This window comes from Callorhinchus milii, unplaced genomic scaffold, assembly GCF_018977255.1.
Source record: "Callorhinchus milii isolate IMCB2004 unplaced genomic scaffold, IMCB_Cmil_1.0 Scaffold5, whole genome shotgun sequence".
Classification (NCBI taxonomy): domain Eukaryota; kingdom Metazoa; phylum Chordata; class Chondrichthyes; order Chimaeriformes; family Callorhinchidae; genus Callorhinchus; species Callorhinchus milii.
The window spans coordinates 45641101-45702907 of NW_024704746.1; the positions used below are offsets into that span (position 1 = coordinate 45641101).

General features: G+C 42.6%; 1 protein-coding gene across 2 annotated transcripts; it reads left to right on the top strand.

The window, feature by feature from the left end:
- The first annotated feature begins 12481 nt into the window (after positions 1-12481).
- LOC103179401 (FYVE, RhoGEF and PH domain-containing protein 4) lies at positions 12482-58914 on the top strand. 2 transcript variants are annotated; one of them, XM_007894677.2, is made up of 18 exons: positions 12482-12508; positions 25676-25852; positions 34054-34231; positions 36463-36970; positions 39273-39362; positions 41320-41468; positions 44307-44463; positions 45322-45460; positions 46334-46392; positions 47927-48076; positions 48890-48982; positions 49078-49157; positions 51229-51259; positions 52366-52446; positions 54119-54244; positions 55137-55286; positions 55741-55884; positions 57100-58914. In XM_007894677.2, the coding sequence occupies exons 3-18, from the start codon at positions 34149-34151 to the stop codon at positions 57370-57372; spliced, it is 2313 nt and encodes a 770-aa protein (XP_007892868.1). In that variant the 5' UTR covers positions 12482-12508; positions 25676-25852; positions 34054-34148; the 3' UTR covers positions 57373-58914. The 2 variants fall into 2 exon arrangements, with proteins under 2 accessions (XP_007892868.1, XP_042191525.1); XM_042335591.1 differs by lacking the exons at positions 12482-12508; positions 25676-25852 and having other exon boundaries at positions 33830-34231.
- Positions 58915-61807: the final 2893 nt, after the last annotated feature.

The following is a 61807-nucleotide window of genomic DNA, read 5'->3' on the forward strand; positions in this document are numbered from 1 at the left end:
GAGACAGTATCCATCTCAAGGACCAAAGATTCTAATTCTTTATCCCGTATATCCAGTGCCAAACTAATCCCGGTTCCATCTTCAGGACCCGGCAAGTTGAAAATCCAGGCAATGATATAAAACACAAGTGTTAGTTTCACAGGCCCTGGGTAGAGCCCCTCGCAGTCTGACTACTACAGCTGTTCTAACTCTTATTATTTATGACTTCCTCATTAATGAAGAACCCACATAAAACCTGCTTCTGGAGAACGGTTCTTGTTAAAATGGGCCTTTTTTTTAATGACTACCAAAGATGTGCTGGGAGAGAGCCTGCTCAGTCACTAAATGAGCAGTTATTCAATGGAAAGGATAGGGGGAAGGGCTTTGTTGAATTGATTGAGTCAGAAGCTTGAGTTCTGAACCTTCCTGTTGCCGGCAGACAACTTGCTTCTTGCAGGAAGCAGACAAAGGGGAATGTAAAGGGCATTAGATCTGAATTGTTGTTTTAAGATTCTGTTGCGGTGGTGGTCTTCGCAGTGAACATTGATTTTATGCACGGTGCTGAACAAGATCAGAGACAGGCGCCGCCCACACAAAGACCTGATCAGAGGCAACTGCCTGTGATGATCTGTGCATACGTTCAGAATACAGCCACTCTGTCCACTGTCTGTTGTGAACTAACCAGGTACTGTGCAGCAGGCCAGCTCTGAGCCTGTCGGCGAGAACACTAAACCAGCTTCTTATTTTACTGCTCTACTGTTTTGTTGCTGAGCTGTTTCCAGTAAGCCTGTGATCTTACCCTGTTACACTTCAATCATACCATTAAATATGTGCAGTGGGATTTATCACAGCAAGTATGATCCTGTGTTCGGTGTGAAACAATGAATACAACAGCGGCGAACAGCAAATATTGTCCCTTTTGGGGGTAAGCCAGGAACCCGAGAGTGGGCGTTGGGGGTACTGCTGGATTCTAACCGGCTAAACTGCATGGCTTGCCATTGAAAGAACTGTCTGGAAAGCTTTCCCACCTGTTGTCCAGGTAGGCCCACCTTATCTGTTGGGCTTTGGCTGTCATGGCAGGTTCTAGGAACTGTCTGCAAGCTTCCTGGTGGGCAGGATGAAATGCATAAGAGCATTGCTACCATCTTCCTGCCCAAACCTTGGACACATATCCCTTCCCTTTGAGCAAGGGTTCCGCCAGTTGGAGTTGTGGAGCTTGAGAAGCACCTGCTTGCCTCTCTGCAAACCAATCAAGGTGGATTTCAGGTGCTGGATGTAAGAACCTGGACTTCACATAACCCTTCCAGCTGCTGCCCCAAGACTGAGGTTCCTCATCAGCTATCTAGCGGACATCTGCCTTCAGAGTGGTGAGAGGACCTTTACAGGACAGTTTGTGATGTGCAAGCCAACTTTATTTTCTCGAAGTCCAAGTCCAATGCCAAGTACCAGGCTTACTCAGCATCAGCAGCTTAATTCTGCTGTCCTTGTGTGAGATCCCTACTCTCTGGCATCAACTTCTGATCCTCAGTAACTGCCAGTCCCCAAAGGAATGTTTATATTCCAACTTTGCGCGATACACCTTGGCTCTTAGTCCTACATAGGATGACACAAGAGAAGATCCAATGAAGATGGCCCTTTGGCCCATTGATCTCAACCTCCCAGAATACCCACCAAACCTCCATCACAGCATCAAGTTTTTTAAGTGAGTCTGGTCTCAACCACTTTCAGGAAATCACAGAGCTGGTGATGGTGGTGGGCAAAGCTTGTTGAATTAGGTAGAATAATGATCCCACTGTCAGTGCTGAGTGTGAAATATCCTCTGTCAATGTCTGGGTGCCAGGAGGTACTTAAAACTTCACAGAAATCTAGACAGCAATTCCCTCCAGCACATTAGTCACCACTAATTTACTTCATGCTATACATTTTAAATTTTTCCTGAATATATTCTTAACATCTACAGGTTTATTAATAATAATCCTTGCATTTGATATTGTGCCATCAAAATGTTTCAAAGTGCTTCATAGGATTTTACTGTAAAGTGTAGTGACTGTATTTCAAGGTGAATACAACATTTAATTTGCATACATTGTGGTCCCACACAAACACCCATGAAGTAAATGACCAATTTTATCTGGGGGATTGTGGGCCAGGACCCTGGGAGAAACTCTCTTTTCGAATCTGTGCCATGGGAGTTTTGACGTCCTCCTGAACAAGCAGATGAAACCTCAGTTTAATGTCTCATCTGAAGGACGGCACCTCTGACAATGCAGTGCTCCCTGTAGCACTGTAATGGAGTGTTTGCATAGACTGTGAACTCAAAATCCCCACTTGGGGCTTAAACCCACAACCTCTGATTCAGATGCACAAGTGCTACCACCTGAGCCAAGCCCACACCGAATACAGTGATCCCACACCCATAGATTGATCAATGGTCCGACCTCCATGCAGGAAATCACAGAGCTGATATGTGCACTCAGTGCATGCAGTCTTTCCCATTGTTTTCAGTAACTAGTTGTAGGTTTGTAAATGGACGCAATGTGATTGAAGGCTCATTCTCCCTCTGTGCCCAGCTCTGTGTCCGTGTCTCGCGTAAAGTGTGCTTGGCTTTAACAAAAGCCACGTTGCACTTGGGGAGGTGGTCCCAAGACCTGCCGAAGTGCGGCATAATATTGGGACACCCCCGACGTGAAGGGTGCTAAATAATGCAAGTTGTTGTTTTACGTGGAGCCCTTCACGTGCCGAATACCACGCAAGTCCTCTCCGATGGTGGGGTCATTAAACGAGGCTTCGGCAGCGTCCACACCGTGCTGTGGATGAGCGGCCGGAGCACCTGCCGAGCATGCTCAGTCAGCACGACAGCCTTTTCCTTGCCTTGTGGCACGGAGCGAGCAGTTATAATCCTGTTAGCACCAACCAGCCACAGCCCTCCGCCGGCAGCTGTAATAGAAGCAGTTGCCGTGGAAACGGCCATCTGCTCGTTCCCCATTTGAATGTAATTGTGCCTGCTGCGCTGAGGTTGGGGAGAAGCAGGGGATGGAGTGTGCAGCCGAGATCTGAGCTGCAGAGAGTGTGCGCGAGAGAGAGAGAGAGAGAGTGTATGCGAGAGAGAGAGAGAGTGTGTGCGCTTATGGAGTGCTTGCTCGGCAGAGCCTGCTAGTCCCGCTGGTGTGCGCATGGATCAGGATCGTGCTGCAGGCAGAATCCTACATTCGGTACGTTGTCTTTTCTCATCCTTTTGTTCAGTGACTTTTGCTCGTTTTGAGGGGGCGAAGGGAAGGATTAAGCGAATGCTTCACGGCAGTGGTCGAGTTGCTGTAAGTTGACGGGGCTGTCAGGGGAGACTGGGTGTGTTGAAACAATTACCGGTGCCCTTTCAGCCCTGGACCAAATGTTTCGGCAGACAGGACAGTCGCCCGGCATATTGTTCCTGAAAGCCTCATGTCTGATCAAATCAATGAGGCTCTGCTCATCAACACCGGTCAATTTCTGTGTTAAAATCTATTTTAAAATTCAGAGAAATGTGGAAGTCGAATGCTGTTATTTAGAGCTGTGCAAAGCCAGTTTGTGCCAATGTGCAGGTCTCATTCCCCCTGACTCCTTTATTGAATTTTCTGCTAGTGATTGTGAACCCTTTCAGTCATTTCTTAGCCTCCACAGTCTGACTGTTGTTCATTGGCATGCAGGGCATCTCTGTTGAACCCCAGTGTGGACGAGCTGTAAAGACAGATGTTCAGAATGTGTTAGAGCATCATATATATCAAGTCCAATACCGTATTTTATATTGGACTTCTCCAGGTTGTAAATGTGGGGCCAAACTTGAGACACTCCAAAAACCTGGAACGTTCTTACATCAGAGTATCATCTATCATGTCACAAACATTGGCACGTCACTGGGCTGGGACACTGGGCTGGGATACAGGGCTGGGACAGTATCATTTCCCTCTCTCCCTGTGCAGTTCCTCACTGAGTTCTCATTTCCACCAAATTCTCTCCATCTTCCACCCCAGAGCACTGCTGCCCTGGGCACATCTTCTTGCAAGTCTTGATAATCTGTTACAATATCTGTGTCTGGTTCCAGTTTATCAAATACCTCAATAGCTGCTTGATTTCAGAGCCAACCAACGACCTTCAGTCCCACTCGAGAGTCATCTTATCTGAGCCCTCATAGTGCACTGAAACCAAGAACTGCAAATAATAGTGCAGCCCCCAGAGCGACCGTGCTATCTGGAGGAAGTCCCCTGTCTCTTCTATAGGGACAAAATATAATAATCTCCCAGAGTGGAATGTTTTTCAATTCATAGTATTTAATTTGGACTTGGACAAGTGTGAGCTAATCAGAGTCAACATGGATTTGTGCAGGGTAGATCATGTGGAGGAGAAGTTTGCAGGGCTATGGGGAGAGAACGAGGGAGTGGGATTGATTCGGATAGCTCTTTTGAAAGAGCCAGCACGATGGACCGAATGCCCTCCTCCTCTGCTGGATAAGAGTGTGTCTATGGATGTCATCTACATGGACTTTCAGAAGGCATTTGATAAGGTTCTGCACAAGAGGTTATTAGGAAATTGCATGGAATTGGAGGTAATCTTGCGACATGGCTTGGAAATTGGTTGGGAGGCAGGCAGCAGAGTAGGGATAAAAGGAACATTCTCTGATTGACGGGACGTGACAAGTGGAGTCCTGTAGCTCAGTGGTTAGAGCACTCGCTTTGCAAGCGAGAGACCTGAGTTCAATTCCAGGCAGGGCGAAACCTTGGGCAAGTTTCCTTACTCCACACGCCTAATAATAATCCCTCCAAAACCAAAAACAATAATTAAATTGGTCATATTTCAATCTATGACTGTTTGTGGGACATTGCTGTGCGCAATTGGCTGCCGCGTTCGCCCACAAATATACAGTCAACTCACTTTACAGTATATTCTGTGAAGCGCTTTGGGACGTCCTCCCGACGTGAAAAGCGCTATATCAAATGCAAGGATTATTATTATTATTATATAAGTGGTATTCTCCAGGGGTTTGTACTGGGGCCTCAGCGTTTCACCCTACATATACATAAATGACTTGGATTAAGGAATAGAGTTTTATACCAAAATTTGATACAAAGTTAGGAGGCACAGTAAATTGTGTAGATGGGAGCAGAAAATTACAAAGGGACTGAAACAGATTTAGTGAGTGGGCAAAACTGTGGCCGATGGAATTCAATGTGGGGAAGTGTGAGGTCATCCATTATGGATCCAAAAGTAGCAAAAGAGAATATTTTCTAAATGGTGAGAAACTAAGAACTGTGGAAGAGCAAAGGGATTTGGGTATCCACATACACAATCACTAAAGACAAGCTCACTGGTAGAAAAAGTTATCAAAAAGGCTAAAGGGATGTTGTATATATTTCAAGGGTGCTAGAATATGAACAAGAGGAAATGATGCTTCAACTGCATAGAGCCTTGGTCAGACCCCATCTGGAGCACTGCGTTCAGTTTTGGGCACCACACCTCAGGAAGGATATATTGGCTCTGGAAGGGGTGCAGCGCAGATTTACCAGAATGAATCCAGGCTTAAAGGGTTAAATTCTGAGGACAGGTTGCATCAACTTGGTCTCTATTCCCTTGAGTTTAGAAGGTTGTGGGGTGATCAGATGGAGGTTTTTAAAATGATAAAGGGATTAGATGGGATAGATACAGAGAAACTATTTCCTCTGGGAATCCAGAACAAGAGGGCATAATCTTAAAATTAGAGCTAGGCCATTTAGGAGTGAAATCAGGAGGCAGTCTTTCACCCAAAGGGCAGTGGAGATTTGGAACTCTCTCCCCCAAAAGGCTGTGGATGCTGGATCCATTCACATTTTCAAGACTGAGGTGGATAGATATTTATAAGGTCGGGGTATCAAGGGATATGAGGCAAGGACGGGCAATTGGAGTTGAGGTACAGATCAGCCATAATCTTATAGAATAGCAGAACAGGCTCAAGGGGCTGAATGGCCAACTCCTGTTTCTATGTAATTTCACAGAATAAATTTCACAAATGCTGAACATAGTTCCAGAGTATGAAGAATCAAGTAGAAAAATGTGAAAGAAATGACGCAAAGAATTGTACAGTTTTAAAAATGTCAAAATTTAATTCTATATGTGTGTGTGTATGCATGACTGTTGGTGTGTGGGGGGGTGGGGGGGAACTGTCTATGTGTGTGACTATATGTGTGTGCCTGTTTACATATGTACGTGTGAGTGTCTCTCTCTCAGTGCTGACCTCACACTTTAATTTCTGTTGTTTTCCTTTGCCAGCTCCCAGCTTGAGCTTCTGAAGTTAAACTCAGTACCCAACATTTTCATAGTTTGAATATACACTGAGTGAAATTGGACTTCTCAAACCAATCGTCTATTCATTTCACAATGCCAGAACTGAAATTTCGACACATCGAGAAGAGCTGATCTGTTTGTCATGAATTCAGAGAAGTAATTCCATCTTCCTTAGATAAATGGTTGCCTGGAACCAAGGTTAGCCCGTGTATGTTGCTTTGGTCTGGAAAATCTGACAAGCCAGTATTTTTCCTCCACTCCAGTTTTCCAGTTTGGTGTAAGAACAATTGATGCACGCAGTTATCGAAAGGTCACTGTGCTCAGTGTCTTGGCTGACAAGACCATTGTAAAATTGAAGAAATTCCCAAATTGCCCGAATAAAGATTCTGTCCAAAGAATATTTTTGGGGCAAAAGGTGTATTCATTTTATATTGTTGTATTGGTGAAAGAAATGCCTTAATATATGGCCTCGAAAACAAATTCTTCAGATCATTCTTTTACGTCATTCATTCCATTTTCAGAGCTACTTTAATGCTCTCAACAATTTGCACAAAGTTTTTCTTTGTTCTGCTTCCGCCTGGCGGTATTTATAAAATCACGAGTCTTCGAAAATGTCATAGTATCACATGACCGTATGTGGCTGTCCTGCTTTGCACAAAGCCCACAAATGTCTCAAAGCTAATTCAAAGACAGGAGGTGCTTGGGAAGAAACTCTTCAAGTCTCCTTGTGGAGGATAAGAGCTTGCACATGCAATTTGAGTCACAATTAACTGATTCGCTTCAGTGGGTGGTGGTATTTTGAGATTGTGAGTGGGGGCGAGTTAAGGAACTGACCCTTGTGTTGAAACCCCAACAATTCACATGACCCGCTCTTCAATTACATTAAAAATAGTAATGTGCGTCTTTTTTGGTCAGACTGTCCAAATAGACCGTTCAAAGAGTTGTGAGGGATTGTACCTGAGCGGAGCAGTGAGAATCAGTGAAGTCACCTCCTCATGGTGGCACTGGTCGCTGGGCCTCAAACCAAATTAGTCTTCGTAACGTAGAAACCCTCAGCTCGGTACCGAGGTGATAAAGGCATTCTCTCCACACATGCACAAACACACATGAATGCATACACACTCATTCACACACTCAGTGGAGGAATAAATCGTGATTTTACTTGAACAGTATATTAAAAGGGATTGGGGAAGAGGTGAAGCCACTGAACAGAACACACATGTTATTGTTCAGCAATGCTGCTCCATTGCTGCACAAGATGGAACCTGAAGGTATCCTAGCTTGTCTGTGTGCAATTCATTCCCTTTTGTTTAGGTAAAAGGCAAAAAACATTCAAATCTTGGAAATCTGAAGGTAGAGGAAAAAGTGGCAGGGAATCCCAGGAGGTTAAGAAACTTGGGTGTGACCTCTCTGAATGAGGTTTACCAAATCCATTCTTGGGGAGCACAACGTCCGTATTTTTCAGATGCTGGTGTGTCTTTAGTTCATGCTTTATTTCCATCTTCAAAAAAACTTCTTCATTCATTTCACCCCTCCATGGAAGCCTGTCTCATTCCTGTCAAGAGTTTCTACATTTATACTTGGAGGAGTAAATTGGCCAGTTTGAGCAGGAATTTCAATATCAGGCCTGAGAATATTGCAGTTTGCCTTTGACCTTTGCTTCTTTCCAATACAATACACTGTATTGCGAAAATGGATGGCTTATATTGAATCTGTGAACAAGCCACTGTTGCAACTCTTGACTTAGTTACTCATCTCTAAAGCTGTATTGTTTACAGTTAAAATAAAATATGGGACATGTACATGAGAAAATCTGGTATTAGAACCAGTCGCTCGGGTCATCCCACCATCATGTTAAATCCAGTTTCACAAAGCCCTCATCCACTCTACAAAGCTACAACTCATTCCAGCAAATACTGTGGAACTCTGGTGCATGGGTCTCTGTGTTTGCTTGTCAGGCTGATAGTACCTCACTGATGTGTACATTATGTGGTCAGACATTTTGGTACAGAACTGCATCAAGGCACATCTCCTCGCGGGGCAGACATTGCCTCCGTCAATCTGGGCTCCTCTGCCACTGACACTGAGGAAATGCAGCAAGAAATGCACTGCAACATAACAACTGTGTGTGTGTATGGGGGTGGGGGAAATAGCTCTGTGAGTCAATGATAATGCACGGGAGAGTCTGTGAGTGAACCTGTCTGAGCACTGGTATGGGGAAGAGCTCTGAATGTAATGTGACTGATGATGAGGTTTGCCTGTTGTGAATATGTTAGTTACAAGGCAGAAAGACTGTGAGCAACGTTGTTCAAAAATGATTCATGTACAGAAATGGTCTCTACCCACAGTGTGGCAGATTCCAATCACAAACCTTTTATATGTAACGACTCCCAGGAGACGTAGGTAACTCTTTGTGGATTAAACTCCTTCAAAAAGAAGCTAAACCGATACCTGGGTTTGAATCTATTGACATGATTATCAATGAAGGCACTGAAATTCTCCACAAGGCATGGGTTACAAGGGGGAGAAATTTGTGGTCATTTCTGTAGGTGTTGGCTGCTGAATGGACCAAATGGCCTGTTTCTGTGCTATATATTCTAATGTATTCTAATATATTCTAATGTGGGTATTAGCCAGTTAAATGAACTTTGAAACTTGAGGAGATCGCTGGTAGAATAAGTTGGGAACTGATGAATTCTACATTTTTTAATGTATAACGAACTGACAATAAGAAACACCTTTATTACTTCCTAATTTTCTTCCTTACCCTCTTTGCCTGAGATGTTTTGTCTTGCTGCCTATGGTTCCACTGACACTGGACTCTGCTCACGTAGTCGTGGTGTAAGTGTAAACAAAACGTTAGTGACCTGTTTGACTGAAAACCACAGTTCAGCCTAATCTGGTCTTCACCGGACAACAAACATCTTTTCCGTAACAGTCACAGTACAGTATAGAGATCAGGAGCAGGTTACCGCTGTGTGTTCTCTCTCTAGATCTTAAAAGCATTATTATTGACTCGCAGAGCTATTTCCCCCACCCCCATACATACACACAGTTGTTATGTTGCAGGGCATTTCTTTATTGCAGAAAACAAATTCCAAATTAAAGCTGCATTGAAGAATTTGTCAAATTTCTGAATGTCTTAAAATGCTTTGTAGATAGAGTAAGTCTAGATCAAGGTGGAATTTCTCTCTAACTGTTGACTGTCTGCTTGATTGCACTTTGAGTAAACAGTGGGCTCTGCAGTCTGATTTTATCGATGCATTTTGTTTCACACCTTGTAAGAAGGAAGTCTGAGTTCAGTTGTCAGATTGGCACATTCTATAAAAATACATGCAGCCGTTAAAAGTAAGCCGATGAATCAGAGAGATATTTAATTGGAAACTTAGTTCATTTTTACTTACTTTAATATGTACGATGACCATAAAGGCACTTGCTGTTGTGCTCCTCCATGTTCTCGACCAGCTTTACCTTATGAAAGAACTACAAAAGCACCAACTTGCATTTATGTAGCCCACATGAAAGTGCTGGCTTGAGTGGAGCCAATATAAACAAAAGTCCCCTCAAATCTTGCAATGTGCAGGTGTTGGAGGAAACCTGGATTAATAATAATAATCCTTGCATTTGATATAGCGCCTTATCAAATGCAAGGATTATCAAATGCAAGGATTATTATTATCACGTCTTCAAGACTCTTCACAGAATATACTGTAAAGTGAATTGACTGTGTATTTTGGGGATGAAACGAAACAGCCAAATGTGACAGCAGTGACCCACAAACAGCTGCGGATTGACTGACCAAATTATTATTTTTATTTATTTATTTTGAAGGCATCATATAACATGAGAAGGGAAGGCTTAGCCTTTAACATCAAGACGTCCCAAGACGCTGAAACGTCCCAAGCTAAACCTGCATGTTTCTCAATGTTTATTTTGTCATTTTGGCTCAATTGGTAGCACTCTCACCACTGATTCAGAAGCTTGTGTTTATTTGACTCATGTGAATACCTATCACCGTGCTTAAGAGTATCCAAACAAAACTGAGAGGTTCCATGTACGCCACCTGCACATGGGAATTCTTGTGTCTGGAATGGAATGCTTACTCACTCCTTGGAGGGACACAAAGAGATGTGACCGCCAGGTAGCACACTCTGCTCTCAGGGTGCTCAGTAACAAGTCAGTATTGCCCTCCTTGCACCCACTTCCTCTGTTTACCATAAATCCACTTCACTGCTTGATCCTGGACTGACAATTTGTTTTACTTTTTGGTGGGCAAGGTTAGGCCTGTTCACCCCCATTAACCAAATTAGACCAAATGAATTCCACGAGGAAACAAGGGCTGCCCTCACAGACAAAATCCAATTCCCCCCAAAGTCTTCCAGGCCTCAAATTGTCAAAGGACAATGGGAGCCTGAACTATGTCTTCACGACCACCCGAGCAAGTCAGGTGACCGGATCACCTCTCCAGCAGGACAAGCCCGGCCGAGCCTCGTGACCAGGTGCTCTGCATTCCAGTAGCGTTTACTCCTCAGATCAGAAGTACTGCAATACCGATCCCAACCCACAGAGGGTCAAAAGCATAACTGTTGCCAGGAGCTCAATCCTTCCCAGTTATGGGCAAGATTCTGTTGTGTTCCACGTACCACAGGCAAATCTCAAAGGGAGATCATTTCTGGCAGTTGCTAGCTTGATCCTGGACTTCATAAAAGGGCTGGAGGAAACCAATGTGCTGCATTTCCAGGAGCTCAGAACCATGAAGGAGGAAACTGTTTGGACACAGGTCTTATACACCGTAAGCTACAACAACAACAAATTACATTTGTGTAGCACCTTTCACATCAAGAAGACGTCCCAAGACGCTGAAACGGCCCAAGCTAAACCTGCATTGCGATTTTACTGTTATTGAAGAGAGATGAAAACATTCAGATGAAGGTTCAAGGCCCACATCAGGACTTTGAAGTCACATGGAGGCTGACACTCCAATACAGTGCTGGGAGAGTGCTGTGTTGTTGGAGGTGCTGTCTTTCACATGAGACATTAAACTAAAATCCCGTCTGCCTGTTCAGGTGATTGTTAAAAATCTCATGGCACAACTGTCCTGGCCAACAATCCTGCAAGTAAAATTGATTGCTCACTTCATAATTGTTTGAGGGACATTTTTGTGCCGTCCAGGGAGGAAGGGCGGGGTCTAGTGGCTGGGTGGGAGGGCAATGCTTTTTCTCGGTGAACTCTTTGTATCATCATCCATTATTGCATGTGTAGAGGAAGTTGTGCAATGTTGTGAATACCACTTTGGTTCTCTTTTTCACTGAGTAATGTGTTGGCAGGTTTTAAAAAAGGACATTCAAGATCATGTTCAGCAGAGCAAATAATGTCCTCTAAGTCCTTCTCTTATATGTTAGTTTGTAAAATTGTTTTTAAAAACCTGTAAAATTTTACTTCTGATATGATCCGCATATAACATTAATCTTTTCAGGTCAAAACGCCTTTGTGTTCCTCTTTTTTGTGTGTGTTTTTTTTTACACACCACTGTAAAAATTAGTAAAGTTTCCTCTTTCTTTGTCTGGAATGGACATCGGTTCTTGTGGAGGGGGTTTAGAAAGCCCCTTTCCATAGATCACTACATATCTGTCTAAAAACAGAAAAGGTGTGATCTTCAGAAAATAGATTCAGTTCCATTGTTCTCTTTAAGAATTGACTATGTTTGAAGCTCCACCTAATTCACACATTGCTGTGTTCTTTTGTCGGATGGCACTATGTCACTCCACCCACCCCTCCTCTTTGCAGTACTGTACTGCACTACTAGTCTGGACTATAATATGAAACCCCAAAGTGGGATTATCCCCACCATTTGAAGTAAGTGTGTGCTGTTTAATCCGGATTCTATGGTGTTTTCTCTTTGAACGGTCCCCTTCCTTTTCCTGTACCAAAAAAAAAGGCCTGGAATTTTAGGCCATTAACATTTTCAACCCATCTTCTGTTGTATTTTCTCTATTTTTGTTAAAAAGAAATATATTTCCCTTGTCGGCAGGCTGAAGGAGGAAGGAATCAGCCAAACAGAACAAGTATTAATCAAAATGGGGAAGCAAGCTTATACTTGTGATTTTACTGCCCACTTTTCTGTATGAAGAAAGAAGGGAGAGGATGAACGGCAGTTGGCTGTCTGCTTCTGTTTAAATCCACTCGGTGCCCTGCCTGGGTGCCTGGAATTTCCTGCGCCTGGACTGCAGCTGCCAGAGTAAGTGTTGGCGTGGGTGTTGGTGTGGAGCTGGAGGCAAAAGTCAATTATGGAAAGAAACACAATTAGGCAGCTTCAAAGTGCAGTCATGCACTTTTACATCACCAAATAGGCTATATATAAATCGTCGCTTTGATGCATCACCAGTGATCACAGCTAATCGTAAATGTACTGTGCCCAACAACTGTGCTGCATGCTGTGTCTTTTCCTCAGCAGGTTCATTTAAAGGGACTATTTCTTTAGATATGATGTCCCCCAAACCTTTCCAATATGTAGGGGAACCAATTCAGTGAAGGTTTTTACAGTATTTTTCTTGCACCAGAGTAATTCTCATTAAGCAGGATTGGTGGATGGCTTGTATTGCTACATAGTTTACAAATCAAGTAGTGCTGTTCCCTCTTAGTACTAAAATTTTCATTAATTTATACAAGATGGTTTCCGGACAGCTGTGGTTTGGAGTTGAAGATGACAGACAGGCTGCCATTACTGCCTGATACTCATTTGAGTTTCTGTGTTGTGCTGATGTATGAGAATATGTGAGTATATGAGTGTATGTGCAAGTGCTTGAGAATGTGTGTGGGTGAGCAACAGTATTTAAATTCTTTACACTCTTCCTAGAAATTACTCGGAATACTATATTATCTACCTTTGTAACAGAAAAACTGCAGTGGGAGGGGTCTGGTTGTCTGCTTTTTAACCTCTATCTTTCAATCAGATCATTTAATACTCAATCAATCCCATTACAGATACTTCTCACCATTTTATGTTTTGTTTTGCCTGGACTTGAATGCACAGACACTGGGGTCCAACTCACATGAGGAATCCATCACACCATGTGCAACACAAGGGGTGACAGGAAATACATCTTGCTGACTTGCAGGAAAGCCACCCCAACATGATCTAAATCTAGAGAAGGTTTTTTCATGCAGGAACGCTGACTAGTTACCCATCCTTAACCCAGGGAAGGCCAGGGCCAATCTATCCCCCCATGCAACCCTGGCAAAGGTCAGCAAACTCAGTACAGTCTGGGATTCGGCGAGCTCCTGGTCTGTAAGATGCAGCATTGTCCACTACACTATCTGGGCTGTCCCATCATGATAATTTAATGTTGTGCTTGTGTGTTGTATGTTTTGAAGATAAACAACGACAACAAATTACATTTGTATAGTGCCTTTCACGTCAGGAAGACGTCCCAAGGTGCTGGACCGTCAAGGATCCACACCCAAGCTGGTGGTTGGGATCAGGAGGGGTGGAGAGCAGAGAGGGTAGAGGTAAGAGGGCGATCGAAGGCATATTCGAAGAGGAGAGTCTTAGAATGGGTCTTGAAGGAGGCTAGGGAAGGGGTAAGGCGGTTCAATAAACTATTGAATTTCCTGATATGTAAATATATTTCTGATTTGACTGTTTTTTGCCTATGTCATTCCAGTACGAGTTTTTTGTGAGCTGATGATATATCCTGTTATTTACAACACTCCTCCTGTTAGGGCAGGAGAAGATTAAAGAGTCACAGAAAGCCTTTTCCAAAACAACATTTGGTGGCAGTGCAAGATTCCTAAACCTCTATAATGAATAGGAATGCTCTGCAAATTATAAGGAAGTTATTCTAAAACCAGATCAACAGAAACGAGGAACTTGATAATCATTACAATGGTATTTCAGTTACTTGACTCAGTTCACTGCTGTATACCCCGTAGCTTGCAGCTTTTCCTGTAAATGTTGCAGGATTAAGAGTCAAAGACAAGAGGGAAGTTACGCTTTTGTACTTATCCAGTCAAAGCTAACTTAATCGTATTTTCAAAAAGTTGAAGTTGAATATTGAAAATATTTGATTCAAGGTGCAGATAATTGTCAAGTAAGGTCAGTGCTGGTTTACATAAAATAACTCATTTGAATCGAGGAGTAGAAGTGCTATACGAGACTGGCGAACTGTCCTTTGTGACGAGAGGGAGAAATGGAGATTGTTTAACAGTAATAGAGGAATGTTTATAGTTTGCCACTTTAAATAACCTGTTGCCTAATCTGAACATTTCTGCATTTCTGAGACTACAGTACGTGAGTCTGAGATACCTTTTATTTTATGGATTCATGGCCAAGTACTGTGTCTAGATTAACAAACTGGACATTGTCATTTGTGTGGCTACATAGGGAGAGATGTCTTGTGGAGTGTGAGGTATCACTGCTTGTTTTGGCAGGGTTATTTCTCAATACATTCCAATGTGCTTGGTCGAATGTGAAGGAAAGTGCGTTTAAGCAGTCTCAGTCTAAGTACTTCTGAGTATGGTGGGTGCAAGGCTACAGCCGAAAACAGCCACTGAATCAATTGTCAGTCTCTACCAGACTTGTGTGGCACATTGATAAATATGGAAGGAAAAGCTTTCGTGAGGGCAAGTTTCAGTGCTGATGTTAAGAGCTCTGGGAAGCTGTGTAAGGGGTGCTATATAAATGCAAGTTGTTGTTGTTTATGTTTGGGTAAAACGTGGAGCTTGATTCTGCATCACAACTGGGAATGTGCTGAGTGTTAGTGCTAAAGGAAGGAAAGTTCTCCATTCGATGACATTGATGTTACTTTCTGAACAAGCACAAAACCGACCCAGAGAAGTAGAAAACATGAGCCCTTGCTGTAATGGCTTACGATTTTAATATTGCTAACTTTCAATACAATGGTTTAATCCACTGCAATGTATTTCTGTTCAGAAGTGTAGCAAGTGGGATCCATCTCCTGAGACCCTGGGATTTGCATGTGTTTATCTATTGGACAGGAAATTGTGCACCATGTAAAAATTAGTAAATAAATGTTTCCCTCCGCACTGAACCCGCTGACGGGATGTGACTGATAGTTCTGTATAGTTGTGCGACCAGGTTTGATTTGTAGGGATGAGAACGTGTCTACACTTCCAACTTCCACAGGCTGCAGATAATCCAGAACACTGCAGCCCATCTCCTCCATTCTCGCCTGACTCCATTGGCTCCCTATCCTTCAGAGGATTCAGTTCAAGATCCTACAAAGCCCTCCATGGCATCACCCCACCCTTCCTCTGTGACCTCCTAACCGCCTACCAACCCACCCGCTCAGCTGGCTCCGGCCTGCTCCACATCCCCCGACTCACCCGCCCCACCGTTGGCGGGAGAGCCTTCAGCCACTCTGCCCCCAACCTCTAGAATTCCATCCCCCAATCCCTCCTTAGCCTCCTTCAAGTCCCGCCTTAAAAGCCTCCTCTTCGACCATGCCATCGGTCACCCCTCTTCTCCCTCCCCTCCTTCTCCCTCCCTGACCCCAGCTCGGATCTGAAATGCTGTTCACTGTCCAGCTCCTTGGGACGTCCTCCCGACATGAAATGTAATGTTGTTGTTGTTCCTGAAAGAACCAGACAAGACTCCATTTGGTTACTCTGGATGTATGTGGGTTTGTCAGTCATGTCTCCTCTGAGTCATGTCAAACACAGGTCAAGCCCTGCAGAACTTCCCCTGAAGATATTTTTAGACAAAAGGCTGAGTGAGTTCCACGCTATACAAACCCAAAATCTTGAGGTGTCTGGAACAAGAAGTGGTAACAGTAGAAGAGCAGCAGTGAGGTTGGAGGGAAGATGTCTTTATATGTACACACAGGCTGTCACTCTGGACCCAAGCTCTCTCTCTCTCTCTCTCTTTGTCCACAATGAGAGCTCTTCTCACTCCATCATCTCTCTCTCCTGGTACATTTCCTTCTCTCCCTCTTTTCATTGGTCTCCACTGTTCATATCTCCTTCCTCCATCTTCACCCTGTTCCTTTCTGGAGGTTTATGTGGAGGCAGTGATACATTTCAGACGTCTTTCCATAGTAATAATAAATAATAATAATCCTTGCATTTGTTATATATAATATATATAGTACATTATTAAATGCAGAGAGTTTGTGTTAGTGTGTTCATTTTATAAAAATCCTAATGTCAGAGCTCCACTGAAAAGCACTGAATCCAATTCAATAAAGTGAGTTTGTTTTGATGTGTGTTGAAAGAGATAAGCTTTCAACATTGAAACACGTGTGTGTGTGTGTGTGTGTGTGTGAGTCTCCTCTCCCCATTCCAAGTCAGCAGGCAGGCTTCAGCTCACTGTGACTATGATGTTTGCCGCATGTTTATTGACGACTGAGCTTATATCTTCTCCTTTTTCTGTTTCTATCCAATGCTGAAAAGCGCGTTTGTGGTTTGTCAAACACAAATAGTGTACATATACACAGGCTATCAGTCTGCTGACGCTCTCAGAGTCAGTTCACACCCACAGCAACTACTTGTGTGAAGTCCGGAGAGTTGCTGATGGCTGTGAAACTATGACCTGTAAATAAGAAAGGAAACTGTATATGTGAGTCAAAAAGCAGAGTGAAATATTTATGCTGATTCAAAAGTTTTAAGTCAGTTCCGGAAGACGCAAACACTGGGGTAGTTTGGAGGACAGTGCCTCTGACCAACGAAGTGCATGGTTTGTCGGATGATCCAAAAGCAGCCTTAAGAGGCAACTGAAGCTATCCGTGAGCTCTTTCTGCATCCAAACCTCCTACCTGATGATTTTCACAAGATTGGTTCAGTGAAGAAAGCCCTTCTGCCCATCTGATCTCACCTTCCAAAACACCTACCCAAACACTCCCTTTCACTGCAGCAAGCTGCTTTTCAAATGAGACCAGTATCCTGGCCTCAACCACCCTTCTTGGCAACCTGTTCCAGTCATTAATTCTGTATGAGTAAAGAAAACCTTTCTCGTATCTGTCCTTAAATTGCTTTCTGCAACTTTAAACTTATGTCCTCTTGTTCCACTGTCTTACTGCATCCTAAACTATTGATCTGAGTTTACTTTTTCAATCCTGTTTAAAATGTTATGCATCTCTATGAGGTCTCTGAGATGTCTTCCCTCAATAGCGAAGAGCCCTAGCATGTCTAATTGTTGCTCATAAACTGGACCAATAGAAACGTGTGACCGCAATTTTTCTGCAGAATCCGCTAAAACAGACACCCTCTGCTAAAAACCTCTAAAAAATTAAGTATCCTCTGCGTACTGCCTCCAGCTGTTTACTTGACGCCGCTACTGTGGGCGGTGCGGCTCCAGACATGCACTTGCGTCTCTTTCGATCTTTGAGGCCTGGTGTCTCCCCCCATCCTGCCCCCCCCCCCCACGTCCCAGAGTAGGCCACCCAATATTCGTTAAAGAAGCATTAATAGTTTTTTTTGTAACAATCGAATATGTGTTATTTCTTCATGTATAGTTTTTATCAATGAAGTGAAAAAATGTAGGTTGCCAGTAAAATGTACCTCAATAGCACCAACCGCCCCCGCAATTTCTTGTAAAATTTGTCAAATTTCCCCTCAATTTTTTGGCACATCTTTCAACAATGTTCTATTGGCCATGCTCATTGCTCATTCCTCTAATAATGGGAATCATCCTCATTGCTCCCGTCTGCACTGCTTCTAGTACCTGCACAGTTTGCTTATGTCATGGTGACCACAATTATATGCAGTATCCAAGATGTGGTCTGACCAGATCACTGTACAGACTGAGTATGACATCCGGGGATCTAAACTCAACTGATTTAGCAATATAGTCTCGTATCCCGTTTGCCTTGTTTATTGCTGCCTCACACTGATTTGATATAGTGAGTGATGATGAGTCAACTTGTCAATAGGTGGAGTGGGTTACCAGGAACAAAACAAAAACAACAAAATTACATTTATAGAGCGCCTTTTCACGTCGGGAGGATGTCCCAAGCACGCATGAGGCTAGGAGATGGAACTGTTTAAGAAACAGCTTAATGTTGTATTATCGAGGTGAAATGAAATGGGCAAAAGGGCCTTCTCTCTAGTGCACAGGATGTGGGCACTTCTACCCACATCCTCAACAAGCTCCAAGTGCACAATAATGCAGTAGAGGGTGTCTAGGATCTTTATTCTGGTCCTCAAATCAATCCACGGACTTGTCCTACCGACCTGTTCAGGTTTCTCCAGTTGTATCCTGCCCCTTTACTCTGAGTAACGCCATTCCTTTCACCCCAAAACATCAGTGGACAAACCTTCAGCTACTCTGCTTCAGTTCCCTGGAACTCTCTTTCAAAACGGCTTTCCCCTGGTGCCTCTAACCCTGTCTTCAAAACCCTTCAGAAAAGCAATTGTCCTCTTTGAGAGTATGTAAGGAATGCAGTAGGATACCAGAAAGAGTGGTTGAGGCCAGGGGACTGGACGTCTTGAAAAAAGGTTGATGCTGCGATAGGACGTGAGTAGGGTGGGTATTCTGGAAGAATTAGATCAAAGGGGCTGAAGCGCCTTCTTCATCCAAACCAATCTTGTGGTTCTTCCTTTTGGAAACATTTTTAAACCTGTCATTTGGCAGCTCTGTGTCCACCAGTGTACAAGTATTTGCAAAGCGCTTTGAGACGTTGTTCATGTGATCTGCTTGCCTCAGGCTAAAGACATTGCAGATGTATAGATGTGAGCAGCTTTAAATGAGCAAAGGAAAGAAGCAGACACTGGTTGTAAAACGAACAACACATGGTTTTGATCAGCCTCGCAGTTGTTCTGCTTGAGGGCTGCTACTGTTAATTACGGAAAATCTGAATGATAATTAAAAACAGATTGAAAATAAGCAAATAAAACCAATGTCCCAACACCGATCATATGCTTCAAAGTGGAAGTCTGTTGCAGATTATAACACCTGACCTTGCCACTCGTGAAAACGATTCATAGTTGTTAAGACAGACTTAACTGATGGCTCAAGGAGTTTATTCAAAGAGAAACTGAACCCTACACATCAAACAGGTCCTGGGTTCCTTCCTGGTTGTGCTGAGTTAGTTGATCTCAGTCAATGGCAGTAGGTAGCTTTTGTTCCTGGAATCAGGGAGGGAAAAATCAGCAATCCCACTGCAGATCCCTCTCCATGCTGGAAATGATGAGTGTGGATATAATAACAAACACAATGTAACAATGATCTTTGTATTTGATATCGCTGCTTTCAGGTCAGAAGGAAATTTCAAAGCACTTCACAGAATTTACTGTAAAATGTAGTAACTGTATTTTCTAGGCAAACTTGGCAGTCAGTTTGCGCACACCCGTGTCCCACAAACAGCCATGAAGTGAATGACCCATTTTATCCTGGGGATTATTGGCCAGGACACTGGGAGAAGCTCCTTTCTGTTTCTGAATTATGCAGGTCAGTGTCAGATGAGGACAGCTGAGAGATGTCCAATGGCCTTGTGACACTCACTGTTGATGCTCGCACGTGAATAACTCAGGTGAGACATGGGTGACTGGCGGCCATGGAATCAGTAAAAGGAAATAGGAGTAAAATGCTGCTGGGGGAGCGACACTTTCTATAATTATGGGCTCCTTAAATGCTTCTTGCAGAACCAGCTGTGCTCTGCAGAGGTTTCAGATGAGTTAGTAAAGCATGTGATACCTGCTGTAAGTAGGTCACACTGGTATTACTGACAAAGGCGCTGGCAATTGTTTTCCTCTCAGGCTATAAGTCCATTCAGGGCTGATTCAAATAGATTTTTTTCCTTTCCCTAATGATCCAGCAACACTCTATCAAACATCAACAGTTTAACTCATTCAAAGCTTGTGGGAGTGTTTGAGTGCTGAAATAATGTAAATAAGGCCCTTTTTTTCCCTAACAATCAAGAATGCCGATGTGACGAGTACTGTGCATTGCACCATTCCCGAATTGAGAGCAGACCAAGACAGGCAGCAGCTTCGGTCACTGTTGTTCTGAAACTGGCCATTGCCCGGATGCAGGACTCTCCCTCTCTACAGGGAAGCTCCCGCCTCTGCCCATTCAACCATTTGGGGGAAGTCGAAAACTACTGCTTTAAAATTGAACAGTGCTGTGCAAATAGAGGCACAGGCCAGTGTTTGTGCTGTAAGAATAGCTGAGCCGCAGTGCACAACATCAGCTGTAATTATTTTTGGCCCTGGTTTTCACACTGAGAATTTCTGACTTGCCTGCCTTCTTACCCAATTGCCTGTCCCCTGTCCCACTTGCCCTGCCTGTCCCCTGTCCCACTTGCCTGCCTGTCCAAGTACCAAAACACAAAAGCCCTGAGCTGATTACCCGCTTATATCTTTTCTTTGGCTCGAGCTGCAGCAGGTCTGTGTAGCAGCCCTGCTGTTTCATCCAAATCTGATGAGAGACTAAGGTTTTTCTCGTGGAATGAAAGGAAGCCAAGGACAAACTGACTGTGTGGGATCAGCACTGGAAACTCTGTGGAACAGAAATTCAAGATCACGTGTGGGCTTTGTAAGGATAGGCAGCTTTGTTTGTTTGTTTGTTTGTTTTGTGCTGTCCAGCCAAAGCTCGACAAACATAAAGCTTCACTGAAACTGAAGACAATCCTGAACACTGCAGTGCCAAAACTGATCCCAGAAAGTGCAGCGTGTGGTGTCTTTTTGTAATCGGTCAATTTTTACAGACCGACCCTAGTATAGAGCGAGTCCCTTATTGTCTGGTTGAACTGTGGACCTCAGTAAAGCAGAGCACTGGCAAATATTGAAGAATTAGCCAGATTGCACAGCACAAACATGCCATTCGACCCAATGGGTCCATGCTGGTCTTTATACTCAACATGAACTTCCATCTTAATTCCCTGTCGCTAACCTTTGCCCACACTCCTTAAGTGCTCTGGGACGCTACCCTGTGTGAGGGACGCTATATAAATGCAAGTTGTTGTTGTCTAAATGCACTGCTGCTCGATGTGACAAAAACTTCCTGTCTCTGTGACCAGAAGCATTCCATGTGAAGTGTTTGTGTTCACTCAGCTCCAGGCAAGCACTGGCACACATCACAACCTGCTATAACTCACCAGCACGTCTCAATTATTGCTTTGTGCTCAGTGTCCATCTGTGAGCTGCAGTGTGTCCTCCAACACTCAATACCTAATACAATCACACTCCGGCTGTTTGCTGGTGCATTTCTTAATGAGATCTTTTATAATAATAATACTAACAAGGATCACGTATTATAATAAGGTAATAATCGCTTCAAAAAAAAATGTGGTCACTAAATACATGACTGTTTGTGGGATAATGCTGTGTAGTTAGCTGCTGCATTTTGCCCACAAAATATCCAATCAATTCGCTTTACAGTATATTCCGTGAAGCGCTTTGCGAAGTCTCAAAAGCATGATAAGGTTCTTTATCAAATTTGAGGATTATTATTACTAATAATATTAATAGTAATATTAATAATAAAAATAATATCCTGGCTCTGATAAAACCCCTCCATCACATCCTCAAAGCATCTCAAAGCACATCACCACGTAGTGACTGATTGTGTAGTGATTGGCCGTGTAGTGGCTGTGTATTTGTAGATGAAAGAGGAATTTGATCACACAAATGGGGACTTCTTCCTGTAACCCGAAGTACGGCCAATCCCCAGGAGCTCCACTCCCAACATGATCTGGGTCAGAACCGGAGTGTATAGAATGTTTAGTCTGACCCATTATTTTTCTCTCAAATGGCATATGCCTCTGTTCATGCTCACCAGTCTGCTGATGCTGAGGTACAGTTTCACACATTCTGGTTGTCCTCTAATACCCCACCCAGGTGGCTGTTGTTTACACGTAAAGGTTGACAGGCCATTCGACTGCAGAGAGCTCACAGCCGACCCTGACCTTTCTTTACACACTTGCTCACACCAGTAGAGGGTGATAGAGTGGACAAAGCCCACAGTAACCTGCTGTCTTTCCTCTCTCTATATCTTGGGCTAATTTAAGAATTTATGGACCTTGGCTTAAAACAGGTTCAATACAGAGTTTGCAAAGGCAGTTCCTGAGCCTCCTCATGCTACCTGGCTGAGGCCAGCAAACTCAAGGACTGACCAGGATTTGAACCAGAGAGCTTCTAATCCATATGTTGCAGCTTTATTCATTACACCATTGAGCTAACTCGATCCATGGGAGTTCTAGTGGGATAGCATTAAGAGAAATCTCCAAACTTGGTCTGAGTTAGGCAGTCTGCCCATTGCACACCTAGACTGCGAACCCCATATCAGCCTGTCTGCTGTCTCTGGATACCGGCCTGCACCAGGTCCCCCGCATTTCCCACTTGGCGGTTGGGCATTTAGCAACTCTGCCCCCACACTCTGGAACTCTATCCCGCAATCAGTCTGCTTCTCCCCCATTCTTGTCTCCTTCAAGTCTCGTCTAAAGACCTTTCCCTTCGACAGTGCCTTTGTCCACATGAGGTAACGTGTAACAGTAAGAAATAATAGAAAATAATATACAAAGGATGATTCTGATACCCGCTTTCAGTGGGTTTGCAGAATCATAAGAACATAAGAATTAGTAGCCGGAGTAGGCCATCCGGCCCCTCGAGCCTGCCCCTCCATTCAATAAGGTCAGGCCTGATCTATTCTAACTCCACCTACCCGCCTTATCCCCATACACCTTAATCCCTTTATCCACAAGAAATCTATCAATCTCAGTCTTGAATATGTTCAAGGACTGAGCATCTACAGCCATTTGAGGTAGCAAATTCCATAAATTCACTACTCTCTAAGTGAAGAAGTTTTTCCTCAACTCAGTGAGAAAGGGCTTACTCCTAATTTTAAGACTGTGACCCCTGGTTATAGTTTCTCCAACCAGGGGGAAAAGTTTCCCACTATCTATTCTGTCATGCCCCTTTATAATCTTATAGGTTTCTATAAGATCACCTCTCATTCTTCTATATTCTAGACACTATAGGCCTAAATTGCTCAACCTATCCTCATAACTCATCCCCCTCATCCCAGGTACCAACCTCGTGAATCTACGTTGTACACCATCCAAGGCAAGTACATCCTTTCTTAAATGAAACCAAAACTGCACACAGTACTCTAGGAGCGGTCTCACCAGGGCCCTAAACAGTTGCAGCAAGACTTCCCTACTCTTATTATAACCCTTTTGTAACAAATGCCAACAAATGCCTTCCTAATTGTTTGCTCTACCTGCAAACTAACTTTTTGTGACTGGTGTACAAGGACGCCCAAGTCCCTCTGAACTCTAACACTATCTAGTCTCTCCCCTTCTAAAAAAATAATCTGCTCTACTGTTTTTGCCATCTAGGTGGATGACTTCACACTTCCCCACATTATACTTCATCTGCCACCTATTTGCCCACTCACCTAGCCTATCTATATCTCATTGCATTTTTGAATGTCATCCTCGGTGTTTACTCTCCCTCCTAGTTTAGTGTCATTTGCCAATTTGAATATATTAAGTTCGTTGTCCTCATCTAGATTGTTGATGTAGATTGTAAATAGTTGAGGTTCAAGCACTGATCCTTGTGGCACTCCACTAGTCACATCCTGCCAATCTGAGAAGGTTTATCCCTACTCTTTGTTTTCTTCCCGTTAGCCATTCTTCAATCAATGCTAATATTCAATGGGAACCGTTCCAGAATCCAAAGAATTTTGGAAGATCAGACACAAGGCCTCCACTACCTCATGAGCGACCTCTTTTAAACCCCTAGGATGCAAACTATCAGATCCAGGGAACTTGTCACTTTTTAATGCCAACAATTTCCCTAGCACCAATTCTTAGCTAATGTAAATTTCCCTAAGTTGTTCCCTATCATTAGCCACTTGGTTCATCTCTATTTCTGGTAAACTTCTTGTGTCTTCTAACGTGAAGACAAAAGCAAAGTATTTATTCAGGGACTCTGCCATATCCTTATCCCCCATTATAATTGCTCCTGCCTCTGCCTGTAATGGACCCACATTCACTTTTGCTAGCCTATTCCTATAATGTATTTATAAAAACTCTTACAATCTGTCTTAATGTTCCTAGCTAGCTTACCCTCATAACCCATTTTCTCACTCTTAATGAGCTTTTTGGTTTTCCTTTGTTGGTCCCTAAAACACTCCTAGTCCTCAGGTTTGCTACTCTTTTTGGCAGCTATATAGGCCTTTTCTTCTAGTTTTATACTTTCTCTAACTGCTCTAGCCACGGATGAACTGCTTTCCCTGTGGTACTCTTATTGCTCAAGGGAATATGTGACCGCTGAGAATTATGCACTACATCTTTAAACGTTTGCCACTGTCATATCATTAATCTAATTCCCCAGTCTATTTTAGCTAATTCTTCCCTCATACCTGCAAAGTTAGCTTTATTTAAATTTAAGACCCTTGCTTCAGATTTGGCTACATCGCTCTCTAACTTAATACTATATTCTATCATGTGGTTCTCATTGTGTGGTTATCAGGTTCTGCTAATACAGTCCCAGCTAAAGATTTTTCATCAGCGATTGATCTCTCGTATTAAGATTTATTAACAATAGATTATTGTACTCAAATCCATGATTGGTTCTTGAAGTCTAGGTTCACAATGGGATTAGTTAATAAGAGAATAAGATGCGACTGATCCCCTATTAATAAATACCTTAAAGTAGTCTCCACAGTTCTTGGAAACCAGTTGTGGGATTGGCTTTATCACTTACACCAGAGCGGGGCTTTTACATTTTCAATCATCCTTTAGGAAAGCTGGTTCCCCTGTGACTCACACTCTGACCCTCGCCAATAAAAAGACCAACTGTGGAGAGGAGGTTCAGTGTTTTCATCTGGTCAATGCCAGTGACTTATTTTAATGATGTCCTGCAGAGAGATCAACATTTGCTTGGCTGGCTTGTTAAATGCCATCTGTTGTCTGAGGGAAATGGGGGCTGGTAAAATTATGATAAATTTCATTATTCAAACCACATAACAAGCCTTTTTGGAAGAAGGTGTGTGTTTGATTACATGAGATGTGATGGCTCGGCTGCTTGCAGTTGTGTGAGGCAGCAGCAAACATAGGCTCCAGCACTGAAGCATCTCCCAGGAGGCATTCCACAAGCTCCATTTCCCCTTACAAAGCTACAGATTTGTGTTGAGTAAGATTTTTTCTAGTGACCAGAGTCCTCATGTTCTCTTGCTTGTGAGACGTGAGGATGAGATGGTGGAAGGGAGGAGGTGTTATAATAATAATAGTAATTATAATAATAATGAATCCATTCAATATAATGCCTTAACCCCCACTGTCCATTTCATTTTGCTGCAGGTATAAGAGTCAATTACAGTCATTTTATGGTTAGAATAAAGAGTTTTGACTCCAGTTTTGCAGGAAATTAAAATACACTGACTGTGAAATCCTGTGTCAAAGGCTGTTCATGGTGAACCTTTCTGTGTTCTTTTTGCCCTCAGCCAACAGTTTCATTCACTCCAAGACGCCTGCAACGGACCACAGGCTCGGACTTGCCAATGCATCCAAGCCACTTGGCAAGACTCTCAAGACCCCAGCGGGTGACAATGCTCAGGATATAAATGGGAGAAATACCTCCAGTAAATGCAAACAAAACACGGCCGTTTCAAAACCACCACGTAAGTACATCATAATAATCCTTGTACTTGGTGTAAGGCCTTATCATGTCATTATGATGCCTCCGATGCCATTCACAGGATTTTAGTATGAAATGTAGAAACTGTATTTGTAGGCAAACTCAGCAGCCAATTTGCACACAGCAATGTCCCACAAACAGCCATGCCATAAATGATCAATTTTCTCTGTGAGATTGTTGGCAGGCAGAAGAATAAATCATGTCTGGTATGAGGAAGGCATTCACGATGCAGCACACCCCTAGCACTGGAGTGTCAGCCTTGATTAGGAGTCAAAGTTCCAACATGGGGCTTGAACCCACAACTTCTGCAATGCAGTGAAAATAATAACAATCCTTGCATTTGATATCATGTCTTTCACTCCGCAAGGATATCTCGAAGCGCTTCACCGGTTTTACTGTAAAGGTTAGTGACTGCATTTTGCAGACCACCATGGCAGCCAGCACTTTATTTTGGCCAGAATGTGTTGAGCAATGTTCAATAAACAGACACAAAGTGAAGTGAATTGAAATAATAGTGATCAAATTGCAAACCGAGAGGGTAGGGGACCAGAGAGATGGGAGTGGGGTGTATGTGGATTGCAGTATAGGAATCCGAATACAAGCTGCTTTGTTTGGCAGTAGAAATGCTTCATTGAAGTAACCTTGAAATGTCTTTGCTTTGTGCTGACCAGGTTGTTTCCTGATTATGATTATATTGCTATTGCCTTTTATGAGCTGATACTGCTTTCCAGAGATATGAGGAGACTACAAATGTATTTACGTTAACATAGAGATGAATGAAGCAGGAGTTAGTGAGTTTCTATTATTCAGGTTATTGCTAGAGAAAATAATGGGATTATCTTGACAGTTAGTAAGTGCAGGCTGGCAAGTAAAACCTGTCCTACAATAATGTATGGAATAGTGTCAACTGCTGCAAAAAAATAGAAAAACCAGCATATTTATTTTAAAATAGCTTGATCCTTTCCCCCTCAAGGAACAAGCAGAGAGAAGAGCCGTATAGATTGTGAACAGGGTCATGACTGCCTGAAACCATGATTTGGATTGCAAAGCGTTTTGCAAAGGCTGTGGTGCTGGACCTGTTGTTGTCTTTGAGCCCAAACACAAGACAATGCTGGATTTTTATTTCTCAGACAAGAACTTTGAGATATCGTTTGTTGAGGGATGGCTGGAATTCATTAAAAAAAACTAACAATAAGAATAAAGCTATCTGTTTTTAGTAGGTGCTGCTCTTCTTGCTTTTAAGCGCTCCAAGACTCTACCCCATGTGATGGGCATGATATAAATGCAAGTTGTTGTTGCTTGGCTTTTAGACAGTAGACAGTATTCTTTTATTTACACACATGTATATTCCTGTTCCTCCAATCCTACAATTGAGAGTAAATTGTGAGATTAGCAAATTTATGTGTAAATAGGAAATCTTCAGAGGTTTAGGAGGGAGAGTGAAACTCGGGAGCAAGGTTTATTCAGGCAGATTCACTTTGCCTTCCTTCAACCTTTTTACCTCCAGAAACAATACAGCTGCATTGCAACAGCCGTAACAAAACAAACAAAACTCCATCGGTGATCATTGGGCATCGTGTGAGCTGTGTGTAATGAGTATAGAGAAAAATTATTCTGAATGTTATTGGTATTTGTATTTTATTACTGGAGGGAGTAATTTAAGTGTTGAGTTATGAAATTGTTCTCTTCAGTGCACTACAAAAGGGAGGCGAATGTGAAAAGAATAATAACGATATTCAGACATCTCAGAGTTTATCTCAGGGAGTTAGAACCTGGATTGGCAAAGGATTCAAGAATTACATGAGTGTGCTTAGAAAAGGGCTGTGAGGAGCTGCCTCTGTTCATGTGACTACCATCAGTTAATGCATCATAAACACATTAGTGCAAACATTTGAGGTTAATATTGGGGGATGCAAGATAAAGATGATTAAGGCAAGCAGATCCCTATCTGGTGTGTCAGGAGACGCTGGGCCGTGTTTTTGAGGAGGTCACTGAGGACCTGTTCCTCAGGCAGTGGGTGAATAGTCACCAAAGTGCTGAGGAGAGTGAACCTGGGAGCGGGTGATATCTGCAGTACGTTACTGAAAATTTAGCTGCTGTTTCCGAGCAGGATGAATACCAAGCAAATCAATTTTAAAGCAACGTTCATGGAGTAATTGAGCAGTGATTCCATGGAGAGGTGATGGAAACTAAGAATAATTAGTTCTTTCGTCACGCCATTAACTGAATTGCCAGTTTTGCAGCTTAACTCAGTTGTTTTGCTAATTAAAAAGCAGTGAACAGACACAACTTGCAGTACATTCAATCATTTGGGATCATAATCAGATTGGTAATTTCATGCAATGATTTCGGCAAAATTAAACTCAAAAATGTATTACGATTTGCTGAATGCTTACTGTTGGTGCCACTGTCTGGCCATTAATATTGAATGACCACCTTGAAACCACTTTTGAATTCTAAGGAATTGATGTTGCCTTAACCCCTTAATGGCAACTGTACAGCTTACCCCAAAATAAAGTGCTGGTAGTTTGCACAATAATTGTTTAGCTAAGGGCTGCCCTTCCTGTTGAGGCTTTAAGCTTGCTCACAGGATTGAGGACAGGTCTACATCTTCAGGTCTTGTTGCTGAGACGGATAGTATGGTCATCTACCCACCTTCAATGTGTTGAAATCCACACCGATCACACTTTCTTCTTCTCCAAAGGTGTTCTTTTGAGGATCACACAACCGCATGACCCTAAATCTTTCCATTCACAATCAATCTCCAGGGCTTTAAACCCCAGGCTTGGTGCCAACTCAGCACTTCTTATTGATTGACCTCATCCTTCCGTTAACTGTGGTGACGTCCTGCATCAGGACCTTCATCTTTGACCTACATTTCGCGATCTGAGAGCAGTGTAGGCTTTTGCAAAGACAGCTTTGATTTTCCCCTTCGTGGTGAGAGCCTACATCCCTTTGGGGGTGAGGGAAAGGGGGTGTGGGGGGAGCCTCACATCAGAAAGAAAGCTGAGCTCTGACACTCCCTGAAACATCAGGGAAAGTCTCGCCAAGTGACTATCGAGTAAGGCATGCAGCAGTGGTCATACACAACAGCTTGAGTTTCCATCAGAGCTTTGTTAACCTTCAGCTCCCTGCGTGACTGTATTAGCAACAGAAACCAACTGGAATGTGCAATAAACTGTTGCCCTTTATTGTTTTTCTCGCATAGCTAAAATCATTGTTCTGCTTCTTTCTCCAGTGTATCCTCTGTCCAGTGTATCAATTCAAATAGATTTTAATGTTCTACCAATCCATTGAGAGAGCCTCTCGGCCGACCAATGGCAAACATTGATCGAAGCATCTCACAGAGCAGTGGAGTGAAACACAGGTCGTGGCATTTGGTCAGTTTTAGATCCAACAGTTTCAACTTGTCAAAAAACGGACCCGATCCAGAGTTTGGGACTTGATGGCTGACACGTTGAAGTATAAACCTGTATGTACGTGGCTTGCGAGCGACCCAGTTTGTAACACTGATGGTAGGCTTCCAATTTTCATAATGTCTCTTTAAACAGTTGGTGTGGCCGGTCAGCTCATTTGATTATACAAACTAGAAACTGCTTCAACAGCTGACAGGCAGCACGTGAACCTGCAGAGAAACTGAGAACTGTTATCGCGTGGTGTGTACGCGGTGTTAAGCCTGCAGAAAGAACCATGCAGATGGGGCAGTTGTGCTACCTGAGTGAGAAAAAGTGGAATATCCTTTGGGCAACTGAGCTGAGGAGCTCAGTTGGATTAAAAATAAGCATAAGAGATTCAGCTCAATGAGATTTGCTTTAAAACTACACACATTGAAGTTGTTAGGAGAATTTGTCATTTTAACTCCAACATTCCTTCAAAAGTTTATTCTCTTCCTACAAGGAAACCTTTGTTCCCCTCTCCCTCTCCTCCCCATACAAATGTACATAAACTCTCCTTGTGATGGAGCATTTTGTCTCCCTCCCTCTCATTTGCCTGCGATCTGCAGAGGTGAAGGCAATGACTCATTACTGCACAGAAATGCAGTTAGACAGACCTGAAAAATCCTACTCCGTGGGGATTTCTGCCTGGGCAAAATTCCCTGCCGAAACCTGCATGTCGAAAATCAATCCCAGAAATCTGCTGCTTTTTTGACAGAGGTTTAAACGAATTGTGCAGTGTTTCCAAAATGTTAGCGTTGCAGTGAAAACCTGGCTCAGGATATTCTGCTATTCAAAACCATTCATGTTCTGTGTGTGTGTGTGTGCAACAGTATCAATGTGTGTGTGTCTGTGTACTGCAGGGTGTATGTCTGTGTGTACTACAATGTGTGTATATACGTGTACTACTGTATGTGTCTGTGTGCATTATGGGTGCATTGTACAGTGTGTGTATGCATGTACTAATGTGTGCATTGTGGGGGCATTGTACTGTGTGTGTGTCTCCTACAGTGTTATGTTATAATAATAATCTTTGCATTTGATATAGCGCCTTGTCATGTCTTCGAGACAACTCAAAGCACTTCACAGAATATAATATAAGTGTTGCTGACTGAATTGACTGTATATTTTGTGGGCAAAACAAGGTAGCCGATTGCGCATAGCAGTGTCCCACAAACAGTCATGGATTGAAGTGACCAATTTTTTTAAAAAGGAATTATTACCCCCGGTAATCCACTAACAACTTCCTAATCACTGATAGGTAAACAGGGGTGTGTGGAGTAAGGAAACTTTTCGCTTTGCTGGGAATTGAACCCAGGTCTCTCACTTGTGAGGCGAGTGCTCTAACCACTGAGCTACAAATCTCTGTTTAACACAATCTTTTCTCAGTACTGCTCTCCGGTAATTCTGAATCATGCTCAATGAGGGAGTTGACTGGATCTCTGTCTCAAAACGTGGAATGGAATGGATCCATGTTAGTGTCTGGCATCTGTGTCATTCACTGACCCTCTCCCCACAACCCATGGCCTGGCAGAAACTGGAAGTTCAGCATGTCTTGCTGTGAAGTCATGCACTTCTTTAAAACTAACCATGGCAGCAACTCCTGGTCAGTTACTCAGGTACTGTTGCTGACTGCAATGAATGAAAGCTATTTAATGGCAGAGGAGAGCGGGGCGTAGAGAGAAATGGTGATGTCATAGAGTCACAGTAGAGGAAATCCAGTAGCTTACAAAAGAGAAATTCTCACTCTGTAGAAATTACCCAGAGTTAGAGTGTAAATGAGCACAGTGAAGGAGTGTATGTGTTGGTGGGGGAAGGAAATCATCATTGGCTCAGCAGAAATGGGTGGAATGGAAAATGGCTACAATTCACCCTCAAACCCATGTTAGCAATAGGGTAATGTATTGGCAACGGAAATGACTCTTTCATAGATTCCACTGGTGTGTTTGTACACAAGTCCAAGTAGCAGCTTCCAGCTGAGCAACCCCCAGGTCCTTCGAATATAACCAGGAATGTGAATGCATGTAATGGAAACAGATTTGGCAGATTGGGAACATTTGTCTGATTCTAGTTAATGTCATCACATGGCATTTAGATGATTTCTAACCACAAAGGGATTTGGAGTGTGAAGTAAAGGATTGTACATTAAGACACTTTTTCATAATATATAATGCAATTTATTAACACCTTCACTTGATTAAAAGTGCTTTGAGCGGAGCAATGAAACAGTCAAAGAACAGCATCTTAGATAAAACATCCAAGGCAGCAAGACAGGAGGCCATTAAAAACAGAGTTACTAGACTGGTTTAACAAGAAGGGTGATAGACCACAGGAAATTCTACTCACCTAAAAATGGCTTGATTCTATAAAGGAAAGTGATAGCATTGATATCGGGAAAGGATGAAACCAAATTGGCTTTGGCTCTTTTCAAAATCTCTCATGACCTTGGAGCAGTCGATTCTGATGTTGGGAAGAACCGCTATGAAATCTGAAATAAAATCACAAAATCTGAAGTTAAAAGAAAACAAATTGTTTGAAATGTTCATCAGGTCCATCAGCGTCAGAAAGAGAAAAAGGAATTCATGTTTCAGGCTAGAAACCTTACATTTGAGAAGCTGTTTGTGCTGTGCTGGGTGCATATAATTATTAGTCAATGTGAGTGAGGTGGAGAAAACTGCCATGGCTTTTACACTGGAAAAGTTTAAATAATAGTAATCCTTGCACACAAAACCACAATATCCTTGATCTGACGACTCAAGATGGCAAGTTTTACTGCTGAGGTGATCTTGCTTAGCTCACTGATATCTCTACAGTGCCAGCAGGTATACAGTGATTCCTGTTTCTGGATGAGCCATTTCTGTATGTTTTCATACTACTCAAACATCAAGTAGAGCCTTCTTAATGGAATGACTCCAAGCTATTGAAATTGCAATGCCAATCCACAATTGCTAAACATTAAAATCTTATCACTTACCCTTCGCACTGTAATTGTCCAAATTGGAAAGCGGAAGAAACCATTTTTTAAAAGTAATTTGAATTGACTTTTAAAAAATGACCTTTACAAGCTGTTTTTTCAGTCTGTGGAAAGGTAGCAAAATTATGATTGATGTGACTGTATCGTGGCCCATTTCTGAGATCTGGAAGAGCACGTGGGGGTGAGGAAAATGCAAGTATATTGGCGGACCTCTGCGACACAGTAACAGGCAAAGGCATCAAAGAATTAATTCTTTCAGATCCCCTTCTCCATCAACAAGCTCACCTTTTTCAGCATCTCCTCACAAACTATATACTTGTCCTTCCAAGAGTATAACAGCTCCAAAAAGAATCTTACCAGCTCCATCACAAAGATGACTTTCTTCAACCAACCAACTCCTGTCGTCAAACAATAGATTCCTGTCTTCAATCCAGAGGTTTCTGTCTTCAACTGAGAGCTTTCCATATCCAACCAGGAGATTTTCTTCTTCAACCAAGAGATTACCTTCTTGTTTCAAGAGATTGTCTTCTTTGAATTGAAATTCAAAAAATGAAGATGAAATCAGGTTATCTGGTTATCAGGTTATTATAAATTACCTTCTTTGAATGAGGAAGGTATTACATAGATTGTTTTTCTACTTCCTCTTGCGTAGTTTGTTTTTCTACTTCCTCTTATCTCACTCTGATCATGTACTCAAACATCTTCTATTATTATGGAAGTTTAAACTTTTTCCTATCACCAACATCATTTTTCTGCAGTTCTGAGGTATACATAAGAGTGAGCCAAAGACCACAGGAGTGACACAGAGCCAGTTATTTTTTCAATCTTTTTCTGACATTTTACAATGTGGAATCACAAAAAAGAGACTCAAAAAAGAGTAACAGGAAGAGAGATTCGAGTGGATGATGGTGGATTGGATGCTAAGAAAATTGCACTAAGAGAGCTAGGAATAAGGTCTAGGAAAGGCACCAGTCTTCACATCTTTAGTAACGTCTCTTGCAAAAAGCGAGAGTTCAGCTGGGGAGAGAGCAGAAGCTTGGGTGACCAGGACTACATAAAATGGGAATGTTCCTGACTGTGGGACATCTATTAGGGAATTCCATTAGCTGAAGAAGGCTATGTGGTTTAATCTCATTGTTGGTGCTGGTGTTGTGCATTGATGATTCAAATAGCTTGTATTTGCATGAAACATTTGAATAAGTAAAGCAGAGAGGTGAGATCTGCTGCTGGCAATGACCATCACTCTACACATCTTGCCCAACAAGTTATTTTGGATCTGTTTTTCTACTTGTTTTTCGCCAGGACTCAGAGCAGCTGAAATGGTCACTAGGGTCAAGGATTCATTAAACTCAGTTCCTGTTAACCCTGTAAGCCAAAGCCCTAAAAGGTAGGGTGGTCCTAGCTGGACAAGCAATTGGAAGCTTGCCAGACAAGGCTCTCAATGGTAAGTTATATGGTTTTAGCTGGTTAAACACCAGCAGTATTCCAATGCACACTCTGGAGTCCCCAAGTACTTGCCAACCAACACCTAATGCTCTCTGGAATTTGGTAAGAGGGTGCATTTCTCCAGGGAGAGTATGGATTCCATTCCTGACACACAGAATTTTTATGTGTAGGTAGCATACAAATGTGGATTTCTCATTCTGTTTTGGATGCTCTTAAATACAGTGATAGGTTTCCACATAAGTCGGACAACAAAAAAATCTGTTTCTTCTTTGTCGAACTGTAGCAAGTGTCAGATCCTCCAAGTCATTCTTGTTGTGCTTTATCTCTTAGTGCCTCGAAAGCCTTTCTGTCTCCAGCAGACAAACACACGAGAGCAGCCAAGCCAAGCTTCTGAGAGCAAGGTTTCGCCCCGGGAGAAAGCAAGGATGGAAGCCCCCGCGCCGCTCAGCTCCTGCAAGGAGAAAGCAAGCAAAGTGTCTGCACTGATCAATCGCTTTGAGGAAACCAGGTAATATCACCTGCAAACAAACAGCGAACAACAACAGGTAATATTGCCTGTAAACAAACAGCAAACAACAACAGGTAACATCGCCTGTAAATAAACAGCAAACAATAACAGTAACATCGCCTGTAAACAAACAGCAAACAACAACAGGTAATATCGCCTGTAAAGCATATTCACAGCAAGCTTTAGAAACTAAATTGGTTAAGGATGAATGGTTTTACCACCAGCTCAGAGCTTGTTAGTGACGTAGGTTGATACAATTTAACCGAAGGAAACAATAAAAAACGCCACTTGTAAAATTCATATCACAATGGCATTGAGTTGTGGTTAAGGAGGGCTCAGAATGATCAGGGAAATTTGCATGATAAAGGCAATAAGTTCAAAACAGAACTTCACCATTTCTATTGGTATCTCTCAAACCACACTCATGCTCAGGAAACCAGCAGTTCTGCAGTTCTGTCTCTTACAGATATTTTCTAATTCAACAAGGAATTTAAGGGATAATGAGCAAGTGTGGGTTCTTTCTCTCACTGATTCATCCACCTGAACTGGTGATCTGTGAATGGGGAATCTGTCTTGCCTTTCTGTTTATCTGCTGTTCTTTAATTCCATGATATAGTGCAAACCAATGTGTTTTGTGCATATGTGAAGTGCTGTGTATGTATATGTGTGAATGCAGCTTTCCGGGTGCCTCAGTTGGTAACACAGTGCTTAGTGAGTCAGAGAACTGGAAGCTCCTATGTGCAATCTCTGTTATTTTCAGGTATTGCAAAAGCTAGGACACAAGTTAACATCAGCCTCTCTGGGCCAGGGATGGAATTTCTGCCCCCCTGCTATAAAATTCCTGAAAAAAATTAAAAATAGAAAATAAAATGCTTGTTGGAGGAGAAGGGGTTTCTTCCCCCCCCCCCCCCTCCCAATCCTGTCTCTGACCCTCTTAGATAGAGACAAATGCATAGTCTCATCCACTGTGGCAGCACCTTCATATCATGTCAGTCTCTTGCTTGAGCAAAAACATTTTATACCTCTCAACACATCAATAATGTATAGCCAAACCAGATCATGGTTCAGTAACACAGGCAAACCAGCGTTATGTTGAGTTGCATTCTACACTGAATATTCAGAGCTATGCAGCTCCGTGTCCTGATTTATTTACACTATCCAGAATTTAATAATAATCCTTGCATTTGATACAGCGCCTTTCAAGTCAGGATGAGTTCTCAAAGCGCTTCACAGGATTTACTGGGAAGTGGAGTGACTGTGTATTTGTGGGTGAACTCAGCAGCCAATTTGTGCACAGCAATGTCCCACAAACAGCCATGACGTGAATGACCAATTTTATATGGGGATTGTTGGCCAAGACACTGATGTTTAACATCCACCTGAACAGGCCAAGGCCACCTCATACAAAGTTCAGCACCTTCAACTCCACCCCACCTCCCCAGCACTGCATTAGAGTGCCAGCTTAGAGCATGTGAGATTAGGTTCCAATGTAGGGCTTGAACCCACAACCTTGGGTCCCAGAGGCGAGAGTGCAACCACTGAGCCAGGCTGACACACTGGCTGGCTGACTTTGGCAGACTGCTGTTACAATTAGTTCATCACAATTAATCGCATGCACTTCAGTTCCAGTTCTCGGGACAGCCTGGCTCATTGTCTACTGAGTGCAGAACTGAAGTGAGCAGTGTCTTAGCATGTCAGGCAGCTCTCTACACCCAACAGCTTCTCACCCTGTGAGAGCCACCTGCTACAAGCCCAGCTGTTGGAGCTGCAAATGATCAGCCCGGCTGTGTTTCTACACAAGCTGCCTGGGGGAGGAACACTCTGAATAAGGAAATAGGTATTTTAGAGAACTTTGTTTCATTGGTACGCAAAGACATTTCATTGTCTTAAAAAAAAGTTATTTAAAACTGTGGGTGGGGAGCAAACTCTTATCACAGCTATGCAGAATTGAGCTCAGATGTCCCATGTTCTGTCGTGAGGCTGCCTTTGTCCGTGTGTTGTGTGCTGTGGAAATGGTGCATTCAGCCTCTTGAGACTCCATCTTCTGCTTGACTGCATGTGGTGCATTTAGGTTTTCTTTTTACAGCTTTCTCAGAAAGCAGGAAAAACACGGCTTGTGTGTGCGTGTGTGTGTGTCTGTATGTGTATTCAGCTTGCAATCTGCGAGCATGCAGATCAATGCTGGTTTTCTATTGTGAGGAGAGATTAACCATGTTTTCATCTCTTGACAGTCTGGCAAACGTTGATGAAGTGAAGAGGGACGCTCCAAGTGGGTCAAGTTCTTCTCGAAACTGTATGAGGTCATTGAAAGCTCACCCTCCCCAGTCAGAGCTCCTGTCAGAGCACCCGATTCTCCAGCACACAGAAACTGCAGCCTCCAAGCATGTCGCCCAAACCAGCGCAAACCCAAAACCGCACTCCACCAACGGGCTGATCACACCGCTCTCAATGGACCGCCAGCAAAAGAGCAACACAGATGCCGGAGTCTCTGAAGTGGATTCATTCACAGAGAGCAGTAGGCCAAACGGGAAGGCTGAGCCCACTACCTCAGACCTGCCGCTGTCCAGAAAACTACAGAGTTTAAGCGAGGATGAACCCGGCGAAGATCAGAGCTCGAACAAGCACGGCTCAAATTCTGCTGTCGAGCAGGTGGCAGATGTATCAAGCTTCCTGGAGAAAGCTCCAAATGAAGGGGTTAAAGATAAGGAAGATGAACGAGAAATGCCTGCAGAAAGGAAGGTGAGTGTTCTTTCAGGACACGACTGCCGAGGCACTCCTGTTAAATTCACAACATGAGAACAAAAGAGTGGATGGAAGTGTTTCATAAACAGTCTGGTGTTACCAGTGTGTTACTGTGTGTGATGCACAGTATGTTTGTGTGACGTGTGTGTATGTATGTGTTTGTCTGTGGTGCATGTGTGTGTTTATTGTACTACTTTCTATCTTTTTCAAAAATTAAAAAATTATGTAATTTTGTATTATACAACTGACAAATTACACTTGATAATGCTTTGATCTGCCTTTAGAAACTCCAGTTTCTAAACACAGTGTTTTTAAAATCCATGTTGACCTGCGTCAACAAAGTGCTTTCGACCGGGACTGTCCATAGAATGGGTAGGACGGTTGATCAACAAGAGGCCAGTCTTTCGAATAAGGCTCAGCACCCAAGGGACATTTCTACATTCCTTGTGCGTTTTAAATCCATTACTTACACCAGCTACAGACTAAGACTTCAGGAACACATATAGCACCTCGCTTGCTGGAACCTAACTGCAATCTGCTCCTTTTTATGTTTTACTCTCGACTGTGATAGTTTTTAGTGGCAGTTTAACTGCCAGTTTACTGTAGCAGAAACATTGCAACATTCATGACAGTTAGCAATGCTCAAGGATGTGCTGCTCTGACTGATCGTTTGCCTGGCAGAAGCTACTTCTTTTTATTTAATATGCCACAATTCACAGTCTTCAGAATTAAAATCAACACAGAAATCTCTGGAAATGCACAGCAGAGCAGTCAGTTTGTGAAAGTCCACAGCTCAACTGGATGAGATGAGCTGGGAGTGAGCAATAAGTTGCATTTATATCACTGTTTTTAGTAAAACAATATCTGATGTTCTTGACTGATGTATTGGTGGACACTACTGAGAGGAAGGAGAGATTAAACTATTTAAAGGGCAATGGTAGGATCAAATAGATATATGTTTGCGATGATTTTGAAGGCCAGATGGAATGTTTTGTAAGGCAGTGAATTTGGAAGAGTGTGTACTGAGAACAGGGACACTGAGGCAGAAGAGACAGGGTGGACTAGAGAGTGTTGAGTAAGATTGCAGGGTTGGTTAACTTCAGAGACTGTGTCGTCCCCAGAGAAATAAGAGATGACATGCTCTCCAAACAAAATAAGTCGGACTTGTACTTTGTTATAGTTTACACAGGGTACAGATCCACATGATATAAATGTTACAAACCCGACTGATCCTCAAAGGGAGAAAATCTGATTTACTGTGAGATTGTACTTGTGATGTGCAAATTGAACTTTGCAGATTATATGTTCCTCTGATTTTGCGCTCATCTGATGAGAACAAACAACCTTGCATGAAGGTGCAATTTTAATTAGGATTTCACAGTCATTTAAATCTACTAATCCTGCACACATTTACAGCATGGCCATATTACTGCAACAACATGCAAGAACCTCATACGAGCCAAGGATTTATTGCTGCATCTGTCAGCTAATGTGAAGGGGGATGTGGGGGAAGAGAACTGACCAGATGAGAGACCAGGTTTTTTGGTTTACCTCCAAAAAACAGTCACTCCACTCCTGTGAAGCTTTGAGACACCTTCCCAACGTGAAAGGTGCTGTCTCAAATGCAATGATTATTATAATTACCCTATAATATGGCAAATGTGGTCAACCTAACTGAGGCACATTATACTCGTCAAAGTGCTACCCACCCTACAATGACGAGGGAATACAATCAGGGATGTCGGAAGAGGAGGAGATGCAGGGACCCATAAGGAAACATGTGCAGATCATTTGGGCTTTATAAGATTGGGCACTGCAATGAGTATTGCACCTTTGATGTGTGCTGTTATCAATTAACGGAGCTTGCCGAAAGCTACATGTCTTGAACATTTTAAAATGATGTAAACAAACCACTCCTTTAAAAATAATTAAAGCAATTATTGTGATGCGCCCACCCCTTTAGGAAAATAACAGTCCTCATGCCTGGAAAGACATTTGCCCTTTCAGTCCTCTCTCCACACCCAATTTTTGTGCTGAAAGCGTTGACACACACACCGGGTATTGTTTCACAGGGAGCGGAGAGCCTTGGTATCTCGCCCAAGTGGTTCTTGTCTTTGCCTGACCCTGGACTGTGAGTGGGAGGGAAATGCTGACCAATTCTATCTCTATCCTTAGACAAGAATAACAACTTGCATTTATATAACACCCTTCACGCGGGGTAGGGTCCCAGAGCCTACTGTTCATCCTGTACATCAGTCAGTTATTGCAGCTTCACCTAAGCACCTTCTTTTCTTTGCAGGAGACGAATGAGGACAAATTGTACAAGATTGCGAATGAGCTTTTGCTAACTGAAAAGGCGTACGTTAGCAGACTTCACCTCTTGGACAAGGTTAGTGAGACATTCATTAACCCCCTCCTCCTTTCTTCCCTTGGATTTTAACCATTGCAACTCTAGTGGTTATATTGGGGTCTAGCCCTGCGGTGACTATGTGTACATCCCAGGATGTAAACAGCCTCTCCAAGGAATCCCATGTAGACCGTGCAGAGTCCAGAGACTTTGGATTGTAAATCGGATCTCAATGGATACAACCACTGGAGCACCTTTTAGACCCCGATGGTTTGTTTGGAAGTAAAGGATTTTGATATTCTGGGACTCCACTTTGGTGGTTTTGGAAGAGATTGTCAGCAACTTTAAAAAGTGTTTGGTGGTCAAAGGAATTTGAAGCAGAATCAGTGTGTGGTAGTTTATTGTGCATGGACTGTGGAAGGAGTGTTGTGATTTTATGCTTTCCGACTAGAGACCGTAAGAGGTGGGTAATGGACAGAGGTAAAGGAGAGAGGATAAAGGCAGAGGTGGGGTCTTTCAAAACACATTGCAAGCACACATACACATATAATTTTTAGAGCACTGTTAGGAGGGGAGCAACTAGCAGTTGCCTAGTATAACATTGCAAAAGGAGTGGTATGTTATTTGGCAGATCTTCAGAGGGAAAAACTGACAAGGACAGTGAGGAGAAAGTCTTCAGTGCAGAAATGTATTAAATGCAATACATTTCCTAAACTCTAACCTTTTAATGCAATATTTATTAAAATATTCTTTCCTTGTTTCATGGCAAAAGCAGCGCAAGAAGTCTTTGGCAAAGAGGAAATGGATTCCGCAGGTCACGGCTGCCTTCAATTACTAATAATGTTGAGTGCACAAATAGGAGATGATTCTGTACATATAAGTGATAGGAGGTTGTTTACACTGATGATCTGTTGGATTTCTTGGTTATGTCGCTCAATGGAGTCCTGTAGCTCAGTGGTTAGAGCACTCGCTTTGCAAGCGAGAGACCTGAGTTCAATTCCAGGCAGGGCGAAACCTTGGGCAAGTTTCCTTACTCCACACACCTAATAATAATCCCTCCAAACCCAAAAAAAACAATAATAAATTGGTCATTTTCAATCTACGACTGTTTGTGGGACATTGCTGTGCGCAATTGGCTGCCGCGTTCGCCCACAAATATACAGTCAATTCACTTTACAGTGTGTTCTGTGAAGCGCTTTGGGACGTCCTCCCGACGTGAAAAGCGCTATATCAAATGCAAGGATTATTATTATAATGAGGCAGTGCATAAATGTTGTGAAATGAGACAAAAGATAGACCTAACGGAAAGCTGTCTGAATTCTCTCCACTTGACACAAGAGGATAAATTGTTCCTCCAAAGGACAGTGTGCTTCCCCTACTGAATACGTGTTTCACACAGCTATACTCATCATGTTTTCTCTGTGGGGTAGGGGCGAGTGGCTAAGATCAAGGTCAATTGAATATGGATTCTAGGGGCAGTGACCGTAGAACCTTCCGTAAGACATAGAGTGAGACGTCCCTCTTACTCTGAGTGCAGTGGCTCTGACGTGCTGCTTTGTGTGGTCTGTGTGGTCTGACTGGAGAGAATGGGTTTGAATGTCGCCTTGTACTCACCATGAAACAACTTTTTTTGTTCATAGAAACAGTAGACAATTTCTTAAATACCAAAATAAATTTAAGATTTGTAACAGATAAATTGTTGAAATCCCACATTTGCCATTTCAGCACTCAGTGCAACAAAGTAGCTCTAAACCCCAGCTTGTTTCTAACCTCTTTAACTAATTCCTTTCAAGATATTTTACATTTAAAAGAACCTTTGGGTTGCTAGTGACCAGTGCAGGCCCTTGCCCGTCAATGGTGAAAACTAAAAACACCCGTTTTATGGTGTGGTTGGATGTTGCTAAAGATGAATGTTTGTATTATTCTGTGTGCAAACAGAATTATTTTATAACAAATTACAAGTGCTGAAATTGCTATTTAATTTGATCTTTGGTTGCAGGTTTTCTATTTAAAACTGATGGAGGAAGCTAACAGCAAGACCTCCTTCCCTGCTGAGGTGGTGAATAAAATCTTCTCCAACATCAGCTCCATCTACACCTTCCACAGCCAGTTTGTGCTGCCAGAGCTGGAAACACGCATGAATCTGTGGTGAGTCATTTGTCATTTGTCTCATTCAATGTGTGTTGAGAACTGATTCAACTTCCACCTACTGTATCAACAATGTTAAAGACCCTCTTGATGTCTGAAAATATTCACTTTGAATAATTTACTCGAAAAAATTACCCTTCATTGAATGTGTTCTGCAGGAAAACCATCCAGTTGATTTTTAAGTGCTTCCAACGCCTTGGGACGTTCTCCCGACGTGAAAGGCGCTGCACAAATGTAATCTTGTTATTGTTGTTCTCCTGCTTCTATTTCTTGAAGTGCTGTTAGCTTTTATTTCAGAACTGAGCATCTTTTTTGTCACAAAGACATTTCCTTACTGTGTGTTACTGAGCAAGCAGAAAACTGGAAACTCCTGTCGATAATATTGTTGCTTATTTTCATTCAGTATGGTTTTAGTTAAGCTGAGTGTTTATTTATAACACTGGACTGCTACCAATAGTTCCATAACTCATTCATTTTACTTTTATGTGTTATATTAACAGCCTCTTGATAGGATGCATTTGTGTTATTTAAATGGTACCTTGTATGCTATAACAGCTGTGTGTTTGAACGGTAAGTTACACATCCGGAATCCCACAGTGGCCCACATTTAGAAATTGCAAATATGACCAGTTCTTTGATCCAACTTATTACTAATGACACCAAGCATGGGCTTTATGTATGTGTAGAGCGTGGCACAAGTCAGCACTACAATTGAGGGTTGAGCTGACGCCAATAAGTGCTGATGCAATATGGTGCTAGCCTTGTCTATTGCCGTAGAATTGTAGCAAAACGAAGTGCATTTGCCAAATTCGTTGTTTGTGAAAGATGTTATGTAAGACCGTGTTGTAGTCCGTACGCTGAATTTTACTGTCTTTATAAAAAACACTTTTCCTAGTAACCTTGCTCCCAGCTTCTGATCAATTCTCCATCAAAATAATAATAATCCTGGCATTTGATACAACACTTCACAGAATATACTATAAAGTGGATTGACTGTTTATTTTGTGGGCGAAAAGTGGCAGTCAATTGCACACAGCGGTATCCTGCAAACAGTTGTCGAGTGAGTTACCAAATTATTTGTTTATTAATGTTCCTGAGTAAATGGAAACTGTTTATTTTCCCTGGTCATTGTCAGAAACAAAATCAAGCCCAGATCGGAATGCAATTGTACTGATGTTGGCTGAATAAAAAAAGGCCACTTACAGCCTTTCCTCTTGAGCGTGATTCACACGACTGTGGAGAGAGGACTGAACCAGCACAGTGTCGAGGCATTGCCTCAGGATGAACATATTTTAAATGGCCAGCAGGCTCTGTGGTATCTGGGAGGCCTGCAAGAATTTCCTCAATAAACGTCTGTGTGATATTTCTTCTCTTTGGGAGACACATTTTTCGTGAATGGGTTCATGCAATATCTTTACTGTGAATATGAGAATAATAGACTGTTGGCAAAGGTCACAAGGTGTGAATCTGATGAAAGGGTAATTGCTTTCAATGGCTGAGATCAATGACAATTAGCCTTTGGTCAAAGTCATTCCGGTATTCAGTTTCTCACCAACATCTGCCATGTTCAGACGTGTTTTTATATCACTTGTGCTTCTCTTTGTCCCCTTCACATAGAGTGTGTGGCAGACCTCAGTGGCTTCCACAGCAGAGCAGCAATGATGTACCAAACGTTATTAATAATAAAATCAATAAAAGGAAATGCTCTGACGGCTTGAATTGTTTTGAAATCAGTCAGAGACGATGCTTGTTATGTGTTAATCCCATTAATTCAGCAATAACAACAAAATTACATTTGTAAAGCACCTTTCATGTCGGGAGGACGTCCCAAGGCGCTGAACAGTCGGGGATCAGGATCTGAGCGTGGAGGGTGGGAGGGCAGGGTTGGGATGAGGGAGGGCAGAGAGGTAGGAGGGTGGCTGGAGGAACGGTCGAAAAGGAAGGTTTTGAGTTGTGCCTTGAAGGAGGCAAGGGAAGGAGCAAGGCGAAGAGATTGTGGGATAGAATTCCAAAGGGTGGGGGCAGAGAGGCTGAAAGCCGGGCGGGTCGGGCGGGAGACATGGAGCAGGCCGAAGCTTACTGAACAGAGGGAGCGGACAGGTTGATAGGGGGTTAGCAGGTCAGAGAGGTAGGAGGGGGCAAGGCAGTGGAGGGCCTTGAAAATGAGGACGAGGATTTTGAATTCGATCCTCTGAAGGATGGGGAGCCAGTGGAACCGGGCGAGGGTGGGGCCGATGTGGTCACAGTCTCCAGAGTTAAAGAACCCTGAGATCTGAATTCTCCATTTCTCAGCATATCAGTTGTAACATTGGAAAGTCTCCCTCAGAGTTATTTGTTGTTTCAAGGACTTGACGTTTAAAGATGGTGGTCACCCTTGCGACTCAGAGAATGACAGGTGGTTTATTAAATAACCTTTCTTGTGTATTATAACTCAGTGATTTTATCCAGGTTCCTCTCTGGGTCCTCAATAGCATGCCTCATGCTATGCCCTGGAGACACTGATATCACTGACAGGCAGCCTGATACAGCTCCAGAACCAGCAGTACATAGATTTACATAGCTTGTACAGCATGGAAACAGGCTATTCGGCTCAACTCATCCGTCCCACCACTTACTTCCTCCTAAACCCTTCTATTCCCTTCTCCCTCACGTGTATTGTATTCAAACACATTTTGGCGCAATATGGCCTTAATATTTTTCTCTTTTCCCTTCAGACCTGAATTGTGGCATGGATGAGATCTAAACTCACACTTTGTGGTGCGAGCCTCAGCCAAGGCTTTGTGCTGTAGTTTTGAAGGAATGTTTTCTATAACCATGTTATGATGTGTCTCCTTGCAGGAATACAACACCACAGATTGGGGACATCCTCCAGAAACTGGCCCCATTTCTGAAGATGTATGGCGAGTACGTGAGGAACTTTGAAAAAGCCATGGAGCTGGTGAAGACCTGGATGGACAGGTCACTGCAGTTCAAAGCCATTGTGGAGGACATTCAGGTAAGCAGAGAGCCACGGCGACAGGTATGACAGCCTCTCCTGGAATGTCAAACTCACTGCTTTTTATAAGGAGAAAAAATGTTCTATTGGATATATGCCTCACCAGAAGCAGGTTTTATTATGTGTTGAAGCTGGTTTCCATATGCGCAAATTGGTTGTCGCATTTGCCCACAAAAGGCACAGTGACTCCACTTTACAGAATAACCTGTGAAGCGCTTTAGGAGGTCCTCCTGACGTGATGCACAATAATACTAAATGTAAGGATGATTATTATATTCTGTATGGCCTCTGTTCACACATACAATCTCACTGATACGAGGTGTGACCGAGTCTCAGATGCTGAGAAATGAAGAATTCAGATCTCAGGGTTCTTTAACTCCGGAGACAATGACGTAGTGCTTCCAAATCCTTCATTTTCATTACTCGGTTCATCCTTCCTCTTGCGTTTTGCACAATGTGACCCTTTGTTACTGCACATAGATTTAGAAATCCTCACTATACAACAAATAACATGCAATGCCCTAATGTACATAGCAGTTAGTTGAATGGAATAACATGTCTGTTGTATGAAAGAATTGCTGATAGTTTTGATGGCTGGGAATGTGTTATACCCTAGTAACACATGGCTGTTGATATATCAAGGATACTGAGAGATTTGACAAACTATTATCTCTGCTGTCTGTGGTGTGATCCATGATCGGTTGGATTAATCAGTGTGAATGAATAAATGATGTAGCAGTGTTTAACACTGAGCATTTAATGCTGTATTTCTGGACTTGTGTTTGGCCCTGTGTCATGTTACCCGGTAAGCACCAGCACTCGGTATGTATGTGTGATGATGTTTTGTGCGTTCCTCAGAAACAAGAGGCGTGTGGGAACCTTACACTGCAGCACCACATGCTGGAGCCCATCCAGAGAGTCCCTCGCTACGAGCTACTCCTCAAAGATTACTTGAAGAAACTGCCACAGGACTCTTCAGACAGAAAGGACACAGAGAGTAAGGGAGACCTCTGAATGAATTTAAAACCTGGCTATCACAAGTGGTCAGGTGTTGATCTGATTTAATGGTCAGAAAAGACATTTGCGTATTTGTGCAAAATTTAATATGGAAATCGTAAGCAATTTTATATTTAAAGAAGTTGCTCTTCACACACAATTTTTCAACGAGGATGATTGCACTAGTTTAGGAAGAGGTACAATGGAGCAACTCTGTAACTGCATGGCTTGCAGATTGGGCAGGTTAGATTGGAAATAAAATGGCAAATGTAGAAGAATAGGTAAGACAGAAAGGCTGATTCCACTCATTCAATTGCTTCTGCGTGAAGGGCAGTGCTGCAGGCAGCTTGGGTTGGGTGCAGCTCTCTCCACCAGACTCACTGCTCCATCTTGTGGCCTGGTCAAAGTTGTGCACATGAGACTAGTTGATGAGGGAGTGCCAGGCCGGCAATGTTCAAAGTCTTTGGTTTGGAAAGCAGGAAATTGTCACTTTGCAAGTGAGAGTGTTATCACTGGGGCTTCTACCTGGAAACAAAAACTGCAGTGAAAGTTGTAAACGTTTAGGAATGAATGTGAAGGAAAGTCAATGTGCAGTTTCTGCATTTTATTTCATAGCTGAGTGCCTGACACAATCAGAAACCCATCACCTAGCTTATCCAAACTAGACTGGTAGTTCCACATTTGTATGCCACCTAACACAGAAATTTCCCTGTGTCTGAAATGGAATGCGCACTCTCTCCCCGGAGGGATGCACCCTGCTTATCTAATACCAGAGAATATTAGGCTCAGGTTGACGAGAGCCAAGGCTTGGGGACCTCAGATTGTGCTTTAAAATATTATGAAAATCTCTATCTTATTGAAACTTTTTTTCCAGAGTCCCTTGAAATAATTTCCACAGCAGCCACCCACTCCAACGCTGCAATCCGTATAATGGTGAGTATGAATTTTAAGCTCCAGGTCAGGTCCCCTGATACATAGTCAGGAGTAAAGTCAGACTGCGTGAAAATAGTTGCCAGTAATTTATATAAAAAACTACATTTTTGAGCACAAAAATGACTCATGTCCTATCAAATGGATCAGTCACGGTGAGCATTAGACAGCTCATTGTTGTATTTTACTGCACAGGCAACTAAGGAACAAGAAACATGTCACCATCAGTGCCTGACAGTGGGAAGTTTGCTTGTTGGTCCTTTCAGGCAATCCCATTGACTGCATTTGTAGGTTAAGCAATGGTGGCAAAGAAAGGGCTGGTTTAGTAATGTCTCTGAGGATTAATTTGTGCAGGAGACATCTCGCAGTAACCCAATTTCTCTGATAAATTATTCATGTCTAGGGACTATCATTCTGCTTATTATTGCTTGCGTATTGAACTTCCAAGTACCTGACCAACTCAAGGTCTGACAGCAATGTGCATCATAGATCATGTCTCTGAATAGCAGGATCTTTGTAAAAACTCTGTCTATGATAATGGTCTTATACAAAGCAATTCTGGTAACTATTCCTCTTTGAATATGGATATTTTAAGTGTTCTATAACAGGATGATATGACCCTCCAGTGAATAATACATTTCTGCAGGTTCACCTACAAAATACAGGAAATCCTGTGAAGTGTTTTGAGATATCTTCCTGACATGAAAAGCACTATTATTAAATGTAAGGATCATTGTTATAATAATAATAATCCTTGCATTATGTTGATCAGACATCCTAATGGCAGTGCTTTCTCAGTGAGGGTCATTGAACTCATCAGCTCACCTGACCCCATCCTTCCTGAACACCCATCCTACTGTCCACCTATCACAACATCAAGCTGTTTATTAAACAAGTCTAGTGTTCTGCCTTTAACCATCGTCCTGGCATTCTGTTCCAGTCATTATTTACCCTGTGGATAAAGAAAAACTTCCTGATGTTGTCATGAAATTGCCCTTTGCCCTCTCGTTCGACTGTCTTGGTGTATCTTAAAGTATTGTTTTGAATTTACTCTTTCAATCCCATTTAAAATTGTATACACCTCTATAAGTCTCCTGTGACATATCTTGTCTCTGAAGAGTCCTAGCTTGTCTAATTGTTGCTTGTAGCTCATTCCTTTAACACTGGACGTTAGTACTGCCACTAATCTAGTGCTGACTGGACCATTTTCCCATTATGGGTACTGAATTTTGGAATCAAGCGCCCTTGAGTCAGCTAAAATCATCTAATATAAGGTGCATTAAATTGAATACTTATTTATACTAACCACTATCTTGGCTCTACAGTGATGAAGTATGTGAGTGAGAATAAGAAAAGGCGATTCTAAGCTCTCTTTTTGCCACAACCCCACAGCGCTCCGTCTCCTCTTTCTCCAGAAACCTGATGAAGGAGGAGAGAACTTGAACCCAGGAAGGGAACTCTAGATTGAAAGAAGGTGTGCTGATGTAGCAATAGGCTGAATAATACCATTCAATAGTACCTTTATATCTCTGATTAGGAGAAGATGAAGATATTGATTGACGTATATGAAATGTTGGGAGGTGAAGAAGAAGACATTGTGAATCCCTCAAATGAACTAATAAAAGAGGGGCAAATTCTCAAACTGGCTGCTCGCAACAGTTCATCCCAGGAAAGATACCTGTTCTTGGTAAGTAGTGGCTGAATTGACAGAGGTCTGTGGTTGTCCATTCTGGTTTAATTACTCTCTCAGGTGAAGGATGAGGAGGGATGCCTTGCTTGAGAAACTATGGAAAACAGGTAGAGTTCTTTCGGCTGTTCTTGGACAAAAGGACTGAGATTGGGAGCAGTACCTGCCAGCACCCATACTGGTGGCCTGTTGGTTCAGGAGTTGCACTTGCTCATCTGTAAGATACAATGCCAACAGCGGGCAAGGGGCAAATTCACTTTATTTTAAGTGTAAATTTAACATTAGCCTAAAAACTACACAGTCTCTACACTTTACACTCGGTCCTGTGAAGAGTTTTGAGGCATCCTCCTGATGTGAAAGGCGCTGATATCAAATGTAACAATCATTATATTGTTGTTTAACATCAGGAGTTGGTAGGACAGCAAAACACTCATCATTTGTGGCTCCTCCTTGCGATCTATAAATGGCATTTTCCTTCCCTGACTCGCTCTCAATTTCATCTCTTAAACCAGATCCCTTAGATATGTTTACACCTGTTTATCTCCGTGTTATCAACAGAGAAAAACAATTATAACCCATTGGATCTGATTCTGTAATTATAAAGAGGCAGATGCACCACATGTTCTGTTCTGCTGATTTGTGACGCATGGGTTCATTGTTCAATCTGACCACAAATATGTTGTGTGCCCTCAATGTATCTTTTTTAAATCTTAAAGGTAAAACATCTTAAAGGTACCCCTCATACACACAAACACACACATTCAGTTATGTAGAAACTGATTTTTTTCCAAATATTCATTGCTTTCTTTACAGTTGAACAACATGTTGCTGTACTGCGTACCAAAGTTCTCTTTGGTGGGGACCCGATATACTGTCCGGACAAAGATCGGCATTGAGGGGATGCAGGTCTGTTATTTTCCTCTCCAACAGTGACTGCACTTCATTTACTCGTTGTTAGTTCTGTCACCTGAACATATTCTGTCTGTTCTGTTGAATTTTAGGTCAATGAGACTCACAACAAAGACTATCCAAACACCTTCCAGGTCTCTGGAAAGGAACGAATACTAGAGCTGCAGGCGAGGTAAGAGAAAACATGCTCCTGTACTGTGTCATTGTAGATACAATCACAATTTGTGTGCTGTCCTTGTCTAGGCAAAATCTTACACTGTCTCTCATTGACACGGTATGTGTGGTCCTATGGTAGATATATTCACACGCTGTGTGTTTTCCTATCACAGACATTCACACACTGTTGTACCATTGATGTCAAGTCTATTTCTTAACTCTTGTAGACTCTGTTACATTTATATTCACCATTTTATGACATTTTCATCCTTCGTGACACGACATTTATTATTATAAAATCCATACAATTTCAAAGCTCGGCCCATGTTTGTGTTGCTTTTTTTTCCATTCTAGTCACCTAAAAACATCTGGAATTCTCTCTGGCATTATCTCCACTAAATTACATTTGGCCAGTTTATTGTGCAATGACTAATCCTTATATAGCATCATAGAAATTTTGAATCAAAGGAGGCCCACTGCAGTATTTGTCAGGCTTCACTGTCTTTCTGTCTCCCAAAGGATCAACTGCAAGGTCCTCACCCTCATCTATAAACCTTTTTATGTCCTAGCATTTCCCTATGTCTCTGATTGTTTCCTACCCCACTCCTTTCTCACCCCCTCCATGTGAATAACTTGGGCTTGCTGTACATTTTCTGCCCCCTCCACGCCATTATCTGTGGAAAAGACTTCAGAAACTAGACTCCTGCTATTGAGCAGAGTTACACTGGTCAAAGTAGTCTGCTGTCTATTTGCCCAAAGTCCTGCTTTCCTCTGAAGAATTTCAGGTAAACAATATCACTACCAACTTTGGCTCCCTGTAGGCAGTTCGCACCCAGTGACATCCTCAAACTGGTATGTGGTTTCCAGTATAAAAGTGATGTAATGACTTCAAATATCACTATGGTTCATTGATTTCCCAGCTGACTCAGGGTCTACAAGACCAGATGAGAGCTTTAGATCAAGAACATTATATGAACAATAAACTCTACCATCTTCCCATTACAGCATCATGTTGTCTCCTGAATGAGTTCAGTGCCATGGCCTCAACTATCCTTCCTGTAGCCTTCTGTTTCTCCTGTTGATCACTCCCAAGCAAGGGTGTGTGTGTGGGGGGGGCAGGGTGGTGGTGGGGGGGGCGGCGGGATGGAGGACGATGGCAGAGATAATAAAGGTGGTCGGGATAAGTAGAAATAAAAAGCAAAGTGCTGCTGCTGGAAACATGAAGGAGATACAAAGAGGCAGGAAAGTGGCCTGCTCAGCATAATGTGTTGTATATTGTTTGTATTATCTGTTCAAATGCTGTCAATTATGCTCTTAAGGATTTTCTATAACCTTGTCAATATCTAACTGCTGCTTCTATAAAGTATGGGCAGGCTGGGAATCAGTGACTGAACAGGCTGGTCTCTGAATATCACAGCCTTGGCTCCATCTGCTGGCTTTCAAAAGCACCTGTAGTCATTTGCAAATATTGCACTGAGAAGAAGGCTGTAGAAGAAAATAATAAGAATAATATTTAAAATATGTAAAACATTTATCGGAAACTAACATTTTTACACATAGACCTCTTCTTGGAGGAGACACATCTACGACCCTTCCCCCGAGAGGGAGGGTTGTTAATATTGTTACTAACTGTTACTATTAATACAAATCAACTGTGTGTGCAATCTCACAGACGGAGAACAGCACAGCTAAAAGATACTGATAGAGAGTGTAGTTGTTGTCAGATTCACTGAGTAACATGTCACCAGCTGGGGAACATTCCAAGTGGATCCTGTAGCTCAGTCATTAGAGCACTCGCCTTGCAAGCGAGAGGCCTGGGTTCGATTCCCAGCAGGGCAAAACCTTGGAACATGCCTGATAATAATCCCTCAAGAAAAAAATTATAAATTGGTCATTTCAATCCACGACTGTTTGTGGGACACTGCTGTGCGCAATTGGCTGCTGCGATTTGCCCACAAATATAGAACCAATTCACTTTACAGTATATTTTGTGAAGCGCTTTGAAATGTCTAGAAAACGTGAAAAGCGCTACATCAAATGCAAGGATTATTATTATTATTACTCATGACCTTTTCCTTTTATTACAGTTCTGAGCAGGACAAAGAGGAGTGGATAAAGGTAAGGGTTGAGCATCCCCACTGTTGCATTCTGTACTGTGTCCTGTTGTTGCTGACTTCTGATTGCCAGCTTCAGTTTCAGAGATAAGGTGCTCTATTCTGCAGTGCTCTTCTCTGCCTTACGCTCAGAAGATCACATGATAACAGGTTTGGATGAAGAAGGATCCTTTGCCCCCATTTGATCTTGACCTTCCAGAACACCCACCCAATATCTCCCCATCACAGCACCAAACAGCTTTTAAGACATGTCCAGTGCCCTGGCCATAATCACTCTTCCTGGAATTTGTTCCACTCATGAATTTCCCCCTGCCCTATACAGCCACTAGGAACAACACACCAATATTAATCCAGTGACCTATTAGGAGCGCAGTGACTAAATGATCAAACATGGCAACGGAGAATGCCAAATTAAATTTTTTTGTAACTCTTTCCATCCCATCTGAGGCCCAAAATTCTAAGTCTAAAACTCTTAGCTTTTAAGGTGACAGAAATGTGGAAACATTTTAAATTCAGTCTTTTTGGATTCGGTTTCTTTTCAACATTTGGGCAATTTTCCTTACTCCACACGCCTCTGTAAGTAGGGACCTGGTTGTTAGTCGATTAGTGGATCACTTTTCGGGGGATAATAATTCCTTCAAAAAATAATAATAAATTGGTTACTCAATCCATGACTGTTTGTGGGACACTGCTGAGTGCAATCTGTTGCCGCATTTTGCCCACAAAATATACAGTCAATTCACTTTACAGTATATTCTGTGAAGCGCTTTGAGCCGTCTGGAAGACGTGATAAGTTGCTATATCAAATGCAAGGATTATTATTTTATATGCTTATATTTGTTTGTAAAAGATGATCGCTGAAAATGCACTTGAGTGCCACACAAAGCGCTCCGAGATACCGTCTGCCATGAAGGACACTATATAAATGCAAGTTGTGGTTGGTTTGTTTGTCTGTTTGTCCACACTATGTGGTGTGTTTGTCAACTGGCTGATCAAGGGGGCAGGGAGAGAGACAGAGGTGACCTGACGTAGATACTTGTGTCTTGCTCTGTGCTTCAGTCTATTGTCCTGAGCTTTCAGAATAATTATTCCATATCCTTTTCTTATCAGGCTTTAAGGAACATTATAAAAGATTTCAATCTGAAGAATGAGACTTTCGGAATAGTGAAGGAAAAGGAGGAGCAGGTCTCGGTAGGTTTACTGTCTTTCGTCTCTATAATATACCTAATCAGGTGGACATTAATGAAAACAGAAGAGAGTTTCTCCTGGTGTTCTGGCCAACAATCCCCCAAATAAAATCAGTCACTCACTCCATGGCTGTTTGTGGGACATTGCTGTACACAAATTGGCTGCTGTGTTTGCCCACAAAGCACACAGTCACTCCACTTTACAGTAAATGCCGTGAAGCACTCTGGGATCAATGGAATATGGGCTTCAACTGTGATTGATAAGTGATTGATAACAATGGGTTTTGTGAAACCCGATGACTTTATAACCCTGGTTTGTATCTGTACTTTCAGCTCATCAGTGTGATACTTTAGTAATACTAACACTGGGGAACATCCTCATTGCTCCCCTTTGCACGACCTCCAAGGCCAAGTCAGCTCCCTTATGTCACAGTGACGAGAAGTATACACAGAACTCTTTAGGTGCGGTTTGACCAGAACATTAGTTTCGGTATAATATCTGGGGATGAAAACTCAACTGATGTAGCAATTTTGCACATGTATCCTCTTTGCCATGTTCATTGCTTCCTCACACCCTTTTGGCAATGAGTGAATCTCTTTAACTTCTCCTTGGCAATACTCCAGCTCACACATGGAATACGTGTGTTTCCTATTCTTACTTCCTATATTGTAGTACCTTGCATTTATCTGTATTATACTTATTGTGCCAATTATCAGCCCATGTGCATACACAATCAGGCACTCTTTGGAAGACCTTGCTACTTCCGCTGATTCCAGTTTCCCCAACTTGGTATCAATGCTTTGATACAGCCACCCAACGTGCTATGTAAATGCAATTTATTATTGTTGTTATCGCCACATTTAACTATCTTACACTGGGACTACAAATTCAGGTCATTAATGTATACGAGGAAGAGGAGGGGTCTCAGATGATCCCTGATGCACCATGCTTAATATCACCCCCATCTTGATCTTGTACCCCTAACAAAGATCCTTGTCTTTGTTCCCTTCAGCCATGAATCCTAGTCCTTGTTTTGCCGTTGATGCCCAGTTATCACAGTTTGCGAGGGTGTCTTTCGTAAGGCATTTTGTCTGTTTCTTGGAAGTCTAGAAACATTATATAGCTTCCCACAGTCAATTTAGGGCATCAATGAGGTTGGTCATACAAAACCCACCCTCTCTGAATGCATGTTGGTTGTCATTTGATTATTTTTATACAAATACATTTTATATGTGATTCATTCCATCATTTTGTCCAATTATTGAGGTCAGGCTAATGGGTCTTTAATGCCAAATATGCTTCTGTTAGCTTTCTTATGCATGTGTGTGTGGAGGGAGGTGGGGAGGGGGAGGAGAGAGGGTAAAACAATGAGCTGAAGCCCACAAGCACAAATCTAGAAGCACTAAATGTTCTAGTGCTAAACTCCTGCAGGAATTACTTAGAAAAATGTGATCCAGGTACCCAGCATACACTGTGTCTGCAATTCCTCAAATATATCTACTCCAACCCTGGTGATTGTGCTAGGCTCGGCACACGGGCTGGGGTTCGAGACGCAGGTTTGTGTCAGTAATCAATTGAAACTAAAGAGATCGATCGTCACAGGCACTATTTTATGATTGCACTATCAAGCTGACTCTTTTTTAACAGTTTTTCTCTCATCTCTCCTACTCCAAAGACGGCTGAACTAGGAAGGAGAGCGCCCAGATGGATTCGTGATAACGAAGTTACTTTATGCATGAAATGCAAAGAGCCTTTCAACGCATTGACCAGGCGAAGACACCACTGCCGGGCATGTGGATATGTAAGTCGAGCAGACTGTGCTGGGTGTGTAAGTGGAGCAGACAGTATTGAGTGTGTGGGTGTGTAAGTGGAATAGACAGTGCTGGGTGTGTGGGTGTGTATGTAGAGTAGACAGTGCTGGTGTGTATGTGGAGTAGATAGTGCCCATTGCTTATTCTATAACATTACTTATTTTCTTCCCCACATCCAAGCCATGACCCGCTCTGCCTTCCCTCACTTCCGTAACATCGCCCGACTCCGTCACTACCTCACCCCTCAGGCTCTGAAACTCTTGTTCATGCCTTCACCACCTCCAGGCTCAACTATGTAAACGCCCTGCTTGTCGGCCTTTCCAACTCCTCCCTCCACAGGCTGCAGATAATCCAGAACTCTGCAGCCCGTGTCCTCTCCCGCACCAAACTCCACGACTTCATCTCCCCCATTCTCGACTGACTCCATTGGCTCCCTATCCTTCAGAGGATCCAGTTCAAGATCCTGGTCCTCACCTACAAAGTCCTCCATGGCCTCGCCCCACTCTGTGACCTCCTAACCCCCTACCAACCCACCCGCTCCCTCCGCTCAGTCAGCTCCGGCCTGCTCCAAGTCTCCCAACCCACCCGCCCCACCATTGGGGGGAGAGCCTTCAGCCACTTTGCCCCCAACCTCTGCAATTCCATCCCCCAATCACTCCAACTCGCACCCTCCTTAGCCTCCTTCAAGTCCCACCTCAAGATCCTTCTCTTCGACCATGCCATTGGACAACCCCCTTCTCCTCCCCCGACCCCAGCTCGGGTCTGAAATGCTGTACGCTGTCCAGCGCCTTGGGACGTCCTCCCGACTTGAAGGGCGCTATACAAATGTAATCTTGTTGTTGTTGTATAACAAGTTTTCTATCTTGCTTTTCTCTCTTGAAGGTTGTGTGCTGGAAGTGTTCTGAATACAAAGCCACCCTTGCCTATGACAGCAACAAACTCAGTAAAGTGTGTAAAGACTGTTATGTAATAATAACAGGAAAAACTGACAGCGAGGAGAAGGAGGAAAAGAAACGGAAAGGAGTCATGGAGGTAGGAGGAGTGTTGCTGCTATATTATGTGTGTGCGTGCATATGTGCATGTACACATGTCATGTGCGACCATATATACATGTACATATGTATCTGGCCATGTGTGTTTGTGTGTGAATGTTCTATGTTAATGTGTGCGACTGTATGTGTGTACATGCATGCATGTCTGTGTGTGTGTGTGGTCTGTCTGTGCATGTATGTATGAATGCGCCTTGGGACGTCTTCCCGACGTCAAAAATGCTTATATAAATGCAATTTGTAATTGGTCTTATTGTTGTTGCATACAAGCATGTGTGTGTATATGCATGTGAGTGTGTGCATGGTGTGTGTTTGTAGTCTGTGCTTGTATGTGTGCGCGTTTGTGTCTGTAGGAGTTAGGGATGGACTAGAAACATTGATTTTGTGGTGAAGGGTCAGTTTCCTCTTTCTGAACTGTTCGTTTTCTCCCTGTACAGACTGAGGCTGCTGAGGTGTCAGAAAACAGTGTCATCTGTGACTTCCTGCACTACCTGGAGAAAGCCACCAAGCCCTGGCACAAAGTCTGGGGTGTACTTCCCAAGAATGATGCCATGGTTCTGTACCTATACGGAGCTCCCCAGGTACGAACAAAACCCCAGACCTTCAGCTCCTTCGTTGGGTTTGGCTTAGGAAGAGAAACTTGATCAGTAAAGTCTCTAGCCTCAGTTATGTGCACATAAATGGGATTCTCCCGCAAAAGTGGGAAACTTTACTGTCTGTTAGAGTTTCACCCCAAAGTGTCAAAATGTAATACGTCCCCAAGTGACAGGGCTACCAGCTGGGACTCAACAAATGATTGTGACGTACATCTCCCATAGCAGAGAGGTGTAGCGTACAAGCTTGTTACATCTCCCACAGCAGAGAGGTGTGGCGTACGAGCTTGTTACGAGAGACCTGGATTCGATTCCAGGGCAGGGTGAAATGTTGGGCAAGTTTCCTTCCTCCACACGCCTCTGTTTACCTAGCAGTAAGTAGGAACTCGGTTATAAGGCGATTGGTGGATCACTTTCCAGGGGTAATAATTCCTTCAAAAAAATAATAATAAATTGGTCACTTCAATCTATGACTGTTTGTGGGACACTGTTGTGTGCAATTGACTGCTGTGTTTCATCCACAAAATATACAGTCCATTAATTTTACAGTATGTTCTGTGAAGCACTTTGAGGCGTAACGAAAACTTGATAAGGCACTATATCAAATGCAAGGATTATTATTATCTCCCATAGCAGAGTGGTGTGGAGTATTACCTGGTGCCTCTCTCTGGTTGGTTGCTCTGACTGAGGCTGTAAAGGTAGCTCCTACATTTGGAGCTGGGTCTGGTGCTGGCCTCTATCGTCTTCCAGCTGGAGCTGAGCCTCACTTTGTTCCAGTTATAGTGAAGTACAGGACCATTTATGGTGGTAACAGTACAGCCAAGTCTCTAGTCATGGCCGATCTCGAAAGAAACAATTACCCTGTGTTCTGGTTCAGTCCCGTTTCACTGTCACTGGACCTCAGCAACCTCTGGCCGAGGGCTGAATGGAGCCCAGAGCAGGGTGACAGCCGTCTCCACTCTGCTGGTTGTATAGAACCTGAGTGCAATGAGTTAGTACATTTAGAATTACTCCTGATGGTATTCAGGCAGTCACACAAAGCTACTCCCACCTCCATCGTGTAACCATCTGCCTGTTGTGTTTGAAGTGTGTTGGCTGAGGTGCCAGATTGCCTCTGAAATGTAATGAGCGCCTGTTGTCAGACTAATCTCTGGACATCCCTATTCTGACTGATTGGGTTGTTTCCCCCTTCTATCACTCTAGGATGTGAAGGCTCTGACCACAATTCCACTTCTCGGGTACGCAATCGATGAGAACCCCCGGGGTGTGGATGTACCTTACGCCTTCAAGCTGACACAGTCCCGGTTCATATACGTTTTCGCCACGGATTCTGAAGAGCAGAAGCAGCGGTGGCTGCATATCATCAACATGGCTGTGAAGGGAGAAACAGCCACTGAGATGGACCTTCTCGATGAGGCTGCCATCACCCGACAAGGGAGCAGCCAATCTGAGACAGAAGAACCTGCCTACAGCTGACAATAAATAAGCTTCTCCTGACACTTCGAGAACCATTTCTAAAGCATGTTTAGCATTTTCCATGAAATGTATGAACTCAGAAACCCACTCCTCAGTACAAAGTATCCAATGATCACTGTGTCTGTTGCTCTTCTGCAACCAATTTCCTATTGTTCAGAATGGAAACCATCAACCTCAGTTTGCATATAGACACCAATCACCATAAGAAACTCTCCAAAATCCAGTACAAAAGAAAACAGGACATGGATATTGCTTCTCAATGACTGTAAAATCCAGATTATTGCGATTCCTGTTTGCAATTGTCTGGCAGGGATCTGAATGAAGTCCAAAGTAAAGTTCTATCTTTTAGCAGAGACACAAATATATACAACACTCATCATTAAAGGTGCAGTGTTTATTCACTGCCATCTCTGGCTCAGCTACAGTCAAAGGAACCATCAATCTCTGTCCACTCAAGGCTCTTTGATTATCAGCAAATACGTTAATACAGCAGTCAGCATGTAACTTAGCTTAAAAGTAACAAAAAAGAGGTGGGCCTGGAGGTACAGAACTTTGTGGAACTGGACGGACAGAGCTTTGTGGCACTGAGTGAGCTGGATCAATTAATTGATAGAAAGCAACTTCCTATCCCCACCCAACCCCAATTTCCCAATTTCAGCTGAGCTGACTGAAGGGGATGACAAGATTGAAAGTATGCCTAACTCCAGAGGGCAAGCTTGATCTTCATCATACTATTGCTGTACTTGCTCAGATCGTACTTCGACTGCAATCAGTCAGTCCCATTGCTGGCTGCATCGTGCCAAGACAGAGTGTTCAATCAGCTTCTATCAGGAACCATTGCACTTCGCTGCTCCAACCAACCAGTGTTTAAGAAGACTAGTTTATGAACACTCACTTTTTTTTAAAAAAAGGGCAAACAGAGCAGGGTATTAAAACAAGAAGTCCAAAAACCAATGCTATATCACTGAAACGCTTCATAATTTTCTTGATGGGATTATTCCCTAGGTAAGTATCTTGTTACAGGCCAGAGCATTGGGAGCAGAGAATATGTGCTCAGTTCATTGTCAGCCATCAGGAGTTGGGAGTCATGAAGATTGGCTGCGTCTTGCTCTCCCCCCACCAAAATTCAATATTTGACCTTGTGATCTTCAGTTCATCTTCAGTGCTTATAAAACACTCAGCCCTAGCTATGAACAAACACAGCAATTGAGTTTCTATCACTAAATCAAGTATTTTGAAGGTTTGGGTTCTCAGATAACTTATGTTCCTCACTGAATTTATGTAGAATAATATTTCATAGACATTACAGACACAGGCTATTCGGCCCAACAAGTCCATGCTGGTGTTTATACTCTATACAAGCCTCCACCTCGCCTTATCCCATCTCCCATACTCTTCTGTCTTTTCTCTCTCATGTAGAAAAGAATTGAGCAGAACTAATACAATCTGTGATAGATGCCAAGCTAATATGGGGTCTAATTGTTTCTTAATAGAAATCAGACTAGTGCAAAAAATAAGAAATAATAATGATCCTTGCATTTAATATAGCGCTGTATCACCTCATTGTAACGTCTCAAAGCATTTTGCCAAGATTTACTGTGAAGTGTGACTGTGTAACTGTAGGCAAATGTGGCAGTCAATTTGTGCACATCAATGCCCCGTACGCAGCCATGAAGTGAATGCTCATTTAATTTGGGGGATTGTTGGCCAGGACACTGGGAGAAACTTTGTTCTCTTCTCGAAAAATGCAATGGGATGAATGGCCACCCGAACAGGCTGACAGAACCTTGGTTTAACATGTCATCTGAAGGACTGCACCTCTAACAATGCAGTGCTCCCTTGGTAGCATACTGGAGTGTCATCCTCGACTGTGGAGCTCAAGGTCCTAATGTTGGGCTTGAACCGACAACGTTCTGATTCAGAGGTGAGAGTGTTGCAAACTGACACCTGACACCACATAAATAAGAACTCATTCAGCAACTGCACACATGTATTTCTAGAGTGGAGTTCCTGTAAATTGAGGGGAATTCTAATGAGATTCTTTAAGCGATAAGAAAGAATTTTCATTTTTATAGCATCATTACTTCAAAACATCTCAAAGGGTTTCACAGGTATTGCAGTGAAGTGTAGTGACTGTAGTTATGGGTAGATATAGCAGACATTTTGTGCATAGTATGGTCCCACAACCAGCCTAGAACGATCAATTTTATCTAGCAGCTGGGACAGAGAGAAAATTCCCTTCTCTTTGCCCTTCTCTTTGCAAATCATGTCATGGGTTATTTGATATCCACCTGAACTTGCAGATGGAACCTCAGTTTAACATCTCATCTGAAGGATATCACCTCCAACAGTATGATCCCTATCCCCCAAGTACTGCACCAGAGTGTCAGCCAAGACCACAAGGCCTATATGATACTATGAATTAGACCCCATTTGACTGTCTCAGTTATAATGCTCTTTCAGATTGATATGTGAAAATAAACTGACTATTTGATTTCGAAATACTCAAGTGCTGCTACCATGAGAATGGGCTGCCAGCTCAAAAATGGGTTTTGAAATGAAAAGCTCAGGTCTATTCGACTTAGACCAAATGTGATGACTTGGGTTATTCATTGTACCGTAGCCACTTGTCTGAGGGAGGATCAGGTAGGTCACCTCAATACTAATGAACCAGCTTGAGACTAATTGTTGCAAAATTTAGTGTTGACCTTTTACAATAGTCACACTCTTTGCTGGCCATATAGTTGTTGTGGCATGGTCTCAAACTTCCATCTATCTTATCTCCTACCTCCCAGATAGAAGAGCAAGCAGAACAATGTCCAGACCTTCAATAAGCTGATAAGAGGTTTCAGAATGTAGCACTTAACAATGTCCAGCACTGTAGTAAAAACATGTAACACATCAGCACATTTGTTTGAGATTGTCAGTCTGGGAACTTGGGTGCAGTTTTTACCCCTCACTCTCTTTTGTGCAGTGCTGTGTATATAAATAAGAGAAACTACATTTGATTATTTTATCCCATCAGTTTTTTTAAACTTATCCTTCACTCACCGTCTTATCTGAGCTGGCCATTTCAGATCTGCTCATCAAATGCAAAAGATGTTGGTGTTCTACATTAAAATGACCTTTCTATTGGGTGTTCTACAATGCACAATTTACTTTCATTACAATGTTGTAATAATTGCCACTGACTCAGAAAAAAACATCAATATGAACAAGGACATGTTTTAAAAAAACAATAAAGGCTAAATACAGCATTATACACATCAATATTCTACAACAGGCCTGGTGACAAAGAAAACTGAGTGTATATAATCTCAACACACCATACTGCTAATCATTCCACTTTTCTTTTACAAAGCCAAGCAATAGTGACCTGCATTCTATCTTAAACAACTTTATTTAACTTGCTGCCATTATATACTTTGAATTAATCTCAGTTTCTACTTGTAATATGTCATTGATAATGGAGTTATAATCATAAACTAGAATTCATTTGCTGTTTAAGAACTTGTGCATGTCTTGCATTTGATTCCAAAATTGTCAATCAACCTTTTTTTAAAAAAAGAGCAACCTCATGAAGAAAAGTAAATGTTTGATTGGTCTATCAACGACAAATTCATTGAATGTATAATAGTCATCGACTGTATATATTGTTCAGGTTATCGTGTTGAGAAAATGTGTAAATCAAGGCACCTTAATGTATTTGGTTAAAATTTGTATCGTACAAAATAAATGTAATGTAAAATAATCAGATCCACTTATTTTTTCGATTGTTTTATGTTTCTCTCCCTATACATCTCAAACTTTTACACTCCTGTTTGTTTTCAAATCTTCACATGAATTTTGGTTAATAAAATAGTAAGTACATTCAAATATACTGTTTTGCAGCATTGAACTAACCATCAGGATTCCATTACTGTAATGTTCCTGCAAGCAGCAATGCAGTAATTGTTTTCTTCCGTCTTAATATTTTCTCTTGCTTACCGCAAGAGCGCAAATATTTGAATTAACCATGGATCTGACCCTTCCCTTGCAATCAACAACAACAATAACAAAATTACATTTATAGAGTGCCTTTCACATTGGGAGGACGTTCCAAGGTGCTGGACAGTCAGGGTTCAGGACCCGAGCATGGGGAAGGGGTGGGGTGGGGGTGGGAGAAGGCAGAGAGGTGGGAGGGCGATCGAAGGCACGATCGAAGAGGAGGGTCTTGAGATCGGCCTTGAAGGAGGCAAGGGAGGAAACAAGAAGGCAAAGGGACTGTGAGATGGAGTTCCAGAGTGTGGGGGCAGAGAGGCTGAAAGCTCGGCCACTGATGGTAGGGTGGGTTGGGTGGGAGACATGGAGCAGGCTGGAGCCCACTGAACGGAGGGAGCGGGCCGATTGGTAGGGAGTCAGCAAGTCAGAGAGGTAGGAGGGGGCAAGGCCATGG

Bases quoted from the DNA above. Each gene is read 5' to 3' on its own strand.
- LOC103179401 (XM_042335591.1), top strand. From the start codon at position 33,930: ATGCTCTTAAATACAGTGATAGGTTTCCACATAAGTCGGACAACAAAA. The intron at 51,260-52,365 runs GTAAGGGTTGAG...TTTTCTTATCAG, and splicing joins ACAAAGAGGAGTGGATAAAG to GCTTTAAGGAACATTATAAA. The intron at 54,245-55,136 runs GTAAGTCGAGCA...TCTCTCTTGAAG, and splicing joins ACTGCCGGGCATGTGGATAT to GTTGTGTGCTGGAAGTGTTC.